The sequence below is a fragment of the Cynocephalus volans genome, chromosome 5, assembly GCF_027409185.1.
Source record: "Cynocephalus volans isolate mCynVol1 chromosome 5, mCynVol1.pri, whole genome shotgun sequence".
NCBI lineage: Eukaryota > Metazoa > Chordata > Mammalia > Dermoptera > Cynocephalidae > Cynocephalus > Cynocephalus volans.
Genome location: NC_084464.1, coordinates 40,439,377 through 40,511,465, shown reverse-complemented (window position 1 = coordinate 40,511,465; position 72,089 = coordinate 40,439,377). Strand labels below are relative to the sequence as shown.

The 72,089-nt window shown below is 37.2% G+C and overlaps 1 protein-coding gene and 4 non-coding genes across 5 annotated transcripts in view; 3 read left to right on the top strand and 2 right to left on the bottom strand.

The window, feature by feature from the left end:
- Nucleotides 1-65, top strand: part of TRNAA-UGC (transfer RNA alanine (anticodon UGC)) — a 72-nt gene extending 7 nt beyond the window's left edge. The window contains exon 1 of the tRNA in view: nucleotides 1-65. This exon is cut by the window's left edge and continues 7 nt beyond it. This is a non-coding gene — a tRNA (tRNA-Ala).
- A 9,614-nt stretch (nucleotides 66-9,679) lies between these two features.
- On the bottom strand, nucleotides 9,680-9,751 carry TRNAA-AGC (transfer RNA alanine (anticodon AGC)). Its single transcript has one exon. It is a non-coding gene; the product is annotated as a tRNA-Ala (tRNA).
- Nucleotides 9,752-27,201: 17,450 nt separating this feature from the next.
- Nucleotides 27,202-27,283, top strand: TRNAS-GCU (transfer RNA serine (anticodon GCU)). Its single transcript has one exon. It is a non-coding gene; the product is annotated as a tRNA-Ser (tRNA).
- Nucleotides 27,284-34,962: 7,679 nt separating this feature from the next.
- Nucleotides 34,963-35,034, bottom strand: TRNAQ-UUG (transfer RNA glutamine (anticodon UUG)). Its single transcript has one exon. It is a non-coding gene; the product is annotated as a tRNA-Gln (tRNA).
- Nucleotides 35,035-37,575: 2,541 nt separating this feature from the next.
- SCAND3 (SCAN domain containing 3) lies at nucleotides 37,576-66,972 on the top strand. The gene is made up of 4 exons (XM_063096686.1): nucleotides 37,576-38,545; nucleotides 60,177-60,324; nucleotides 62,209-63,707; nucleotides 65,056-66,972. Exons 1-4 carry the CDS (start codon nucleotides 38,126-38,128, stop codon nucleotides 66,970-66,972), a joined length of 3,984 nt encoding a protein of 1,327 aa, XP_062952756.1. The 5' UTR covers nucleotides 37,576-38,125.
- Nucleotides 66,973-72,089: the final 5,117 nt, after the last annotated feature.

Genomic DNA, 72,089 nt, shown 5'->3' with positions numbered 1-72,089 from the left:
TAGCTCAGTGGTAGAGCGCATGCTTTGCATGCATGAGGTCCCGGGTTCGATCCCCGGCGTCTCCACTAAGTTAAACTTCGGAAGACGAGTTCGCGTATGCATTACCATTTTCTCCAATCCGTGGAAGCCCTTTCTTTTTTAGACTTCATCTTGAACAAACAGGCAGACCATTATGTTAAACCTTCTTTGACCAAAGACTGGGGAGAGGACAGAGCTTTGCATGCATGGAATTCCTAATTCTATCCTTGGTATCTCCACTTTATGTCTCCCCCATTGTGGGACAAAATGGAAAAAAACCTCCAGCTGCTCCATGTCTGTTCATTCATGGCTTATTTCATTGCTTTTGCCGTACCACAGCTAGTCTTTACTTTCAACCTTCCTTCCCACTTCGTGGTACATTATTCTACAAAAAGCTATATCAAGATGTCATTTTGGTGGCAATTTTTGTCAATGACTGGAAGAGTCAGTAATACCTATAGCGGAGATGTGGTTCAGTGGTAAAAGAATCCTGTTGCAGGACCCAGATTTGATCCCCATCATTTCTTCTTTCCATTTGCCTCTTTAAAGAGTGAGACGTTGCCTGAATTATGTAAACAAAACAAAGCTTTTGGCTTTCTCCCTTTAGCATCTCGGAAAACAGATTAAATCACCCAAAGTATAGGTAGTTAAATACAGACATATATGTTTATTTGGTTTTTAATTTAGTTTATTTAGTATTTTATTGATTTATTCCATGTGCTAGCTGGCTCAGTGGGTTAGATACTGGTATTGAGTAGGCTTTTCATCCCTGTAAGGGCTTCTTTTTTTAAGAGGTGAATTTACTTTATCCTTTTGCACAAGTGCGCAATATCGTTTTACAGTGTCCTGTTAAATAACACATGAAGCGTGTTTTCTCCCTTTTGTTTTCAGCAAAAAGAAAATTCCCTGCTTACAGTTATTGCACAGTCATTTTCCTTTCAATATATCGTACTTGCTCTGGTGTACCAGCTGTTGACCTAAGGGTGAGAACTCGGCAAACTGAAGACTGATACCACACTGACCATACAAGGGCAGTTCAAAAAATTCATGGAAAAATAGAATTAAAAGATATTGCAAATCTTTCCATGAACTTTTTGAAGTACTCTCATATACGTTCGTGATTGTTCTTGTGTTTTGTGGCATGTAAACATGGGACATTTCCAAATAACTTGAAAGGAAAATAACTGTCAGCACCACCTTTCTCTTAATTTGAAAAAATACAGATGCTGAAATGAAGCCGCATTGCTTCCAATGCTAGAACCTCTTCTGCATCAACTCCTTGGTGGTGGAGGGAGCAGGGTAGGGGAGAATAATGCATGGATGTGTGTCCCACTTAATCATTTGTCTTGCGATAAATAACACTATGACCTTTGCCATGGTGAAGTCGTTTACCCTTTCTTCTCAGTTTCCCTTTGAAGGCAACTGCTTTTAAATAACATATACCACAGAACATACATAAGCTGAAGTAGAATGGATTTATTTATTTATTTATTTTTTATTTAATGTTTAGGTGGAAAACTATTTTCTCAACATAGAAAACGAAGGAAAACATCACAAATTAAACTGAAAGTCAATTGGTAAGGAAGAAATTTAACACTCAAAGATTAATATCCTTAATGCAAAAAGAACTCTTAAAAATGAATTAGAAAAATCTAAGCAAAAATTTGGTGAAGGACACAAGCAGATAAGTCACACACCCAGAAGAAACACACATGGCTAATAAATACATTCAAAGATGTCCTTGGGGGGAAGGGGTCCCCAGGTTCAGTCTCAGGACCTCTGGTTGCTGGCTCTGATGCTTACCTGGTTGCAGGTGGGGGCCTAGAATGGATTCTTAATAAATGTTAGAACAGGCCTTTTTAAATCAAGGGAACGGGTTCTGAAGGAAAAAAAAAAAATCTTTTCATGCAAGAAATAACTGGTTACATAAACTTGCTCACCATGTTCACTCCACTCTGGGTGCTCTATTAGTAGGCACAGATGTTGCTATTATATTTTAATGATTGATATTTTGGTCCTGTTTCTTCATAATAATTACTAGTAATGACCCAGTTTTAATAAGAAATCATAAGAAATTTAATAAGAAATAATAATAACCCAAAACCTCTTTCTTCCCTATTAAGCACATAGTATGTTAACTGCCATCACATTATAATTTTTATCATCACCATAATTCTCAGTATCATTATCATCCACCGGCATGCGAGACTCTAAAAAAGCGCAGTCCCTAAAGATAAAAAAAGTGAGAGATAAATTCGATTAAATCAAAATTAAATATTTCTTTATTTTAATTTTAATTTTATTCTCTAGTTTTAAAGAAACTGGAGATTGTTAAAGATTTTGGATACCTTAGAAAACATTAACACATTGGAGAAAGTGATAATTTTTATGTGTCAACTTGACTGGGCCACAGGATGCCGAGGTATATGATGAAACATTATTTCTGGGTGTGCCTGTGAGGGTGTTTCCAGAAGAGATTAGCATTTGAAATGGTGGACTGAGTAAAGCAGGTAGACACTCTCCCCGACCCCCCATGTGAGTGAACATCATCTGATTGGATGAGAGCACGTATAGAACAAAAAGGCAGAGGGAAGTTGGATTCACCTTCTCTTTACCTGACGACTTGAGCAGGAATACTGATCTTTTCCTGCCCTTGGTGCTTCTGTTTCTCGGGCCTTCAGAATTGACTGTAATCTACACACATCTGCCCTCCGGCTCGGAGGTCTTCTAACTATACCACTGCTTTCTTGGGTCTCCAGCTTGCAGGTGGCAGATCACCATACTTCTCAGCCTCCATAAATGCATGAACCAACACCTTACGATAAATCTCCTTATATATATAATAAATATATAATATTTGTAATAAAAATATAATAAATACTTATTATATTAAGGTTATATCTTATAATAAATCACTCTATATAAATATATTTTTTATATATTATGTGTTTATATATAATATGTAAGTGTTATATATATATATAGACATATATTTTATATATATTCTGTTTCTCTGGAGAGCCCTGACTAATACAATCACTGATTGGGAGAAGTTATTTACATATTTAAAATCAACAATAAAATAATTTCTAGAATATTCAAAGAACATCTGCAAAACAATAATAAACCTGCCCATGCTTTACATTACTCAGATTTCTTTTTTTGAAAAACAGTTTTATCGAGGTATAATTGATAAACAAAAAACTGCACGTACTTAATGTGTACAATTTGATGAGTTTAGACATAAGGAAACATCTGTGATACCATCACCACGATCAAGGTAATGGACATATTCACTTTGTGTTTTGTTTTGTTTTGTTTGTGGTAAGAGCACTTAACATGAGATCTACACTCAAATTTCGAAGTGCACAATACCTTATTACTAACTATAGGCATTATGTTGTGCAGTCAATCTCTAGAATTTATTTATTCAGCATAACTGAAACTTTATACCCATTGAGCAACAACTCCCCCGTCCTCTAGTCCCTGGCAGCCACTACTGTATTTTTTGTTTCTATGAGTTTAAATATTCTAGATACCTCATCTAAGTGTAATCATGCAGTATTTGTCCTTCTGTGACTGGCTTATTTCACTTAGCATAATGTTGTCCGTGTTGTTGCAAATGGCAGGATTTTCTTCTTCCTTAAGGCTGAATGTATATACCACATTTTCTTTATCCATTCTTCTGTTGATGGACACGGGTTGTTTTCACATCTTGGTTATTGTAAATAATGCTGCAATGAACATGAGAATTCAATTATCTGTTTGAGATCCTGATTTCAATTTTGGGGGTAGGTATACCCAGAAGTGGGATTGCTGGATTATATGGTAGTCCTATTTTTAATTTTCTAAGGAACTTCCAGTATTGTTTTTTATAGCTGCTGCACTATTTAACATTCCCTCCAGCAGTGTACAAGGGTTCAAATTTCTCCACATTTACATCAACACTTGTCATCTTTTTTTTTTTTTTTTTTTTTTTTTTTTGGTAATAGCCATCAAAGTGTGAGGTGGTATATCATTGTAGTTTTTTCATTTCCTTGATAATTAATTATGCTGAACATCTTTTTACATATACATTTGGCTATTTGTATGTCTTCTTTGAAGAAATGTCTTTTCAAGTCTTTTGCCAGTGTTTAATTGAGTTATTTGGGGCATTTGTTTTTCTGGGGGTTTTTTGTTGGGTTGTCTTTTTTTTTTTTTTCCTGCTATTGGGTTGTAGGTTTTCCTTACATATTTTGGAAATTAACCCCTTATTGGATCTATGGTTTGCAAATATTTTGTCCTATTCTGTAGGTTGCCTTTTTATTTGATGGTTTCCTTTGCTGTGACATTACTCAGATTTCTAACTTTGCTAGCTTCAGTAGTGTAATGTGAAATTTCATTTTTATTTAATTATCTAGTTCTCTTTCTACTAACTAGTTTGAGCACCACTTCACAAGCTTGTTAGCCCCTGGTACTTCATCTTTTTGTAAATGCCTTGTTTACATCTTTTTCACGTCTCGTTATTTGACCTTCCAACTTTTTGTTTTTGGTTCGCACTGCTGAGTAAAGTGCAGAATAGTACAGCCATCCTGCAGAGGAATCTGCTAGTACTTACACAATTACATAAACACATTCTCTATAACCAACTGTGATGTACGGAGAGATGCTCTGCCCAGATCCACCTGCAAGGAAAAACTTGCAGGCATCTCACAGCTGTCAGGGCCTTCAGGGGTTGTCAGTTGCAGAGAGCTGCCTACCCAAGATCATATCCTTTTTGAGGCAGTTCACATCAAGTGACTGAAGGAGCAGTAGTATGAAAGCCCGAAAGTGAAGGACTCAGATGAGCCATTTTAGTTTCAGAACTCCCCACAGTGTTAGCTGAGGCTGTCAGGCTTTCATCAAAGCCTGGCTGCTTTCTTTTCTCAACCTGTATCTACTCTCTGCCTTCCACAGATGTGGATCCCAAAGATACTCCCTAGTAAACTTCCTGCACATTAAACTCCATCTCAGGGTCTGTTTCCCAGAGAATCTTATCTGTGATATCAAACTACTGTGTTCCTGTGTTTATGGAAATTCTAAGAAATTTTTACACATATCTGTACAGGGACGTGTGGGAAGAATTTTTATTGCAACATTTATTATATTCAGAGAGATTTGGAGGCTATGTAATGTTCATCCCTGAAAGAATGTGAAGGTAAAATGTGGTTGAGATATAGGAAAAAAACCAAAGTGTTTTTCTGCTCTCACACTCAGTACGACACGGAATACTTCCCCTCTGGTCACCAAAATGCGTGAGGGTTTTTTCCCACACTGATCAGTTTTCCAGCAGACACCAGCTGGGTGTCCTATAATTCAGTTCAATTCTGACACTATGTGTCTGGAGTTAGAGTAGGTTAGAGTAGCAACAGTTTAAGGGCTTAGTCCCACAAGGCCGCCCCCACTTTAGATGCCAAACACAAGTACTAGGTTGCAACCTGTACTCCTGTCACCAGCTATCAATTGGGAGTTCTCATGACTCCTTCCTTGGCTTCTATTAATTTGCTAGAGTAACTCACAGAACTCAGGGAAATACTTACATTTTCCTATTTATTATAAAAGGATATTTATATCCTCCTCCAGAAGGAAGAGGTGCATAGGGCTAGGTATGGGGAGAGGGATAGAGCTTCCATGCCCTCTCTGCGTGTGCCACCCTTCAGGAACCTCCACATGTTCAGCAATCCAGAAGCTCTCTGAACTCCGTCCTTTTGGGTTTTTACGGAGGCTTCACTACATAGGCATGATTGGTTAAATCATTGGCCATTTGTGATCAACTCAACCTTTAGGTCATCTCCCCTCCCTGGAGGGTGGCGGGTGGAACTGAAAGTTCCAACCCTCTAATCGCATGGTTGGTTCCCTTGACAACCAGCCCCCATCCCGAGGCTATTCAGGAACTCACCAACAGTTGCTTCATTACAACAAAAGATGCTCCTATCACCCAGGAAATTACAAAGGTCTTAGAAGCTTTGTATTAGAAACTTGGGTTAAAGACCAAATATTAGAACAAAAGATTCTCCTAGCAATCCTTCTACAAGGGTTTCAGGAACTCTATGTCAGGAACCCGAGCCAGATATATATACATACACACACATACACATATATCTTATATATATGAGATATATTTCTTATATCACAATATCACAGTGGTAGAATATAAACACCATGATACACAGTGAACAAGATATACGCACAGCAATATGCAAAATACCATGATTATTTTAAAGGGTAAGAAACATACTGGGCTCTATAAATCATAGCATTTGCATAAATTAAAATTATATGCACAAAAGCAACATAAGTTACAAGGAGACATACAAATAAAAAGGTATTCAAATTATTGAATATAGTGGAAAGAATCTAAGACAAGAAAGGGGAAGTTGTATAAAAAAGGAAAAAATACACATGTATAAATATGAGAGATGTGACTTCCACAAACTGATGAGAATAATATACAGTGAAGATCATAATTATCTTAAAGATACCTGATATAAAATACAGAATAAAAATTATATATACTGCAATGATTTTCAATAAGTAAAAGCCATTTTGATGAAAATAAAACTTAAAAAATATCATATTTTAATATATAGTGTAAAGGATATAATAAAAATATTAAATATAAAATTAAAAAATTTTTGCTGTGGACTTTATTTGCTTTAAATACTTTTTTGGGAGAGGGAACTCCACACTTGTAAATTTAGTGAAATATTTTTACAGCACACCTACTTGTACTATGCTGTTATGTATTACTCATAGGGGATAAGTTCCAGCAGCTCAGGTTTCCATGGGTTCTCACAAAGTATGCTTCTCTGGGTGCAGCAGGCTCACGCTTCAGTCAAACCTTTCTCTTTGGCCTCCCTCTTTTCTGACCACCTTCCTTCATGAGTTTCAGGAAGTTACCTCAGTTCTTAGAGAGCTTAATATACTCAATATCTAATTAATTTTTTTGGCAATAATCTTTCCCTTAACTTGTTTGTTTACAATATCAGCAGCATGGTGGATAACACTGTAGACCCTTCCATTTTTGCCATGATAACATTTGTGGGGCATTCCTTTTTGAACAGTGCCCAGTCCATCGAGGTTTACAAAATCATCTCTTGTAGATTCACATGTATGTGGTCAAAAGAACAATTCCATATTTTCTGAAAGGACTGTAGAACTTATAGTGGGTACTTCTCCCCTTTCCCTTTGTCTTCATTTTGGTGAATTACTGGAAGATGGCAGTTCTGGCTTAAAGGAAACTGTTTTGTACATTTGAAACAAACTAGAGATCACACCATAATGAATACCCATGTGCCTATCACACAGCTTCAGGATTTATCATCATTTTGTTCTTGTTTTATCTTTACCAACTTTCACTTTTTATTTTTGCTTCCTGCCCCCCCAGAATATAAATAAAATGCGAGATATTATATTAATTTCACCCATAAATATGTATAACTAATAGTTACAAACTTTCTCTTTAACATTATCCTGATAATATCACAACCAAAAAAAAATTTTAAACTTTCTTTATATAATCTAATGTTCAGTCCAGGTTCAATTGTTCCATTTTCCAGATACTTTGTTTGAATCAGTTTCCAGACATCGCATTTGTCCATTATTCTCTTACACATCCTTTAATCTGTGTCAGTTCCACCTCCCTTTTTTTCCTCATGCCACTTATTTCCTGAGGGTCAGTTTGCTCCACATTCTAGATTTTGCTGATTGCACCCCTATGGTGTTATTAAATACATTTCTGTATTTTGAATATTTACTGTAAACAGATGGTTCCATCTGTTTGATTATACAAAGAGATAATTTTTTAACACAAGTATTTCATTGGTAGTCCTGTATTTATTCTATTCCACTTCATCAAGAAGCACATGATACATAGTTATCTCACTTTTAATGATGTGAAATTTATCATTGGTTTAGGTGATGTCAGCCTGCTCCAACCATCCTAGAGACCCCCGTCCAATTCTACCTCATAGTTATAGCAGCCATTGCTGATTGTAACCTGGATGCATCATAGCAATACCAGTTACAAAAGGTTGATTCCAATTTTACCACTTTTCCTGCATTTATTAGCTGTGATTTTACTATGGAGAAATTTTTTTTTCATCAACTATATGTTTATCCTGAAATACATTCCGCATGGGAAAGTTAGGGTAAATACTTGATTCTTTTTCTTCATTTGTCAGCTTTTGAAATAATGAGTTGATATTCAAAAACCTCCAAAGGTTGAATATGGGAAGGCTATTTTGTGTGTATTTATATTAACTTTACAACCAGATTCTTTACTAAATTCTCTATTTGTAGTAGTTTTTCCATTTTGAGGACTAGTTTCTTGATACATAATCCTACCAGGATATAGAGACAGTTTTGTCCCTTCCTATTCAATGCTTAATCCTTTAATTTTTTCATGTCTAAATGCTTTGGCTAACACCTCCATTTCAACATCAAAAAATAGGAAAGATAATGGATATCCTTGTCTTGCCATGAAAAAATGTAACTCTATTTGGCCACACAATACCTAAAAGAGACTTAAATAGGTGGTATGGATTATAAAAACCTATTAATGATATATTTTACATAGAATTATTTTCCAAAATAAAAAATAATATTTAGAAACCAATGAGTTTAAAAGGGACGATTCTTTTTTCTTTTCTCAAATCATATATTCAATCACTATTTCAGACTCGCTCTTGCCTAGGCAAATCTGCTTTGGTTTTTGGATTGGTTAACACATACAGGTTTTGTGGCATACTCCTTTGTGTGTGTGTGGAGGCGGGCAGTGGAAGTGGTCCTCTAGTCTAATTTATTTCCAAAGTAATTTTGACATGTCATTTATTTTAATCAAAATTTTCTTGAACAGGAGACAATCAGATGCTTGTTCTCTCACACTCCTACTAATCTATTTCAGCAAAGCAGCAGTAGTTATGCATTCATTCAACCAGCCAATCTTATTATCATTCAGTTTAGGCTTAGGAGGCACCACATGCTATGACAGACAGCAGTTTATTGTCCTTTGTGTGCCTACTACCACACAATAATAATGGGGGCTCACAGCTTTCATATTTGATGATTCAAGAAAACATAAAGTATGGGGTTGTTGTAAGCTCAGAAGGAAGAAATCAATAGGATGTTTTTCTATTACACATCCAGGGTGTTTTTTGCTCCAAGAACTCTTCAGGATGGAAGGAAAAAAAGAAGGAAGGGAGAGAGGGGGGAAGGGAAGGAGGGAGGGAGAGAGGGAGGGAGGGAAGAGAGGGAGGGAGGGAGGGAGGGAGGGAGGAAGGAAGGAAGGAAGGAAGGAAGGAAGGAAGGAAGGAAGGAAGGAAGGAAGGAAGGAAGGAAGGAAGGAAGGAAGGAAAGAAAACTGAGAGTCTATTTTATTTTCTGTTTTTCAGTAATACCATAGTACGAAATCTAAAGAAAATCCCAGGCCGATTAATTTGCAAAAATGCTTGCTATGCAGGGTCCAGGACATTCCTGGTTGTGGAAATGCTGTGGAGGCAGATATTTGGTACCACTAAGGCAATACAGGCAAGGAGAAAATTGAACGAAAGGAAACAGATTTAACTCGGTGAATGAAAATGGAAAGCAGATCAGCAAAGGGAGAAGGTGCTCTCTGATCACAAACATGTCCTCCCAAAACTGGTGGAAGTGCCGGGGATTGAACCCGGGACCTCGTACATGCTAAGCACGCGCTCTACCACTGAGCTACACCCCCGACCGCAAATGCGCTACTTTAGATTACTTTCGTTATTTATAATCATTATTTCTTCGCCTCTTAAAGGCTTAGTGTGAATTACAGGGAGAACATGAATGAAAATTCCCACATTTGTGAAACACCGAGATGGCTTAGCAGCTTCAGAAGAAAGTAACAAAATGAAATTCCAAAGGAAGGAGGCTGAAAGGAGACACTGTTGTCTCAGGCTCTTTCCAGCTTCGTTTCTACGTTTTCCAACCGTGAGGCCCCAGGAGGCCAAGGCCCTTAGCCGCGCAGCCCTGAGACCGGCCGAGACCTTCGCGATCAGAGCGGATCTGCGGGGAGACAAACAGGGTCCTAGCCGGCCGCCCTCCAGTCCCCGCGCCCAACACCCTCTGCCTAGGAACCAAGACCCTCAAATCATCTCCGTTTCCAGAAGCCAAGAACGTCTACTGAACGTTTCGTGGTGATGGCAGGGAACGACCCTGTGAGCTCAAGATGTCCTGAGTCAATTACAAAATCAAACTGGAAACACGACCCCGGGTGAGAGGCGTCCCTTAGGAGCCCAGATCTGTGCCCGGAGCAGCAACTCCCTCAAAACGCTGGCGGTCCCCTGCTAAGCGGAGCTGGAGGCGGTGGGCTGAGATAGGGGTGTTACTGAAATAAAAGGTAAGGCAGGGCTTGCTTCTGTGGCTCTCTCTCTGGACCAATTTCAAACTTACACCAGAATAATACTACATAGGTAATGTTGTGTGTTTGTCGAAGTATCACCTGGAGACAGGTAACGTTCCTCTGCCATTCATTGGTGAGGTTAATTTTGATCATCTGGTTTGTGGGGAGACAATTTAAGCTGCAAATATTCTGCTCCTCATCAAAATTTCCCCCATGATTTAACATCATTGTCTGAACCATTCTTTACTACGATGGTTGCAAAATGATGATTTTCCAATTCCAGCCCTTCCGCCACATGTACAGTCAGTGCTTGGCGTGCTGCTCTAAGCAAGAGTTCCTGCTTCTCTCCCATTTGTTTCTTCATGTATCAATTTATCACTTCTATTTTTTAATGTTTTATAATTGATGACTATGCTTAATGTTTTGGTGCTCAAATAGTCCGAGATTTGTTCAGTGGGAGTTCCTTCGGACTGGTTCCCGTACCTGTTTGGAACGCTCTCATCATTTCTCAAGTACTTCTTTCCTTTCTCTAGCTACTCTCCTGCTCCCACGCTGCTAGGCTGTGTCTATTGTCAGGTCCAGTAAATAAACCACCAACACTGAGGCTTCTACCAGCAGAAGCAGATGGGGGAGCTGATCATCAAGAACAGAATTTGAGCTGGGGATTTTTTTTTTTTTTCTTTTTTTTCCCCTAGCTGATTTTTCCCCTGGCTTGCTATACCCCTTGCAAAACAAATAGGAGCAAGAGAACGTGAGGCTTTCCGCTCCCCCCAAATGTAAATATGCCTTTTTTTTTTTTTTTTTGAAAAAAAGAATCACAAACATAGTGTTGACTGAAAGAAACCAACATTGTATATAATTGTATTTGGATAAAATGTTTAAAGCTGCCAAAACTAATGTATAGTATAAGAAGTCACTTTTCGTGGGTGGTGTGTAGCAGAGGACAGGAGAGGAGCTTCTGAGAGCTAACTGAAAATGATAAGACCTATATTTCAGGATTGCTGTGAGGTTTAAAGGAAAAATGTACATAACTTATTTACCCTGGAACCTGGCACAGAGTGTCTTTATTATTCGGTGGCTATTATTACTATTTTTGTTTATATTAAATTATTAGTTTCTTGGTATTAAAAAATTCTTCCTTCTTAACTTGGAGGAATCCGTATATATCGCTTTGATGGGTACATCTTCCCCAGCTCAGGAACTCCCATGTGTCAGGGACTGTGTATTGTTTATTGGTCACAGGTACCTCTGAGGGTGCAAGGGAAACCAACGGAAATAAATGATCCCTCTGTGAAGTAAATCATCTCACAGAAAAATGTTCTTTAAACATTTTTCTTCTACAAGCATGGTCTGGGTTACAAGTACACTGCTCTTAGAGAGATTAAGAATCCAGGCAATTTTTGTGAGAAAATAAAAATCTTTTATTTTTTTATTTAACCTATGAAAGTAGAAATTTCCAAAATTTACATTAGGAACAATTTGTTCTTTGCTGATTTGGGATAGGGGAAGGCTATGATGTGAGAGTGGGAAAATAGTGTTCAGGAAAATTTGAAAAGCAAAACTATGATAATGCCAAGCCTAGATATTCTGGGTTGTTTTTTGTTTGTTTGTTTGTTTTGTTTTTAGTGAGAGAACTCACACATGAATAATATTTAGAATAAGAAGGGAGAAGACAAAGAAGAGGTCTTTTAAAAGTAGGTGCTGTGCCTATTTACAGTGAGCATCATTGTAAAGTTTTCCCTACAGATCTGAGGGAAAATTTCATTGGAAAATATTCCCAGGAGTTATATCACTGGGACCCAAAATATACATACTCTGGCAGGTGAAATATAGCCCCCCAGATATCCAGGCCCTAATCCCTGAACATGCAAATGTTACCTTAAATGGCAAAAAAAAAAAAAAAAAAAGAGTAAAAATGTGATTAAGTTAATGATTTGAAGATGGGAAAATTATCCTGGGTTATCTGAATGGGCCCTAAGTGGAATCACACATGTCCTTGTAAGAGGGAAGTAGAGAAGGTGTCACTGTGGACTGAAGCAAGGAGCTACACTTCTGGCTTTGAATACAGAGGAAGCAGCGACAAGCCAAAGAATGCAGTTCTAAAAGCTGGAGTAGTCAACAAAGCCGATTCTCCCCTACAACCTTCGGAGGGACTGTGGAGACACACCCAAACCTTAATTTCTACTCAGTAAAACTGTTTTTGGATTTCTGACCTCTAAAACTGTAAGAGAATAAGTGTGTATGGTTTTAAGAATCCAATTTTTGTAGTAATTTGTCACAGCAACCTATGATACATATATATGCTTAATTGCCTTAAGTATTGCAAAATGCATTCCAGGATAGCTGCAATGATTTCTCTTTTGCCAGCAATGTACATAAATTGGTATTTTCCAACATTCTTAACAACACTTGCAGTTATCCACATTTCTGATTTTTGCCATGCCATGTGTGTAAAATTTTATGTTTGTTTTTTAAATTTGCTTTTCTCTTATTTATGGTAAGGTTCAACATCTCTTTATGTTATAAGCTGGTCTGAAGGTGGATTGAAGGCAAGATGTCCACCAAACTGAGAAGGTATCTTGAGAGTGAAAAACATAACAGGCATTTCCATGTGGTAAAGCAAATAATTTTATTAAAGGGTAACTTACATAAGGGTGATGGATTGGGTGGATGACAACCCAGATGCATATGCAAAGTTTCTCCATTCCACTCCTGGCCAAGCTCAGGTTTATATAGGCAGTTCACACAAAGCAGTGGAAAAAGCCAGAGGAAGTTACCAGTTAGAAACAAGCTAAAGTAACGAACTCTAAATGCTGATGCAGGTGGCCAGGCTGGCTTGTTGCCACACTGGTACTTGATCATTAAGTTTCTTCTTTGCAGTCAGCAGAATGTTCCTATCTATTGTTCCAACTATCTTACCTCTAGTTACTGTATAACTTTTATGGGCAAAACTCACAGGAAGGATATAGCAAGTGGTAAGGACTCAATATGGAGTCTGTTATGCTCACAGTCTCACAAAACCATATAGGCATAACTTTTCTGAATTATTTGTTTCCTTGGCCCAGTTTTCTTTTGTGTTTACTCTTTTCCTGGTGGTGTTTTTAGATTTTTGGTTTTTTACTTGCTGTTTTGCAAGGGGCCTTTTTATATAATATATATTAACTTCTTGTCAGTTTCAGTTGTTACAAAAATCTTCTCTATTATTGGCCTATTAATTTTATCTCTGTCATTCTTTATTAAATAAAAACCATCACTTTTCATGACAGGAGTATCCAAATTGTGCCTTTTGGCTTTTGTTATTTTTTTAAAAAAAATATTCCCCAAGTATGACTGACTAGATGCTCTGGTGGACCTTCCCACTTAACAGCAATTAGTCTCTAGATAGTAGAATCTATTCCTGAGGAAATTCAGATATACTGGACTTTAAATCAATTATCTTAAATATGCTCAAAGAACTGAAGGAAACCAAGGGAACAATGTCTCACCAAATAAAGACTATCAATAAAGAAATGAAATTATATAAAAAAATTAAATAGAAATTCTGGAGCTGAAAATTACAAAAAGTGGAATGAAAAGTTTACAAGAGAGATTAAACAGCATATTTGAGCAGGCAGAAGAAAGAAAAAGCATACTCAAAGATAACTCAATTGAGATAGTCCACTCTGAGAAGCAGAAAGAGTAAAGATTGAAGAATGAACAAATCCTAATGAACCTGCAGGACAGCATTAAGTGTGCCAATACATGCATAATAGGAATCTCAGAAGGTGAGATGAGACAGAGAAAGGGGGAGGAAGAATATTTGAAGAAATGATGGTTGAAAATTTCCTAAATTTGATGAAATACATGAATCTACACATTCGAGAATTTCAACAAACTACAAGTTTGCATAAACTCAAAGATATCCACACAAGACACATTGTAATCAAAGCTTTGAAGGCCAAAAACAAAGAGAGAATCTTAAAAGCAGTAAGAGAGACGTGACTATTTATGCACAATAGACCCTCAATAAGATTAACAGCTGATTTCTCATCAGAAACCATGGAGGCAAAGACATAATAGGATGACACATTTACAATGCTAAAGTGGGGGGGGAGGGGCTGTCAATCAAGAATTCTATATCCATCAACACTATCTTTCAAAACTGAAGGAGAAATTATAACATTCTTAGATAAACGAGTGGAGGGAGTTTGAAAATAGACCTATTGCAGAAGAAATGCTAAAGGGAGTTCTTCAGGCTAAAATGAAAAGACACTAAAAACCAGAAAACAAAAAAAGCATTAAAAAAAAAAAAAAAAAAGAAAAGACACTAGACAGAAACTCAAAGCCTTATGAAGAAATAAAGAACACCAATAAAAGTGACTACATAGGTAAATATAAAAGTTAGTATTATTGCATTTTTGGTTTAAAACTCCAGGTCTTTTTCTTATATGATTTAAAAGACAAATGTGTGTTATAACTATAAATCTATGTTAATGGACACACAACATATAAAGATAGAATTTGAGAATAACAACATAAAGTGGGGAACAGAGCTGTATAAGAGCAGAGGTTTGGTTTTTTTTCTATAGCATTAAAGCTACAGGGCTGACTGGTTAGCTCAGTTAATTAGAGTGTGATGTTGTAACACCAAGGTCAAGGGTTCAGATCCTCAAACTGGCCAGCTGCCAAAAACAAAAAAAAAAAAGAAGAAAGCTAAGCTGGTATTAATTCAAACTAGATTGTTACAATTTTAAGATGTTAATTATAGTTACCAAGCTAACCATTAAAAAAAATAATTAAAATATGCACAAAAGAAAATAAGGAAATCAAAATAGTCCACCAAAACCAAAAACCAATAAAACACACAAAAAAGGGAGTAACAGAAGAGTTGAGGAACAAAAAAGATATAAGAAAAATAGAAAGGGAGGGAGGTTTGGGTGATGGGGAGCAATAATCAGCCACAATGTATATCGACAAAATAAAATTTTTTAAAAAATTTTTAAAAATCAAAAAAAAAGAAAGAAAAATAGAAAAAAATATTAAAATGGCAGAAGTAAGTCCTTTCTTATCAGTAATTACTTTAAATGTAAACAGATTAAACTCTTCAGTTAAAGGCAGAGATGAGCAGAATGGATTTAAAAAACATGATCCAAATATATCCTGTCTACAAGAAATTCACTTTAGTTCCAAAGATCCAAAGAGGTTAAAAGTGAAAGGATGGAAAAAGTTATCCTATGTAAATAGTAACACAAAGAGAGCAGAGGTGATTATACTACCAGAAAAAATAGACTTTAAGTCTTCTGAGACAAAGAAGGATGTTATATAATGATAAAAGGGTTAATTCACTAAGAAAATATAATGATTAAAAACATATATCCACCAAACAGTAGAGTGCTAAAATATATGAAGCACTGACAGAATTGAAGGGAGAAACAGACAGTTCTACAATAATAGCTGGAGACTTCATACACCATTTTCAGTAATAGGTAGAACAAGCAAACAGATCAATATGAAAACAGAGCACTTGAATAACACTACATACCAACCTAACAGATATGCATAAAACACTCCATCTAACAACAGCAGATTGTACAGTCTTCTCAAGTGCGCATGTGACATTCTTCATAAATCAACCATATATTAGGCTGCAAAACAAGTCTGAATTTAAAACGATTGAGATCACTACAGAGCTATTTTTCCAACTACAGTGGAATGAAACTAGAAATCGATAACAGAATGAAAACTGGAAAATTTATAAATATGTGGACTTTAAACAACATACTTTTAAACATCCAATGGGTTGAAGAAGAAACCACAAGGGAAAAGAGAAAGTACCTGAATAAAATAAAACACAAAATGCCAAAACATGTGAGAGGCAGCAAAAGTAGTGTTCAGAAGGAAATTGATAACTGTAAATGCCTATATTAAGAAAGAAGTCAGATTCTGCTCCTTTGCATGAAGGAAGAAAAAATAAAAATAAAAAAATTTTTAAAAAAAGAAAGGAAGAAGAAAGATCTTGAATTGATAACTTAACTTTATACCTTAAGGAACAGAAAAAGAAAACCTAACACAAAGGAAGCAGAAGGAAGGAAATAATGAAGATTAGAGCAGAGATAAATAAAATAGAGAGTAGAAAAAACATAGAATCAATAAAACCAAAAGTTGCTTCTTTGAAAAGATCAACAAAATTGACAAATCTTCAGCTAGAGTGACTAAGAAAAAAGAGAGAAGACTCACATTATAGAAATAAAAGTGGGATATTACTACTGACCTTACAAAAATAAAAAGGATTATAAGAGAACACTATGAACAATTATACACCAACAAATTAGATAACCTAAATGAAATTGACAAATTCCCAGAAACATACAACCTACAAAGACTGGATCACAAAAAAAGTAGAAAACACAATAGACCTATAAATTAAAACCTTTGTACATTGCTGATGGGAATGTAAAATGGTGCAGAAACTGTGAAAAACAGTTTGGTGGTTTCTCAGTAAGTTAAACATAAAATTATCATATGAATCAGCAACTCTATTCCTAGCTATATACCCCAAATAGTTAAAAACATGTGTTCAAACAAAAACTTGTACATAAATGTGTATAGTAGCACTATTTACAATAGCTAATAGTTTGAAACAATGCAAATGTCTACCCACTGATGAGTGGACAAACAAGATGTGTTATATCCATACAATGAAATATTATTTAGCCATAAAAAGAATAAAGTAATTCAAGGGTTTGGATCCCTGTACCAGCCAGCCACCAAGAAATAAAACTAATACATACTACAACATGAATGAATCTTGAAAACATTGTGCTAAGTGACAAGTAGGCACAAAAGACCACATACTATATCATTTCATTTGTATGAAATATCTAGAATAGGCAAATCCAGAGACAGAAGGTGAATTAGTGGTTTCTATGCACTAGGAAGAATTAAGGTTGGGGAGTGACTGTTTAATTTGAGCAGGGTTTCCTTTTGGGGTGAAGAAATATTCTGAAACATAGATAGTGGTGATGGTTGTACAGCATCGTGAATGTACTAAATGCTACTGAGTTGTACACTTGAAGTAATTGAAATCGTGATTTTTATGCTATGTGAGCTTTACCACAATGTAAAAAAAAGTGGAAGATGAGGCACTAAAGTGTTCTGAAGACTTTATACTTTTTTGAAAGTGGTGAATATACTGTTATTTTTAGGTAAATATACATGTTAAAACATCAAAATATCCCCTAAAACAAAGGAAATGAAATGATTACATTCCAAACAGAGATGAAAGATTTTTAAAAACTAATAACCCATCAAACAAATAAAGAGAAAAAATATAAAATATGTGTCTAAGAGAAATAATGACAGGAAAAAAAAGGTTTAAATACATCAAGAGTCATCGTAAACAGAAATGAACTAAAATCTCCAGTTAAAAGACAGTTAAATCATATATAGCGAGACTTACCATATACTATTTAGTGGAGTTATGACTAAAGATAAAGACACAGAAGAGATGAACATAAAAGAATTAAAAGGTTCCAACAAGTAAATATTAATCAAAATATAATTGGGGTTGCTATGTTAGTATCAGATGGAGTAGACTGTTAGACGAAAGTATCATTGCATGATGATAAAAGACTTAACTCCCTAGGGAAGACCCCCCCCAAAAAAGCACATATGCATCTGATATAATAGCCTCAACAGATACAAAGGAAAATTTTATGCACTGCTTGGAAAAATTAACGAATCCACCCTCACAGTGGAAGATTTCAACACACTTCTATTAACTAACACTATTTCGAATTGCTGAAAAAAAATAAGCAAAGATTAAGATTTGAAGCACACCAAATCTAGTTTGACAATGGACCTGTGTAAATTTTTATTTATAATATTATTTAATAGGCTATTTTTTTAGAGCAGTTTTAGGTTCACAGAAAAATTAAGCAGAAAGTAGAGAGGTCCCATATACCCCCTGCCCTTCCCCCAATATCTCTCACTACCCGCATCCTACCAGAGTGATAAACTTGTTACAATCTATGAACGTACATTGACACATTATTGTCACTCAGTGTTCACTCCTGGTGTACATTGGGTGGGTTTTGACAAATGTATAATGTCATGTATCCACTACTATAGTATCCTAAAGAACAGTTTTACTACTCCCAAAATCCTCTGTGTTCTGCTGATTTATTCCTCCCTCCTCCCTAATCCTGGCAACCATTGATCTTTTTACTGTCTGCATAGCTTTGCCTTTTCCAGAATGCCATATAATTGAAATTATACAGTTTGTAACCTTTTCAGATCGGCATCTTTCATTTAATATGCATAAGCTTCCTCCATGTCTTTCCATGGGTTGATAGCTCATTTCTTTTTAGCATTAAACAATATTCCATTGTCTGGATGTACCCCAGTTCATTTATCCATTTGGCAATTATGAATAAAGCAGTTGTAAATATCCACATGCAGGTTTTTGTGTGGACATGTTTTCAACTCATTTGGGTAAATACCAAGGAGCACAATTTCTGGACTGTATGGTGAGAATATGTTTAGTTTTGTAAGAAATTGCTGAACTATCTTCCAAACTATCTGTACCACTTATTCCCACCAGCAAAAAAGGCGAGTTCCCATTGTGATGTTGAACATCTTTTCATAAGCTTAGTTGCCATCTGCACCTCTTCACTGGTGAAGTGTCCAGATATTTTACCTACATTTTAATTGGGTTGTTCATGTTCTTATTGTTGGGTTTTTTAAAGTTATTTGTATATTTTGGATAACAATCTTTTTTTTTTTTTTTTGGTGCTGGCAGATATGGGGATCAGAACCCTTGACCTTGACCTGGGTGTTATCAACACTATACTCCTACCAACTGGCCAGCATAGGACAATAATCTTTATCAGACAGTGTTTTAAAAATATTTTCTCTCGGTGTGTGGCTTGTCTTTTCATTCCCTTAACAGTGTCATTCACAGAGAAGAAGTTTCTAATTTTAATGAAATTCAATTCAACAATTTTTTCTCTCAAAGACGGTGCTTTTGGTGTGTTGAAAAAACTAATTGCCAACCCAAACATCACTTAGATTTTCTCCCATGTTATCTGATAGAAGTTCTATAGTTTTGAATTTTAAATTTAGTTCTATGATGCATTTTGGATTAATATTAGTGAAAATGTAAGGTCAATGTCTAGATTTTATTCTATTTTATTTATTTATTTATTGCATATGGTTATCCAATTTTTTTATTACACTTTTTTGAAAATAATGTTCTTTCTTCATTGAATTTCCTTTGCACCTATATCAGACATAAGTTGAATATATTCGTGTGGGTCAATTTGGGGCTCTTTCTTCTTTCCACTGATCTATGTTTTTATTCTTTTGACAACACATCGTGTTCATTTCTGTAATGTCAGTCCTTCAACATTATTTTTTTTTGCATTGTGTTAGCTATTCTGGGTCTTTTGCCTCTCTGTATAAACTTAAGAGTTAGTTTGTTGGTGTCCATAAAGTATCTTGCTAGGGTTTTGGTTGGGATTATGCTCAATCTTTAGATCAAGTGGAAAGAACTGACATCTTGACAATTTGAGTCTTCCTATCCATGAACATGGAGTATGCCTCAATTTTTTTTAGATCCTCTTTGATCTCTTTAATCAGAGTTTTGTAGCTTTCCTCACATAGATCTTGTACATATTTACAAGATTTATATCTAAGTATTTTTTTCTTTTCATTTTCTCTATCCCTCCTTCTTTTCTTTTTTTTCTTTTTCTTTTTTCTGGCAGCTGGCCAGTACATCTCTCTCTCTCTCTCTCTCTCTCTCTCTCTGTCTCTCTGTCTCTCTCTCTCTCTCTTCCCCCCCTAATATAAATGGTGTTGTGTTCTTAATGTCAAATCCCAAATGCTCATTGCTGATATATAGAAAAGCAATGGACGTTACATATTAATCTTGTATCCTGCAACCTTGCAATTATTACTTGCTAGTTCCAGAAATTGGGAGTACTGCTGGTCTCATAGAATACATTGAGAAGTATTTCTTCTGCTTTTATTTACTGAAACAGATTGTAGAAAATTAATATCATCACTAAGGAAAAAATCCTTAAATGTTTAGAAGAATTCACTAGTGAATTATCAAGTCAACTTATTTAATAGATATAGGTCTATGCAGATCATCTATTTCTTCCTGTGTGAATTTTGGCAGGTTGTGTCTTTCAAGGAATAGGTCTGCTTCATCAGAGTTATCAAATTTGTGGGCATAGAGTTGTTCATAATATTCCTGAATTATTCTTTTAATGTCCATGTGATCAGTACTGATGGCCCCTTTTTCATTTTTTTCTTTTTCAAGAAATGACTGCCTTGAGATCCTTTTTCATTTCTGGTATTAGTAATTTGTGTCTTCTTTCAATCTGGCTAGGGTTCAATCAATTTTAGTAACTTTTTTCAAAGAACCAGATTCTTGTTTCATTGATTTTTCTCAATTGTTTTCCTGTTTTCAATGTCATTAATTTTTGCTCTGATTTTCATTATTTTCTTTCTTTTACTTACTTTGGACTTATTTGCTCTTTATTTTCTGGTGTCCTAAGTAGAAGCTTAGATTATTGATTTTAGACTTTTTTTCCTAATATATGCATATAATACTATGAGTTTCCCTCTGAGCACCTGTTTTGCTACAACTTGCAAATTTTGATAGATTGTGTTTTGGTTTTTATTTAGTTCAAAATATTTTTAAATTCCTCATAAGGCTTTTTCTTGGACCCTTGGGCTATTTAGAAATGTATTGTTTAATCTTCAAATATATATGTATTTTTTTCTCAGCTATCTTTCTGTTAATGATTTCCAGTGTAATTCCATTCTGGCCTGAGAGCACACTTTATGTGATTTCTATTCTTTCAAATTTGGGGGGTATTTTTGCAACTCACCAGTGAGGGGATCCAAACCCTTGACCTTCTTCTTTTAAATTTGTTAAGTTGTGTTTTATTGCTTAGAATGTGGTCTATGTTTATGAATATTTCATATGAATTTGAGAAGAATATAAATTCTGCTGTTGTTGGATGAAATATTCCCTAAGTATTAGTTGACTAATGGTGCTGTTCAGTTCAAGTATTTTCATATTGATTTTCTGCTTCTAGATCTGTCTATTACTGATACAAGGAGTGTTGAAGTCTCCGAATATAATAGTGAACTCATCTATTTCTCTTCACAGTTACATCCATTTTTCCCTCACATATGTTGATGCTCTGTTGTTAAGTGCGTACATATTAAGGATTGCCACATCTTCTTGGGGAATTGACCCCTTGATCATTATGTCATACCCTTCTTTATACCTGATAATTTTTCTTGCTTTGAAGTTCACTTTGTTTAAAATTAATATAGTTATTCAAGCTTTCTTTGGTTAGTGTTAACATGATTTATCTTTCTTCATTTCTTTACTGTTAATCTACTTGTGTCTGTATATTTAAAGTGGATTTCTTATAGACAACATATAGTTGAGTCTTGGTTTTCTATCCACTCAGATAGTCTCTTCTCTTTTACTTGGTATATTGAGACCACTCCCATTTAAAGTGATTATTGGTAGGGTCAGATTAGTATGTCACTGTGGGACTGTGAGCATAACTGACTCCATCTTAGGCCCTTCCCATAAAGTTATACAGTAACTAGGGGAAAGATAGAACAACAGATAGGAACAACCTGCTGACTGTGAAGAAGGAAAGATTAAGTACTGGTGTGACAATAAGCTGACCTGGCCACCTGCATCAACATTTGGAACTAGTTACATTAAAGCTTGTTTGTAAGCTTGTTAAGCTCATATGTACTGCCTATATAAACCTGAGCTAAGCCTTATGATAGTGTGGAGAGAAGCTTGGCATACACCTTTGGGTCATCATCTATCTGACCCATCACTCTGTAAATAAGTTACCCTGTAATAAAGTTCTTTGCTTTATTGCATGGAATGGCCTTTTTCATTGTTTTGCCTCGAGATATCTTTCCAGTTAGGTGGGCAATCTGCCCTCAGTCCACCTTCAGACAGTCACGTATTTGTTACTGTTTTCTATTTGCTATACTTGTTCTTTATTGCTTTTGTTTTCTTCTCCCCCCTTTCTGCCTTCTCTGGTTTTCATGGAGCATTTCATATAATTTCATTAACTCTTCTTAGTATATGAACTACACTTAAAAAATATTTATAGTGGCTCCTCTAGAGTTTGGAATATACATTTGCAACTAATTCAATTCTACTTTCAAATAGCACTATACCACTTCATGGGTAGTGCAAGTACTTTATGACAAAATATTTCTAATTCCTTATTCCCATCTTATATAACATTGCTGTCATTAATTTCACTTATTTATAAGCTATAATCACCAAATATATTGTTGCTATTACTATTTTGAACAAAATATCATCTATGAGATCAACTGAGATGGAGATTTTGTTTTACTTTTATTTATTCCTTCTCTAACCCTCTTCCCTTCTTATGTAGATCTCAGTTTCTGACCTATCAAACTTTTCTTCCTTGAAGAACTTTTATTTATCTTTTTTTTTTTTTTTTTGCAAGGCAGACCTACTGGTGACAAATTCCCACAATTTTTGTTTACCTGAGAAAGTATGTGTTTCTCTGTCAGTTTTGAAGGATAATTTCACTGAATACAGAATTCTAGATAGGTGTTTTTTTTTTTCTTTCAGTACTTTAACTGTTTCACACCACTCTCTTATTCCTTGCATGGTTTCTGATGAGAAGGAAAGTCCAATGTAATACCTATTCTTATTACTCTGTAAGTAAGGTGTTTTTAATCTCTGGCTTCTTTCAAGATTTTTCTTTGTATTTTATTTTCTACAGTTTGAATATGATATGCCTAAGTGTTGATTTTTTGGTATTTAGCCTCCTTGTTGTTCTTTGTGTTTCCTGGATCTATGATTTGGTGCCTGTCATTGACTTTGACAAATTATTAGTCATTATGATTTCAAATACTTTTTCTGTTCCTTTTTCTCTTTCTCCTTCTTCTGATATTCCCATTACTCCTTTTGTAATTGCCCCACAGTTCTTAGTTATGCTGTTTGGTCTTTTCATCCTTTTTTTCTCTTTTCATTTTAGTCTTGGGTGCTTCTATTGACATATCTTTAAGTTTACTAATTCTCTCCTTGGTCCTTGTGCATTTCAGTCTATTGATGATTATCATAGGCATTGTTTATTTCTGCATCCGTGTTTTTTTTTTATTTCTAGCATTTTCTTTTGATTATTTCTTAGCTTTCCTATCTCTTACTTACATTGTTCTTAAATGCCGTCCACTTTTTCCATTAGAACTCTTAATGTACAAATCATAGTCAGTTCAAAGTCCTGCTCTGTTAGTTTAAAATCTCTGCTATATCAGAGAGTGGTTCTGATTCTTGCTTTGTCCCTTTAAACTGTGTTTTTGCCATTTAGTATGTCTCATGGTTTTTTTGTTAAAAGCTGGACATGATGTATTGGGTAAAAGGAGTCTACCATTTGCTGCAGCTGTGATGTCAGAGGCTAAAATTTCTGACAGTGTCCTTGTACTTGTTTTTCCTGTTTTGGAGTTTTCTAGAGATCCCTTAAATAGGATGAGGCTTGTAGTTATTTTAGCATCAATTCCCAGCTATTACACAGTAGCTTGTTTGATATAGTGGTAAGGTGTGGACAGAAAGTATTCTGTAGTCCTGTAATTAGGTCTCTGCCTTTTAGTGATGCCATGTTGAAGGCTAAAGGGGGCTGGAGTTGGCTATTTCCCTTCTTCTAGGTCAGTCAGGCTTTGGTAAAACCCCAGTAGGTAAGACTGGGATGAAACAATTTCCCCTGAGGTAAGAGAACAGAGAGATGTGTGAATACTTCGAAATGGCTGCTTTTTTTCTTCCCCTGCTGGAAGCATGAGAAGATTTTCCTCTGATCTTCACAGTGAGAACTTGGCAGAGCCCCTGGAGATAAAACTCAGGAAAGTATGGGGCCCCTCTGAGACAAGATTCCCTCGGAGTTTTTAACTCTTAATCTACTCTATGCTGAGCCTCCCGCAATGCGTTAATTACAGTTCAAATTTTCCTACCTGGGGAATTGGTTTCAGCTGCCATCTTCTGCTTCTGGGTTCGTGCTGCTGGTAAACTGTGGTTCTTTTTATTTGTCTGTCTCCTCAGTTTTGGGAGCAGTAGTTTGCCCCATGACCTTCAATTTTCTGATGGATCTAAGAAGAGTTGTTGGTTTTTAAATTTGTTTAGCTTTTTTCTTGTTGTGAGGATGGGAGTGGTGACTTCCAAGCTCTTGTACATGTCAGACCAGAAACTGAAAGTCCTATTTTTATCTCTTTGATTTACACAATTAATATGTTTGAGAGTAAAGGGAGAGGTAAAACCTCATAAAAATGACATAGGAAGTGCAAGAGCTCATAATTTCAGCTTAGAGATATCAATTTTTGACGATTAGTGTATATTCTTGCAGATATTTTTGTATCAATCAGAGCTTTTCAGTGGTTAGCTGCAAATGGTCCAAGGCATTTCTATTTTCTGAGGCTTACAGCATATCAAAAAGAAGGAAATACCAAAGGAAGGTTATAAAAATTGGGATATATTTGAAATAAATATATTTAAAGGTGCATTATTTTAATACCAAATAAATATACAATAATTTATAATACATGTACATATATGAATAATGTCCTCTGGTGTTATAAAAAAAAAAAGTCTAAGTTTGTGCCCTTACAAAATTGAGGCTCAGGCTAAATGGACCTCACTGACTATCTCAAACTCTGTATCAATCTCTCTCTCTCTCTCTCTCTCTCTCTCTATATATATATATATATATATATAAAATAACAAAACTATAATACTGTAGTTCAACTGCTTTTTTCTCCCACTTAACAGCTGGGCTTTAGGAAGAGAATAAGGACATAAACTTTCAAAGTTTAATAGAACTTATAAAATTATCCTTTAATGTATTTGTGCCAGTTTACATTACCACAACGGTGTTTGAAAACATATGCTTTCCAAACCAGTACACACACTTGTTATTATCAATCTTATAAACATTTGTTGACATAATGGAAGGGAGAGAATTATATATTATTATTTTAATTAGCATATCTTTAAATAGAAATGAGGCAGAACTTCTTTTAGTATGTTTATTAGCCATTTGATTGTCCACTTCTGTGGATTGCCTGTATAAGTTCTTTGGTCTATTGGGTTATTTATTTATTTATTTATTTATTTGTCCTGTTGGACTGTCTTTTCTTAGGGATGATGATGATGATGATAGTAATTATTGTGTCAGGCATTTTAAAAGAACTTTATATATTCATTTAATTCTAACAGCAAATGAAAACGATTGGAAATATTCTCTCTGGGCACCTTGATTTTTGGTGGTTCTTTTATTAAATATCTAGATTTTTTTCCTTTAATTCATTCAACAGTAGTTATTGTGTGCCTACTACATGCTTATGTACTCCAGTAACATGATGTATAAAGAATTATGATCCCTGCCCTCTAGTTGGAGAGAAAATTATCTAACTAAAATATTAATCTAATGGGAAATTTCTCCCTCAAGGTTTGTATTAAGAAATAATTAGAATTTCTTCAAACTCTGAGAGAGGGACAAAAGTAATTAGGCATAAGTGATTATTTTAACAACAGAATTGTAGTCCTAACTCTGAGGCTTGAGGAAAATCCTAACAACTGACTTCATTCAAAGAAATAAATACAATTGTTTGGCTCTTAGATGAATAAATCCTTAGTCCTCTAACCCAGGGATTGTAGGTGAGTTTCCCATGATGGGTAGTTGTACCCTGACTGTAAGTCTATCAAACTCAGTAGAGGAATATGAGAGGGAGAGAAGAGAGTCCCTTCTGCCAAAACTGAGAACAGAAGTAGAGATTTCATAAGAAGGAAAAAGCAACAGCATTTTGGCCAGAAAGAATCTTTTCTCCATGAATTTCTCTCCAAAATTCTTCACTAAATATAGAAAAGCAGACAAACCCTAGTGAGCGGAAGGGGGTGCCTGATGCTGGGTTTATCTGAAGTTGTCAAATTCAGTTTCATCCTGGAAAGGTTAAAATTGTGGAGGTGGAAGGGCATAGGGATGGACTTGTTGAAATGGCCTGCCCCAGGTCACGCGGTGATGGGACAGAACCACGGCCAGGACTCAGGCATCCTGGCTCCTGCTCTGCCAGGGGTTTCCCCACCCAGCCCTTCTCAGAGTTGGAGGCAGCAACGCTACGTATTCTTATGCTTTAAAATTCAACGCACTGTAGAACCAAAACGGCTCAGTCCGAGCGCTTGTGTTTTTCTACTTTTTTCCCACCACGTTCTCACCCACTGCTGCGTGTCGCGGGCTGATCAATTTCAAGACCCAGCGGTCTCCTAGTGTCCGGCATATTTCAGAAGCAAATATAAGGGCATAACAGTGCCGGGTTGGTTGGTTTGTTTATTTCCTGGCATCTCCCAGAAAACAGGAATCCCGGAAGATGTTCTCATCAGGAGGCGGGGAACCCCGTCCCTTGAGTGCAGCGGCCCAGGGAGTCTAATCTCTGGGAGGACACACGGGGCGGCCGGCTGGAGCGGGGTCAGCAAACCGGAGCTGAAATCCTGTGTTCGTTCATTCCTGCGTTCAACAACACCTAGGCGTACTGGTCTTACCTGTTCACTTGATATGGGCCAAGTAACTGGAGCACTCTAAGCATCACTCATCAATTCTGTGGTTGCTGTGAAACGCACCTGAAGATACCTGAATTCTAGGTATGGTTTTGAGGATTGGGTCAGGATTAAGCCAGAGAAAGGGCTATTAGTAATGTTACTACAGAAGGATCTGCGGGAGGAAGAAAATGATTTGCTCACTGCCGCGGGGGACGAGGTGGCCGAGTGGTTAAGGCGATGGACTGCTAATCCATTGTGCTCTGCACGCGTGGGTTCGAATCCCACCCTCGTCGGTTTCTGCGGATTTTCTTTAAAACGCCGCCTAGTCAGCATCTGTCTTTGAGATCGACTCCAAACTGAGTAAATTGCCATCTGCGTTAGTTTAACTTTCAGTGTAAGATTTTCTCAAATCTCGGGGACCATTCCTCCTCAGGAGCACCGATCTCGAAAGTTAAATTAACCAGTTGAGCTATTTGAATAAAGTTTACTTTTGTCTCCAGATGGTGACCTCCTTGACCGCAGAGACATTTACATTCTCCGCGGAGTCTTCAGCGTTTCTGAGGAAGCACTGAGTAACTGAGGGACGCAGCCGGCCAGTTAGCGCGGCTGGTTAGAACACAGCCCTCCAACACTAATATTATAGGTTGGGAACCTCATGCTGGCCAGCCACGAAAAGGGGAAAAGTGTGTGGGACAATCTTGCGGTAAGTGATAGAGTCATCAGTGTACGACAAGCTATTTATGCTTTGCACGTGTTTTCGACCTAATTTTAACCTTACTGCAATTTTCACCAGAGTGTTCCCTCCCAATAAAATACTTCACCGTTATTGTACAAGGACCTCTGGCTCTGAGGAGGAGGGTGTGTCTCTGCTTCGAGTTATGACAAAAACTGAAAAATGCACTCCAAACTACATTCACAGTTAGATCCAAAGACTCCTTCTCAAGCAAGACCGAGAAGAATCTTAGTATTGTGTAGTTTCTTCTTGTGATTCCCACCAACGGTCTTCGAGGAAAATATACATGTGTCTTCCTTTTACTTATTTATTTAAAGTTTTTGAATAGGCACTGCATTCACATAGTTCCAAAAGCACAAAAAGTTATACGGCAAAATCCTGCACCCATCCTTATCCCTCAATCACTTATTCCCCTCAGATAGCCATTGCTACTAATTCCTTCCAGAATCATATTAAGCATATATGAATATATATCACATAAAATGTAGTCCTATTTTTACCTCAAAAAGAGATAACACACATGATAACATACTATGCACCATGGTCTTTACCTTGCCCTTTTTCTCTAACCAATATTTCTTGGAGAGCTTTCCATATCATCACAAAAAGTGATAGCTTATTCTTTTACAAGAATGCATGGTATTCCAGTGTATAGGTTACTATATATTATTTAACCAGCCCTCTATCAAACAATTAGCGTTTTCCCCATATTTTGCTATTACAAACTATGCTGCAATAAATGACTTCACATATATATTAACATATATAATAAATATAATTACATATAAAATAAGTATATTTTATATATAATTTTGAATATGTGTATCTGTAATACTGCAATATTAATTTCTAGAAGTGGATTTGCTTTGTCCAAGGATATATGCACTTGAAATATTTATAGATATTGCCAAATGGCCGTCTAAAGGGATTTCATAAATCTATACTCTCAACCAGTAATGATTGAAATACTTGTTTCTCTCACCCTTCCCAAAGTGGTGTTTCATCAACTTTGGGATCTCTGTTAATTTAGTAGAGGAAAAATGACATTGCGGCACAGTTCAATTTTCACTTCTCTTATTCCAACAAAATATTCATTACATTAATAAAAACAGAATCATTTTTACTTTTATTCATTTTAATTAAAAAAAATTTTTTTGAAGCTGAGATCAACATTTGAAGTACAGTCTCTGGGCTGTTTTATCAGAATGACCCAAAGTGTTTGTTATGAATGCAGAATCCTGGGCCTCAATCTTTTTTGTTGGTGGTGGTGGCTCAATCTTTTTTGTTGTTGTTGGCAGTCAACCTTGGTGTTACAACACCTTGTTCCAACCTGCTCAACTAACCAGCCAGCCACTGGGCCTCAGTCTTGATCCGTTGTACTATAATCTCAGAAACTACGTTTTTGAATCTGTGACTTAATAATGCATCCAGATGTTTCTAATGTTAATCTTAAGGCCTTGTACCTGGCTGTGGTATCTATGTGTTACATCCAATCACCCAGAATTATCTTTATTTCTGTAAATGTCCAGCTGAGGAATGCTCTTCCTGCCTTCAGTCTTCCCAGGCACATCTCTCATATCTTGTACAGATTTCATTTTTTTATTATTTCATTTCATTTTTTATTATCGACTATGGTCACCCTGCTGTGCAGTAGATCTCAAAACTTATTTTTCCTGTCTATCTGGAACTTTGTACCCTTTGACCAACAACTCTCCATTCCCTCCCTCACCACCACCCTTCACCCCATCCCACCCCAACCCCCCAGCCTCTAGTAACCATTGTTCTATCCTTCTCCTCTCTACTTCTTTAAGTTCAACGTTTTTAGATTCCACTTGTAAGTGAGATCATGTGGTAGTTGTCTCTCTGTGCCTGACTTCTTTCACTTAGCATAACATCCTCCATGTTCATCCATATTGTGTCAAATGACAGAATTTCCTTTTTTTAAAAGGCTGAATAGTATTTCATTGTTTATTTATACCACATTTTCTTTACTCATTCCCTTGAAGGACACTTGGGTTGATTCCATATCTTGGCTATTGGGAATAGTGCTGCAATGAATGCGGGAGTTCAGCTATCCCTTCGACATTTTAATTGCAGTTCCTTTGGATATATGCCCAGAAGTGGGATTTCTGGATCATATGGTAGTTCTTTTTTGGTTTTTTGAGGAACCTCCATACTATTTTCCATAATGGCTGTACTAATTCACATTTCTGCCAACCCTTTTCTCTGCATCCTTGCCAACACTTTGTAATGACTTTGTAATAAAAGACAATCTAAAAAGTGTGAGTTTATCTCTCATTGTGGTTTTAATTTGCATTTCCCTGATGTTTAGTGATGCGGAGTGTTTTCTTCATGTACCTGTTGGCCATTTGTCTTCTTTTGAGAAATGTCTTTTCAGGTCCTTTGCCCATTTTTAAATTGGGTTATTTGTTTTCTTGCTATTGAGTTGTTTGAATTTCCTATATATTTTGGATATTAACCCCTTATTAGATGTATGGTTTGCAAATATTTTCTCTGCTTCTGTGGGTTGTCTCTTCACTTTGCGAATTGTTTCCTTTGCTGTGCAGAAGCTTGTTACTTTGATACAATCTCACTTGTCTATTTTTGCTTGTGCTTTCTGGGCCATATCCAAAAAATATTCATGCCCAGATCGATGTTTTGAAGCTTTTCCCGTATGTTTTCTTCTAGTAGTTTTACAGTTTCAGGTCTTATATTTGTCTAATCCATTTGAACTTGATTTTTATGTATGGTGTGAGATAAAGATCCAATTTTACTCTTCTGTATTTGGATAACCACTTTTCCCAATACTATTTATTGAAGAAACTGTCCTTTCCCTATTGTGGGTTCTTAGCACCTTTGTTGAAAATAAATTGACCATAAATGTGTGGGTCTATTTCTGGGTATTCTATCCTGTTCCATTGATCAATGTGTCTGTTTTTATGCCAGTACCATGTTGTTTTAATTACAATAGCTTTATAATATATTTTGAAATCAGAGAATGTCATGCCTCCAGCTTTGTTCTTTTTTGCTTGAAATTGTTTTGGCTACTCTGGATCTTTTGTGGTTTTACATGAGTTCAAAAATTGTTTGGCTTTTTTTTTTCTATTTCTTTGAGAAATGTCATTGGAATTTTGGTAGGGATTGCATTGAATCTGTAGATTGCTTTGGGTAGTATGGACATTTTAACAATATTAATTCTTCCAGTCCGTGAACAGTGGATATTTTTTACTTATTTGTGTTTTCTTCAATTTCTTTCATTGGTGTTTTACAGTTTTCAGTGTACAGGTCCTTCACCTCCTTGGTTAAATTAAGTATTTTATTAAGTATTTTATTTTATTTGCTATTGTAAATAGGATTGTATATTAGTCCATTTTCTGTCACTCAGAATACATGAAACTGGGTAATTTATAATGAAAAGTTTATTTCTTACAGTTTTGGAGGCTGGGAAATCTAAGATCCACAGGGCACATCTGGTGAGGACTTTCTTCTTGGTGGGAACTCTGCACAGTCCCAAGGCAGCTCAGGGTATCACATGCAAGGAGGGAAAAGAGTGTGTTTATGTGCTCTCCTTATAAAGCCAGCAGTACACACCCATGATAACCCATTAATCCATCAACCCATTAATGGATTAGTCCATTCATGAGGTCAGGCTCTTCACAATCCAATCAACCCCTAAAGGCCCCACATTGGGGATCAAGCTTCCACATGAGTTTTGGTGATGACATTCAAGCCATAGCAGATTATTTTCTTAATTTGTTTTTCAGATAGTTGTTACTCTTATATAGAAATGATACTGATTTTTAATGTTGATTTTGTATCCTGCACCTTTAATGAATTTTTTTTTATCAGTTCTAACAGTTTTTTAGTGGAGTCTTTAGGGTTTTCTATATACAAGCATACTTCAAAAGGTTCATGGAAAGATTAGTATTATCTTTCAGTTCTATTTTTTCACAAACTTCTTGAAGTACCCTCATAAAAGATCTTGCCATCAGAGAAAAGGCAATTTTACTTCTTCCTCTCCTATTAGGACACCTTGTACTTATTTTACTTGCCTAACTGCTCTCTCTAGTACTTCTAGTACTATGTTGGAAGAAAAGTGGTAAGCATGGGCATCCTTGCCCTGATGTTAGAGGAAAAACTTTCAACTTTTCACCATGGAGTGTGATGTTAGTTGTGGGTTTGTTGTACACAGCCTTTATAGTGTTGAGGTACATTCCCTCTATAACTAGTCTGTTGAGAGTTTTTATCATGAAACAGTGTTGAATTTTGTTAGGTACTTTTTTGTATCTATTGAAATGATCATACAATTTTTATTTTTTATTTTGTTTATGTGGTATATCATGTTCATTGATTTAGACAGATTTTAAAGTCTGTGTTCATTTCATTAGGAAATCAGCTACCATTAATTAGGTCAGTCCTCTAATCAGGACACAGAATCCTCAATCCTGAGCTGGGTTTCATTTCTGGAAAAGAAATTTTCCCAGGATGTGCCTGTAAGTTCTTTGAGGGAACAATTAACAAAAAGTTTTACTGGATGGGGTTAAACAGGTAAAAAAGGCTTTATTCAAGACTAATGAAAAAGGGAAGAATTCAAATCCAAATCCAATAATGGCAGCCAATGGGTAGGGGAAAGGAGTCCCTGGATGGAAAATTACTAAGAGAAGTTCGATTGGATATTCAGGGTGGGGAATTCTCACTAAACTGGCTTACCAGGATTCCTGCTAAAACTGGGCTCAATTGGATTCTTTGCTAAAACTGTGCTGGACAGGCCAAGGATGGGACCTCATTGAGAAGAGGGCTCAGAGAAGCCTAACTAAAGTTCTGGCAAGGATGGAGTCCTTATAAACATCCACGGGGCTTCACTCAGCTTCCTAAAGGACTATGAGACCCACAGAACATCTAAGTCACCAGGGGAAACATCTACATGTTCTCTCTACCTCTCCCAATGACTGTGGCTGGTTCTGCCTCCCTATAGCAGCTGCCTCTTGGCCTTCTATCCAGTCCTGGGTCACTTGAGTTTAGGCACCCTCTCCAGTCAGGTCTTTTTCATTGCCTTAACGTGGAGGCTTGGAAAAAAAGTCCGAGTTACTAGATTTGAGCTAAGACAAGTCGGTGGATATGATCATAATAATTACACCATTAAATTATCTTTCAGTTTTTGCGAACTGGTCCTCGCTTCTGTTACTGTCATTTCGTAACGTTCCAGGAGGGTGACTGAGACTCTGGGGCCTATTTAAGGAGTTAACTTTGGGGTAGGATGCCAGTGCTGGGAATCCCTGAGAGAATCATGGACTGGATATGGCGGTGGTTGGAAGAATGACTGGGGTTATAAGCATCCCACACAGGTGGAGAAGGCTGTCAGGCAATTCAGAAAAAGGAGAATACTTTGGGGAAGATTTTATCACACTAGCATCAGCAAAGTGGGAAGAAGACAGGAGCATACTTGCTAAGGCAACACTACAAGAAGAAAATGTTATGTCCCTCTTTAATTAGCACCACCAAAGACCATATAAATGGAAGTATGATCGAGTGCTGGTTGGGGCCCAGAAAGTGATACCCCAAAGTGAAGATGTCAGAAGCAGTCTCAAAAATAAAGTTTTCCTCTGACCTTCTCCTGCCCTCCTGCCTCTCGGCCTCATTCTCCCTTGAGGCAAACCATAGAATCTAGAATCCTTCTTCCCCCAGGTGGGTCATACATATACTGTAATCTTATTCCCTGCCTTTCTGTCTCGGAGTTGGCCATGAAGAAGTTCTCTGACCTGCCTTCTCTGATTGTAGGTCATAAGATCCCCATTCCAGAAAGGGTCCTGCCCCATACCTGGAGGAATGAATGCTACACAGAGAAGCCAAGAAGAATCTAAACAGACAGGCCTCACTGGGTTTCTCCACTCAGTCTTTTAGCATTAGGTCATACCTCTCTTGTCCAATCACATTTCTACATGGCTGTGCCCGCTTCATAGAACCTGAGCATAAATATGGACAATTTTCCCTCTATCTTTAGATCTTCATTCTGAAGGCTTCCCTGTCATGTAAAAGTATGATCAAATAAAATTTGTTATGCCTGTTCTTCACATTAATCTGTATTTATCAGGTGATTTTCTTAGAGAAGCTTTAAGGGGTTGAAGGGGATGTCTTCCCTTGGCCTCTACACACCCATCCCGGGAACCAAAAGACTGTTTTCATAAGCTTAATAAACTTAATTTGTTACAGATTCTCTGTGTAACCGCTGGTAATTCATAAGAGCTAATGAAATATTTATGGTTTAACAGGTTACTGGACTTGGTGAGAGTAGGACTCAACTTGCTCTCTTGTTACGTATGAGAAAATTAAAATATCAAAGGAAGAAGAAATTCTGAAAATAGAGCACTAGATTTAAAGGTTGTCTCTTATGACACAGAAGAGATTCATTTGTACAAAACTCGGACACTTGCCTCTTCCTAATCTAGCTGTTGTCCGGCTGGGGGAAATCTTTCCTCCCTCTGGCCCCTATTTCTCCCCTCACTCTAAAGGCTGAATGACTGTCTACCCGGAACTTCTGTGCCTTCCAGGTTTGATCAGCTCTGTCTTCAGCTCGTTCCACGTCCACGCACTGAGAGCGCGGGGCGGGGTGGGCGTGGGGCGGTTTCCCGTCCGCGAGCCTCAGGGGCGGGCCGCTGTTTCCTCTGGATTCAGTTTCTGGGGAGGACGCGGTGAGACGTTCCCTCCATTTCACGCTGGTGAAGAAACGGGACACCGGGGCGCCCCACCCCCGCCGCGCCTCTCTTCCGCCCACGTGCTGGGGTTCTCCCCGGGCCCCTCGCCGGGCGTGGTCCTCACCTGGGGACACCAGCCCCGGCGCGGCGAGGCCCGGGTCCAGCTTTTCTCGGGAGCGAGAATGAGAAGCAACGAGAGAAGGCAGAGGAAGGTGAGTTTTCTCGGCGAGATGAAGACGGAAAGGACGGGTGAGAGGTGACCCGGGACGCAATACGCACGGCCCGGACCAATTAGGTTTAGGCTTAGGCGGGAAGGGCTTGGGACCTTGGAGACTGTGAAGAGGTGGACAGGATTGTGTTTCCAGGTTGCCGCTAGAGCTTTTCCGCCTGGTGCCTGAGAAATTCTTGAGGTCGCACTTTTTTCTTTTTCTTTTTTTTAATGTGTCCTAGCCTGCGAAGTTGTTGTGCGCTTTGTTCTTATGTTCGGCCACAAGTTTTTCCATATTCAGACGCCAGCCCAGGAACTGTAAAAGGTTCCGTTTTTGAAAGGTCCCACCGAGATTCGAACTCGGATTGCTGGATTCAAAGTCCAGAGTGCTAACCATTACACCATGGGACCAGCCATGAGCAAAACACATATGTCTACAGCCGTGGTTAAATATCTCCTCTATAATGACCTTTATATTTGCCACAACCCCAAAGAGTTAGGTCAGGCTTCAGTGAGACCACGCTGATAAGGAAAGCTGACGCTTTGTTCCTGGAGAAGAGGCAACGGGCAAAATATAATTCAGGGCGATCGAGGCACTCTCTCCTGCGCTTTTGTTGGGAGCATAAATCAGCCTTTGGAAGACAGCAGGGGTGGATCCAGATTTTGTGAGGTCTGAAGTTTACACAATATAAGAAAAAGCATAGTGCTGGTGACACCAAGGTCAAGTGTTCGGATCCCTGTACCAGCCAGCCAAAATACCCAACAAACAAAAAACCTTCATTATCAACACAAAATTAGATACGGTCACTCCAAGTCCTATATGATGTATCTGAGGATAAGTAGGAGTACAGAGAGGAGGCAGCTGTCTTAACTAATTTTCATTATAACATACTTTTGCAAATTTTACAAAAACATGTTTCATACAGAATGACCCCTCCCAAGGCCTTGGAAAAGGCCATGCAAGTGAGGGGTCTTGCCACACTTAATGAGACTCATGATAAATACCCCTGTGGGGTGCAGTTTGGCAATATCTATAAAAAATGTATATATATCAGCAATTTTTCTTCTAAAGAGAAATCCCACAAAAATACAAAAAAAATTAAAATATAAGTCTAAGAATGTTCATTGAAATATTTTGCAATACTAGAAACTTGGAAATGTGCCAGTCTATTTAACTGAAATAATATACAGCCACTAAGAAAGAATGGGATAGTTGTATGCACTCACATGTTGCTTTGGCAGTTTCTGGGGAGGATTTGGTTTAAATTTAAAACAAGACCCAGCAATTTGCTGAATTGTAATGTATAACATGATCTAATTTTGGTAAGTCATAATTTGTGTTTATAAATTCGTTTTAAAATAAGTTGGAGGAATATACATCAAACTCTTCATATGAAATTTTCTGAGAAATCAAATTGGGGATAAAGAAACTTTTCTCTTTGTGGTGTTCACTTTTGTGGATATTTGACCTTTTTTTACAGTGGTATATCACTTTAGTAATTTTTTAATTAGTAAATTACATTTTTATGCAAATCCACAGAAATACTTGTTACTGCCCTTCAGTAGAGGACTTAGAAGTCTTGTTTACTCCATGTTGACTGCCTACTGTGCTTAGCATGGCTATGATCATAGCATGCAGAACATGAAAGAGGTAGATGGTAGAATCCCTGACTGCAAAGTAATAACAGATGGTTAGTGGGGAAACACAAAAGACAAGTGCAGCATGTTAACAGTGGCTAGGAAAATGAATCGGGCAGCTACATCTCATAGGCATAATTTTTATATGCAATATCATCAGGTTTAGCAACTCAGTGAAGACCATTCATGGACCTCAAGGGTAAGAATTTAGATTTCTAAAACAGATGTTCTGACTATGCAAAGCCTCTCTAATCAGAAATGCCAACATGTGAGTAATCAACATAGGGACCAAGCAAAAAGAAAGAAAATGAGGAGGGGAAGCCATTCAGCAATTCAACAAATACTCCTCGGGCATCTGTTATTTTATTAAGTGCTCTCTTAAGAAGGCCATGGGGCAAGCTGGGTTGACGAAGGGTAAGAGGAATACAGGGTTGGCACGTGGGAGGATTCCTATGCTCCCACATGTCTGGCTGAATCCGGTGCCTGCAACTTCTCTCTCTTGCAACGAACGGTGTTCTCTGTCCTTGGTTAAATGCCTCCACACTCCAGTACTGCCGGCTCCGGGCACCCTCAAATACTTTTCCCGGCTGCCTACGCAGCTTGAAGGAGCATGAGACAGGTGAGAATTTGGGGGTTACTCCAGTGATTGGTTAGGCTCTGAAAACCCGTCCAGATTTTGTTAGTTCTGTGTGGTCAATTTCCTACAATTGTTTTATTCTCGGCTCACAGAGCCAGAAGTACCACAAATGGCTACTGCTCCTGATTAGTGGGAAGCTCATTCTCTATGGGTCTTGGCTTTCCCAGCCATAAAATTGGAAAGAGTTGACTAGATAGTACACAGTTCTTTTTCAAGTCCGACTTATGGTGACTGGAAAAGGAGACAGTGGCCCGAAGTTACCGAGACAAGGCTGCGGAAGAGCCTACCGATTCGCCGACTTGGTAGTGGTTGAAGAGATGCCTTACGTTATAGGTCGCTGCAGCTAGTACCACCCCCACCCCACCCCCACCCCCAGTTTGAGTGCCAGCGGCGGTTTATCCTAGTGCCGGAAAAACACAGAGCAGCCCCTAAACCAGCACTACTCACACCTTGAAACTTTCACTGGGATGACGGATAACTGGGTAAATCCAGAGGTTACTGTAGTTTGCAGAGTAGTCTCTCCAAGTTTACCCGTGCGTGCTACCACCACCACTGAGATGACTGCACCACCTGGAATCCTAGAGCGTACCGGAAGTGAGTGCGGCTCACAGGGCTCGGCCGGAACGTGCTGACCCTGCGGTGGGTGTGTTGGTGGATCTTCCACCAGAGAGTGTTTCTTTAGGCCCGCATTTCCAGATTCGAGAGGGTCTGAGCTCCTCAGAGTTGGAAGATGCGGCCGAGGGAAGGGTGCGTGTGCACGGCGGCAATCGGGCCTCTTCCTTAGGCTGCTCGTGGTGTGCGAGTAGTTCCTTTCCCGCTCCGCCCCGGCCCAAGCTGCTGGGAGCTCCGTTCTTCCCTCTGTCTGGTTTCCTTGCCCGGGTTCGTATACTCAGGCTTTATTTAGAACCATGGTCTTTCTCACAACCTCAGTTTTGTCTCGCAAGTATCCTGCCGTTCAATTTGTGATACTGCAGCTTCAGTGAGTAGTTCTGTGCTATTTCGGTCTTGTCAGAGGATGGCTTCACTTTCAGTGGAATTGCTTGAGTAACTGCCCTGTGTTGCCCCGTAAATAAGTTTTTTAAAACTGCGTCTGTAGTTGTTCTGTGTTAACAGTGTTTTCTTATGTCGAACACTTTCCTAACCAAGGACGGGAAAAAAGAGCTCAAGTAAAATCACTCATCTGCCTAAACCCCGAGAGAGCCTTTCCCTGAGCTGTCTAAGCTCGGGATGGAGGCAACCGCTAGGTCCCTCCCAGCCTTGCCTGGCCAGGCTTCAGAGGAACAAGAGGAGATTATCAAAATAAAGGTTAAAGAAGAAGATCATATTTGGGATCAGGAATCCTGCCTACAGAGGAATGTGTCTCATACCAGAGAACTCTCTCGTCAGCGCTTCAGGCAGTTCTGTTATCAGGAGACACCTGGGCCCAGGGAAGCTCTGAACCAACTACGGGAACTTTGCCGTCAGTGGCTGAGCCCAGAGGTACATACCAAGGAGCAGATCCTGGAATTGTTGGTGCTGGAGCAGTTCCTGACCATCCTACCTGAAGAGCTTCAGGCTTGGGTGCAGGAGCATAATCCGGAGAGTGGAGAGGAGGTGGTGACTGTGCTAGAAGATTTGGAGAGGGAGCTTGATGAACCTAGACAGCAGGTGAGAAATTGGAGGTGCCACCTTCTGTGGAGAATTTAGGTACCTGGGTCCAAAGTGGAGAGTGTGAGATTAACTTCACACTGGTGGCTGCAAACTCTGGTTTGGGGCATCGTTTCTTATTTGATCACCAGTTTAGATGAATAGATTCATGCTTATGAGATAACAGTCTTTGTCTAAGTGATAGCTGATCCAAATAAGTAGATGATTCAACCGAAAGGGAAACCTTGATCTAGTGTTTACCAGTAGAAAATATATTTTGTTTAGTGACTGTGAAATTAAAGAAATATATTAGGTAAAATTGTGGAAAAATTACTGATGTCTTATGTAGCTACCGCTTATGATGTAGGCTACTTTTACCATATATGAAGATAAATCAGTATAAGAATATAAGGAATACCTCCTGGAGAGACAAATAGAAAAGTAGCCTAATTTAGTGGAAATATCAGGTAACAGTGAATCATAAGATCAGGCTGGGTTCTATGATAATTTCTGTCACTAATTAGCTGTGTAATCTTGGGCATATCACACCTTCTCTGGGGCTTTAATGTCTTTATCTGTACAATGAAAAGATTAATTGCATGATTTCCTAGGTTTTCTTCAGTACCTACAGTTGTTGGTATATGAAGTGTTTTGAGCCTAGTGTTCTTTTTAGAAGAATTTAAGAAGTCTTTTACCATTACACTAGAGTTATTTTTAAGAGGGTGTATTTGTCTTCTATGACAGTAATTTTAGAACTTTATGGATATTGCTTGACACCATTACATTTCTATAATGATACTATCCATACATTTATCTGAACTCTTTTTGAATATGAATGTTTTATGTTTACAGTCTGATCTGTTAAAACACGTTTCGGGAATGCAAAATCTTTAATATGAGTTCAGTATTGTAAAGCTACACAACTATGCCAGTTGTTGGGTTGAGGCAGTAGCTACACTAATTGTATGGTTAGGCATTTCATAACTAAAGCCAAAACGTTTCATTATTTTAGTTATACTAAGTTTCCATTTGTATTGTCAGGGCTAGGACTCAGATCCTTCAAACCTATTGTCCAGACTGGGTCACCAGACCTCTCACATGCAGGTCCACGCTAGGTAATTGGGAAAGATCCCAGGAGCCATTGGCAGATGATGTGAGCTCAGTCCTCAGCAGTAGCAGCAGCAGCAGTGGTGGTGGCCTCTGGGGGCATCCCGGGGCACTGGCAGCAACAGCCTCCAGCAGCAGAAGTGGCCTCCCCAGGGTTCCTCCAGTGGCATCCCAGGGGTGGGGGACACTGTGGACCAGAGCCACTCATCCTTTATACTTTTATGTCCATAACCCAGGACACCTGGGTGCACATGTGCAATTACATTAGACAATAACCAAGGAACACCTGGGCACACGTGCATATTTACATCAAATGTTCGGCAAGATTCTGAACATCTGAGGGGCCCTGACCATTTTCCTATATTTTCCCAACAAATGTAATGCTAGAAATGAGTCAGTATAATGCTGAAATTGTGTTGACTCATGCATGACTTTTCCCAGCAAACTGATGTTTTGGGCCACCAAGTAACAGCAGCTGATTTCAAACTATATGATTATACCTGAATGCAGCAAGTCATGAAGACATACAATACTGTACATAATGCCTATTTGCACTTACATTCTTCCTCTTGGCTCTCTTGGCCACAGTCTCTGTCTTGGAAGTGCGTATTTGCATGGCTCTGTCCCATCATTGGGCATTTTTTGCTAAATTTTTTTGTATTCCAGAAAATGAGCAAGCAAAGGGATTTGCAAGTGCCACAGAAGCATCCTGGTGATAAAATTCCTGCTAGTGTGCGTAAAGGAAGAAAAGCTTTAACAATTGAAGAAAAGCTTGAAATTATAAAACGTTTTGAAAGAAATGGAAGAACCTGTGACATTGATCATGCAACCGGCATAAAGGAGTCGGTGTTGTGTACAATTAGAGGCAATGCTGGGAAAATAAAAGTATGTTATCTAGCTGGAACAAGATAGCTTGCTAGTGCTACAAAATCTGCTAGAACAAGGCATAAGGAAATGGAGGAAATGAAACATTTGTTAAGTTTGGGGATTGACTACCAAACAAAAGCAATCCAATAAAAACCTTTCTCAAAATTAAAGAGAAAGCCTTAGCAACATGCAGACCTTAAGAAAAATGCTGAAAGTCCTGCAGAAGTGCCTCCACTTAGTGCAAGTAGTGTCTGGTTTAGTAGCTTCAAGAACTGCTATGCTTTCCACAATGGTAAGCTGTTTGGTGAAGCTGTGAGTGAAGATGAAGAAGCTGTGAAGACATTTCCCCTAATGTTTAAGAAATTTGACTGATTCAGAAGGCTATACTCTGGATCAGATTTTCAGTTCTGATGAAACCAGTCTCTGTTGGAAGCAAATGTGCTCAAGGGCCTATACCTTGAAGGAGGAAACACAAGATCCAGGGTTTAAGGCTGCAGAGGATCAACTGACTGTGATACTGGGTTGCAAATGCCCCTGGAGATTTAAAGCTAAAGTCTGTTGTGATTTATTACTTTGCCAACCCACAAGCTTTAAAAGGAATTATAAAGAAAGCCTTGGTGTCTACTACAGGTCTAGCAAGAGAGGCTTGATGATAGGGCAGATATTTACTGATCATCTGGGTGATACTTTTATAGATACTTTAAAAACATATTGCAAGAGGAAAAATTTCTCTTTTAAAATTCTTAGAATTCTCAGTAATACTCCAGGCCACACTCCAACAGTCACTGAGCTTTCTTCAAATATTAAAGTTCTCTTTTTACTTCCAAATTCATTTCTTTACTTCAGCCCCTTGATTAGGGTGTGATTGCAGCCTTTAAAGCTTATTATTTAGGATGAACATTCAAGATGTTGATTGTGTTTGCAGGGGATGACAATGCCCGAACAGTGGTTGCATTCTGGAATCGGTTTATCATTAAACTTGCAATTGATATTATTGTAGAGGCCTAGAATGATGTTACAATAGCCTGCTTGCATGGGGTGTGGCATAAAATTTTCCCCAATTTATGATTTTAAAGGTTTTGAGAAGGGCTTCGGAAGAGCTCCCCTAAATTAAAGCAAGCTGGGTTGCTCTTGCAAAGGAGGTTGGATTTGAAGAAGTTGAGAGGATATTGAGGAGCAGCTGCAATCTCACGCAGAGGATCTTTCTACACAAGAGCTGCAACAGTTAGTTGCTGAGGCACAAATGGACGGTGTGGAGGAAGATGATGCGGTTCAACAAGCTGCCCCACAAGAGCTTTTCACTTCTCAGATATCTTCTGCTTCAAGTATGATAGAGAACCAATTGTAGTGGATGAAGTTAATGATGTAATACAGAATGCAGCAGGATTGCACTTCATGGCATCAGGTCCTATTTGGAGCCCTATAAGCAGACTCTTCATGAAAGAAGGAAAATGTTGAAACAAAAAACTAGGTATCTTTTTATCAGCCAATGTCAAAGAAATAAAAACAAGATGATGAGCCAGAACCATCATCATATTTCTTTTATTATCACTACATTTTTTGGAAAGTGTGCAAATGCTTTTTCACTTGACCTTCTGATGATGATACCCTTCTACTCTTGTCTCATCCTTGCCCTACACCTCTTTCTAACAAGATACCATCACCTTTCTAAGGTAAAATCCTTACTTAATGGAATCTTTTTTTATTTAATGTCTTTTGACTATACTTGTATTTTTACTAGGGTTGTTATAGTTTTATTAGTGCTCTGGTGACAAGGTTGTATAGGTTTATCTTCCCCATAAATCTTGTTACTTTTTGTGCAGTTTTCCAGAAAGCATATTTTTTCATGTGTTCATGAATTACAGTATAGCGCAGATGCCTATACAGGAGGTTTCTCACTTCTAGCCTGTGCACCTTTGTCTTTGTTTCAAATAAACAGTACTATTTTTTTTTTCTTAATATGTGCCTGTTACTTTAGAATTTCTTCTTCTAACTGTGTTGAAAAATGCAGCCACTGATAGGACTTGGTGTTTGGTCAATTCTCTAGATAATGTTCAGGATTATTTTAAAGTAAAAGATTTCCACTAGCTAACACTTGAGTACTGGTATGGTCTCTGTTTTGTTTTCTTTCTTTTTCTTTTTAAACAGAACTGTTAAAGGATTTAGCATCAGAAATGGTGGAATGTCACTAATACACAAATTAATACCTATATTACTTTTCCTAATCCTGCAAAAATTAGATAATTCTACATTTTATTGTCATGTACAGGATAACCCTTGATTATTTATACCCTGATCATTATGAAAGAATACAGCAATATTTACTCCACCATTTTATAACCAAAATATTTTTTTCAGCATTTAAAAAAAACCAAACCCAGGAATTATATAGTGAAATGACCGTCATATCCAGTTTGAAGTAACTTCAGTTTTCTAATTTGTTATTGCCATCCCTTAAAGTACTATTTAAACTTATATGGTAGAGGCAGAAGTGGAGTTCCTCTTATTCCTTACAAGACCAGGTCCACCTTTCTTGGACCAGTCACTCTGGTGGAAAAGTAGAGGAATCAGGAGGCTAAATATGTTTTGTGTGTTATATACTGGTGGTGGAGGGAAGATACATCACAATGAACCATGTCCATATTTTATTTCTTAGATGCTCTAAGAGCTGGGGGTATTTATACTAATGTTACAGAATTGATACAATTGTTAAATTATAAGTAACAGGTGGCCCTCTTTCTCAGATCTTGTTTTCCCCAATTCTGGAAAGATTTGGGCAAATTGAACCGCATGCTCTTAATACAAGGCAATCTACATAAGATATCTTATTAAGATTAGAAAAGGGGAAAATTTACCAAAGACAACTGGCTCAACCATTTTATGAGTTTTGTTTTAAAAGAAAAGTGATTTTTTAAAAAATATACCTTGCACAGTCTAAGAAGAGTGAATTTATAACATGGTTTCAGTTGGGGGAAAAGGAGCATGAGAAATTCCTTAAACTTCACCATGATGTGATAATACACCTAGGCTTTTGTTTCCTTATATGTCATTGAATATTCCCATTTGGAATATTCTGGTTTATGTGCAACTTTGGTTTCAATATCTGTGGACATTTTCCAATCACGCAGCAGAGTAATTTCTACCATTAACAACTTTTTAATACTTTAACAATTTGAGCATCTTGTTCTACTTGGTTAATCTGCATATTACAGCTCATAGTTCTGACAGTATTTGTTCTCTACTGATTCACTGGTCTGTAGAATTGGAAACAAATCAACATTGTCATATGTATTAGTCCATTTCTGTTGCTTATAACAAAATATACAGAACTGGGTAATTTTTAAGAAAATGAAATTTATTACTTACAGTTTTGGAGGCTGAGAAGTCCAAAGTCCAGGGAACAAATCTGGTGAGGGTCTGATTTGGTGGTGGCTTTACAGCAATGCAGGGGTCTCACGTGGTAGAAAATGGCAGAACAGAGAGAGAGACTAACCTCTCAAATATGCTCTTCTTTTAAAGCCCTCAGAACCATGCTCCTGACTGTTACCAGCAGACCAGGCTCGGCTTGCCCTCTGGCACTGAACAAATGACTCGAAAGCCCAAAGAGCTGGTCAAGGATTGGAAGGTTTATTCAGATAACCGGCATCTGAGGGATGACCAGGCTAAAATCATCCCGCCTTCTGATGTCTGTTCTGGGGTTTATAAAGGGGAAGAGGTGGGAAGATAAGATAAGGGCTTTTTTGTTCTGCAAAAAAGGGGGAGAAGCTGGGATCAGCAGAGGGTCTGAGTCAGAAATCAGGGTTCCATGATGGAGTCTGCATCTGGTGGCCTGGTCAGCTTCAAGCCCCTGATGTTATCTCAGTGTTGAGAGTCCCTATCTCCTAGGGAGAGCTCAAAGATAATAACCTCAGTCAAACATCATTGGAACATAAAAATACCTGACTTGGACCTCTAATCCATGTGTATGCAGTTTTCCTCTAAACAAGAGGGAAAGTTTATAATCAGCTAGGTTGTTTTGCTTCTCTCTTGTATTTCTTCTGTGTGCAGCTGGTTAGGGAGGTAAGCAAAACAGGAAAACTAAGTATCAGTCCTTAATTGGAGGTGCACAACCTCTAAAGTAAATCAGCATGAGTGAGTGTGATTTTATCTCTGGGGGTTCCAGACATATGATCAGTTTCTCAATTCCTTTGCTAACCTCAAGGAATTGATGATTATCAGTTCCCAAGTTAATGGCTAACTGAGATGTTGTGCTTGGTCTTAGTTACCCCAAAGATGGTCATTTTCTGACTAAGTTCCCTTTCATGACGATCATTAATCCATTCACTAGGCGTGGTCCTATAATCTAATCACCTCTTCAAGGCCCCACCTTTCAATTATAATAGGATTTCCTACTCTGAAGAGTTACAGTGGGAATTAAGCTTCTGATATGTGAACTTTGGGGGACACAATTCAGTCAGTCCACAGCATCAAATAATCTAAAATATCACAGCTTAATGTTAGGTGGACCAGGAAAGTTTTCTCCACAATGTCTTCTGTTTTCAAATAACTATGCATACCAAAATAATTTCAGAAATTTCTTTATATAGTTGAGATCAAATTTGGGGAGACTGCAATGACAATACTAGAAACAAAATAATTTCTCTCTATGGATATTGCTGATGAATATAAAAGTATCTTTTATCTACTGTACATTTTAAAGCAGAACATTTTCACTAGCTAACAATTGAATACTGTTATGATCTCTGTTTTGTTTTCTTTCTCTTTTAAATAGAAAAAACCATTACAGCATTTAGCATCAGAAATGGTGTGATGACACTGAAACACAAGTTAATACTTATATTACTTTTCCTAATCCTGCGAAAATTAGATAATTCTACATTTTATTGTTATGTATAGGATAACCCTTGATTATTTAACCTAGTATTTCTTTTCATTGTATACAAATGGGGAGTTGATAAACTTTAGCCAGGCAGCTTAAATAAATCAGGACATGCAGATCAACAGTGTTTTTTGGTAATTTGGGTTGTGTCACAACTTCATTACAGCACTTGTCATTTAGATTGATTAATGAATAACATTTCTAAGACAGTATTAAGAACTGGTGTGCATTGTAATTTTGTACTCATTTCATGGCAGCTTCTCTTTTTATAGTATCACTGTAGACATAAAGCTTATTTATTTATTTGTTTATGTTTAACAGGCTTAATGTGTTTGAATTTGCCATAATAATTGTTTTCCATTGCTTTGTCTCTGCTTGGCAGTGAAAATCTCGACACTAGTGTGCACTTTAGGGAAAGCATCGTTACCAAACAGTAAGATCTTATAGACTTATTTTTCCCTATGCCAGATCAAGATAAACTACATACAAAAGCTCATATCTGAATGTAAAAAGTACTACAAATCAATAAGAAAAAAAGACAGATATGCCAATAGAAAAATCAACAAAAGAATACCAACTTTACAAATAGAGAATAACCAATTGGCCATTAAAATTGTAAAATAATTACTCAATCTTAGTGAGAAGTTAGTGCGTCAGAAAGATGCAAATTAAAACATGTGGTACCATTTTATTCCCATGAGAATGTATTAAGTTAAAAGTATTGACATGACCAAATTTGGGTGAGAATGTTGAGCTACTGGAACACTGATGTACTAATTACAAGTAGGAGTAAACTGTTATGACCTCTTTGGTCATATATAACCATACTCCATGATCCAGCAAACCTACTACAAGGTATATATCTAACAGATACACATTCAAAGACAAGTAAAAGAATATTCATAGCAGCATTATCACAGTCGTCAAAAACAGCTCAAATGCCCATTAAGAGTGGAATGGATGAATCTATTGTAATATATTTATGCAACTGAATACTACACAACAATGAAAATGAATGAACAAGTGCTACATTTAACAATGTGGATGAATTATACAAACATAATGTTAACCAAAGAAGCCAGACAAAAATGAATATATATTATGTGATTCTGTTTATGTGAAGTTCAGAAAGCAAAACTAATCTATGGTGGTTAATGTCAGCATAATAGTTACTTTTGCCGAAGAGGGTAGGCCACAAGGTAGTCTTCTGAGATGCAGGTAACGTTCTGTTTCTTGACCTGGGTGGTTCACTTTGTGGCAAGTCATTGAGCTCTACACTTGTGAATTGTGCATTTTTTTCTAAGTTTATAATTCTTCAGTAAAAAATGGTGCTAGGAAAAAGATTTATATACCATTGCAATGTGTCCTGCATAATAGTTAGGGTACTAGGCCATATACACATTCTTAGATTTACATGACATTTGAATGAGAAATTATTTTTTTTTTTTTTTTTTTTTTTTTCCATTTATTTTTTTTTATTTATTTTTTTTTTTAAATTTTATTTTGTCGATATACATTGTAGCTGATTAATGCTCCCCATCACCAAAACCTCCCTCCCTTCTCCCTCCCCCCCTCCCCCCCAACCATGTCCTTTCTGTTTGTTTGTTGTATCAACTTCATATAATTGTGGTTGTTATATCTTCTTCCCCCCCCCCCCCGGTTTGTGTGTGTATGTGTGTATGTGTGTGTGTGAATTTATATATTAATTTTTAGCTCCCACCAATAAGTGAGAACATGTGGTATTTCTCTTTCTGTGCCTGACTTGTTTCACTTAATATAATTCTCTCGAGGTCCATCCATGTTGTTGCAAATGGCAGTATTTCATTCGTTTTTATAGCTGAGTAGTATTCCATTGTGTAGATGTACCACATTTTCCGTATCCACTCATCTGATGATGGGCATTTGGGCTGGTTCCAACTCTTGGCTATTGTAAAGAGTGCTGCGATGAACATTGGGGAACAGGTATACCTTCGACTTGATGATTTCCATTCCTCTGGGTATATTCCCAACAGTGGGATGGCTGGGTCGTATGGTAGATCTATTTGCAATTGTTTAAGGAACCTCCATACCATTTTCCATAGAGGCTGCACCATTTTGCAGTCCCACCAACAATGTATGAGAGTTCCTTTTTCTCCGCAGCCTCGCCAGCATTTATCGTTCATAGTCTTTTGGATTTTAGCCATCCTAACTGGGGTTAGATGGTATCTCAATGTGGTTTTGATTTGCATTTCCCGGATGCTGAGTGATGTTGAGCATTTTTTCATATGTCTGTTGGCCATTTGGATATCTTCCTTAGAGAAATGCCTACTTAGCTCTTTTGCCCATTTTTTAATTGGGTTGCTTGTTTTCTTCTTGTAAAGTTGTTTGAGTTCCTTATATATTCTGGATATTAATCCTTTGTCAGATGTATATTTTGCAAATATTTTCTCCCACTCTGTTGGTTGTCTTTTAACTCTGTTAATTGTTTCTTTTGCTGTGCAGAAGCTTTTTAGTTTGATATAATCCCATTTGTTTATTTTTCCTTTGGTTGCCTGTGCTTTTGGGGTCGTATTCATGAAGTCTGTGCCCAGTCCTATTTCCTGAAGTGTTTCCCCTATGTTTTCTTTAAGAAGTTTTATTGTCTCAGGGTGTATATTTAAATCCTTAATCCATTTTGAGTTGATTTTAGTATACGGTGAGAGGTATGGATCTAGTTTCATTCTCCTGCATGTCGATATCCAGTTATCCCAGCACCACTTGCTGAAGAGGCAGTCCCTTCCCCAGTGAATAGGCTTGGTGCCTTTGTCAAAGATCAGATGGCAGTAAGTGTGAGGGTTGATTTCTGGATTCTCTATTCTATTCCATTGGTCAGTGTGTCTGTTTTTATGCCAGTACCATACTGTTTTGGTTATTATAGCTTTGTAGTATAGCTTAAAGTCAGGTAGTGTTATGCCTCCAGCTTTATTTTTTTTGCTGAGCATTGCTTTGGCTATTCGTGGTCTTTTATTGTTCCATATAAATGTCTGAATAGTTTTTTCCATTTCTGAGAAAAATGTCTTTGGAATTTTGATGGGGATTGCATTGAATTTGTATATCACTTTGGGTAGTATGGACATTTTCACTATGTTGATTCTTCCAATCCAAGAGCATGGAATATCTTTCCATCTTCTTGTATCCTCTCTAATTTCTCTCAGCAGTGGTTTGTAGTTCTCATTATAGAGATTTTTCACCTCCTTGGTTAACTCAATTCCTAAGTATTTTATTTTTTTGGTGGCTATTGTAAATGGGCAGGCTTTCTTGATTTCTCCTTCTGCATGTTCACTATTGGAGAAAAGAAATGCTACTGATTTTTGTGTGTTGATTTTGTATCCTGCTACTGTGCTGAAATCATTTATCAATTCCAAGAGTTTTTTTGTAGAGGTTTTAGGCTGTTCGATATATAGGATCATGTCATCTGCAAACAGGGACAGTTTGACTTCATCTTTTCCAATCTGGATGCCCTTTATTTCCTTCTCTTCTCTGATTGCTCTGGCTAGTACTTCCAACACTATGTTGAATAGGAGTGGTGAGAGTGGGCATCCTTGTCTAGTGCCTGTTCTTAAAGGAAAAGCTTTCAGCTTTTCCCCATTCAGGATGATATTGGCAGTGGGTTTGGCATACATGGTTTTAATTATGTTGAGATACTTTCCCTCTATACCTAACTTATAGAGGGTCTTTGTCATGAATGAGTGCTGAACTTTATCAAATGCTTTTTCAGCATCTATAGAGATGATCATATGGTCCTTGTGTTTGAGTTTATTAATATGGTGTATCACATTTATTGATTTGCGTATGTTGAACCAACCTTGCATCCCTGGGATGAATCCCACTTGATCGTAATGAATAATTTTTCGTATGTGTTGCTGTATTCTGTTTGCTAGTATTTTAGTGAGGATTTTTGCATCTATATTCATCAAGGATATCGGCCTGTAGTTTTCTTTTTTGGTTATATCTTTACCTGGTTTTGGTATCAGGATGATGTTTGCTTCATAGAATGAGTTTGGGAGATTTGCGTCCGTTTCAATCTTTTGGAATAGTTTGTAAAGAATCGGTGTCAATTCCTCTTTGAATGTTTGGTAAAATTCTGCTGTGAATCCATCTGGTCCTGGGCTTTTCTTTGTTGGGAGCCTTCTGATAACAGCTTCAATCTCCTTTATTGTTATTGGTCTGTTCAAATTTTCTACGTCTTCACGGTTCAGTTTTGGGAGCTTGTGTGTGTCCAGAAATATATCCATTTCCTCCAGATTTTCAAATTTGTTGGCGTATAGTTGTTTATAGTAGTCTCGAATGATTCCTTGTATTTCAGATGAATCAGTTGTAATATCGCCTTTTTCATTTCTAATTTTTGTTATTTGAGTCTTCTCTCTTCTTTTTTTTGTTAGCCATGCTAATGGTTTGTCAATTTTATTTATCTTTTCAAAAAACCAACTTTTTGATTCGTTGATCTTTTGAATTGTTTTTTGGTTTTCAATTTCATTCAGTTCTGCTCTGATCTTAATGATTTCTTTCCGTCTGCTAACTTTAGGATTGGATTGTTCTTGTTTTTCTAGTTCTTTAAGGTGAAGTGTTAGGTTGTTCACTTGCCATCTTTCCATTCTTCTGAAGTGAGCATTTAATGCAATAAATTTTCCCCTCAATACTGCTTTTGCAGTATCCCACAGGTTTTGGTATGATGTATCATTGTTTTCATTAGTTTCAATAAACTTTTTGATTTCCTGCTTGATTTCTTCTTGGACCCATATGTCGTTAAGTAGAATGCTGTTTAATTTCCATGTGTTTGTATAGTTTCCAGAGTTTTGTTTGTTATTAATTTCTAGTTTTAATCCATTGTGGTCTGAGAAGATACATGGGATAATTCCAATTTTTTTGAATTTATTGAGACTTGATTTGTGACCTAATATGTGATCTATCCTGGAGAATGATCCATGTGCTGATGAGAAGAATGAATATTCTGAGGTTGTTGGGTGGAATGTTCTGTAGATATCTGCCAATTCCAATTGGTCTAGAGTCTTGTTTAGATCTTGTGTTTCTCTACTGATTCTTTGCCTAGATGATCTGTCTAATATTGACAGTGGAGTGTTCAGGTCCCCTGCTATTATGGTATTAGTGTCTATTTCCTTCTTTAGGTCTAATAGAGTTTGTTTTATAAATCTGGCTGCTCCAACATTGGGTGCATACATATTTATGATTGTTATGTCTTCTTGATGGATCAGTCCTTTTATCATTAAGTAGTGTCCCTCATTGTCTCTTTTTATGGTTTTTAGTTTAAAGTCTATTTTGTCAGATATAAGAATAGCCACTCCAGCTCGTTTTTCTTTTCTGTTTGCATGGTAAATCTTTTTCCATCCTTTCACTCTTAGTCTGTGTGAATCTTTATGGGTGAGGTGGGTCTCTTGTAGGCAGCATATAGTTGGGTCCTGCTTTTTGATCCAGTCAGCCAGTCTGTGTCTTTTAATTGGGGAATTTAAGCCTTTAACATTAAGAGTTGTTATTGAAAGGTGTTGATTTATTCTTAGCATTTTATTGGTTGTTTGGTTGTCTTAGGTGTCTTTTGTTCCTTGCTTTCTGATTTACTGTTTGGTTTCTTTGTTTGTTGGTTCCTTAGGTTGTAGATAGTGTTTTTGTTAGCTTGTTTTCTCTTCATGAATGCCATTTTTATTGTACTAGCGGGTTTAGATTTTTCTTAGGTTTTTATGGCAGTGGTAGTTATTTTTCAGGAACCAAACCCAGTACTCCCTTGAGGATTTCTTGTAAGGGTGGTCTTGTGGTAGTGAACTCCCGCAGTTTTTGTTTGTCTGAGAAATATACTATTTGCCCCTCATTTCGGAAGGATAGCCTTGCAGGGTAGAGTATTCTTGGCTGGCAATCTTTGTCTTTTAGTATTTTGAAAATATCATCCCATTCCTTTCTAGCTTTTAGGGTTTGTGATGAAAAGTCTGATGTTAACCTGATTGGGGCTCCCTTATAGGTGATTTGACGCTTCTCTCTTGCAGCTTTTAAGATTCTCTCTTTGTCTCTGAGTTTTGCCAATTTGACTATGACATGTCTTGGCGAAGGCCTTTTTGGGTTGAATACGTTTGGAGATCGTTGAGCTTCCTGGATCTGAAGATCTGTGATTTTTCCTATACCTGGGAAGTTTTCTGCCACTATTTTGTTGAATATGTTTTCAATGGAATCTCCATTTTCCTCCCCTTCTGGAATACCCATGACTCGGATATTTGAGCGCTTGAGGTTGTCTGATATCTCTCTCAGATTTTCTTCCATGACCTTGATTCTTTTTTCTTTCTTTTTGTCTGCTTGTGTTATTTCAAACAGCCCATCTTCAAGTTCAGAGGTTCTCTCTTCAACTTCGACAAGCCTGCTGGTTAAACTCTCCGTTGTGTTTTTTATTTCGCTGAATAACTTCTTCAGTTCAGCAAGTTCTGCTACATTTTTTTTCAGGACATTGATTTCCTTGTATATTTCCTCTTTCAGGTCCTGTATACTTTTCCTCATTTCATCATGATGTCTAGCTGAGTTTTCTTGTATCTCATTCAGTTTCCTTAGAATTATCACTCGAAATTCCTTGTCAGTTATTTCAAGGGCTTCTTGTTCTATAGGATCTAGAGTATGAGATTTATTAACTTTTGGTGGTGTACTTTCTTGATTTTTTGTATTTCTGGTGTCTTTTTTTTGGTGTTTATTCATTGTGGCAGGGGGTTTCACAGACCACCGGTTTAAGACTAATGACTAACTAGGATGTTGCTGTGGTTGCCAATTTGGTATGGCTCCCGCCGTGACTGCTCAGTTGGCCTCTAGTGTCTTGTGTGTGTGGTTGCCTCGGGTCTTGGGCTTCTCCGGGGATCCACCTTTCTGGTCAGCTTGTACTCTGCTGGGCTGGTGGATCACGTACCACAGGGTGTGTGATCTCTGTTGAGCTTTCACTTTCTGTACAGGACTTCTCCCCGTTCCGTGTGCTCTGGCCCAGGCTGTTAGATCGTGCAGTGGCGACCCCACCAGGTGTGTGGTTTCTGTCGAGTCTCCGCCTCCCTGGCCGCACGTCTCCCCCCTCTGTGCACACTGTGCTGGGTTGGGGCGTGTCTTCTGCACCCCTCGTCTATCAGCTGGGCCTTCAAGACCCTGCTCAGCACCGCCTCGCCCAGGAAGTCTACCAGGTTTCTGCTAGGCACAGACGACCGGTCGCTCTGGGTGCCTTTGTAGCACTGTGTAGATCTTTCTCGAGTCTTGTTCACCTTTGTATCCCCCCGGTATAAACCGAGTCTAGTGCCCGCCTGCAGCCTGCTCTCCGGCAGGTTCAAGCGGACCTGGGAACTCTCCTACCACACTATTCCCAACCAGAAATTCGTTAGGCTTTTTTCCAAACTGGTGGTCGCAGAGATGGTATCTGCCTCCCAGTAACAGGAAGTTTACCGGGGCGGAGTCCAGGGTGTGGTGGAGTGACAGTCGGCCCGCCCGTACTTCCTAGCCCTCCCAAAACTGGTCGGGACGCCCCACACCCCCAGCCCTGCCAGAGAACCGTGGAGGGAGTGGGAGAGGAGGTTGGCCCGCAGGGTCTGGAAAGCCCCGCGCCAGGCCAAGCAAATGGGCTCAGTGATGGCCGAGCAGGGCGGAGCTGCCCGCACCTGGGAAAATGGAGGCAGCACCGGGGCAATGAGTGGCCTGGTGGTGCAGGCGGGGAGCCGCGTGGGCATCCAGCCCCCGAACAGAGCTGTGCCAGGGATCACTCACATGCTGTGCCAGGTCGGGCGCTCGCTCTGTCTCTGGTTTGTTGCCTTCCGTGTTCTCGGCGCTGCCGCCTCGGGCTGTTCAGTCGCGGCGCCGCTCGGGCGCTCCCAGGAGTCTTCTTTAATGCTGGCCTGAAACCTCGAATCCTGGATAGGGCAGCTGGCCGCCTTCAGTGCGGCCCCAGCCTCCGGGATCCTGGCTGCATCCACAGCAGCCCTGGCGCCGTGTTCCCTGTTTCAAGACTCACTTTTGCAGCTAAGAATCAGTTCTTTTCCTGCTCCACACTTCAAAGTTGTTGCCTGTAAATGAGGCAGCCTCTCCTGCCGGGGGCAAAGTGGCGTTGAGCCCCCACGACCGGCCAGCAGCAGCAGTCCTCCCTTAAGAGATGGCCAGAGGAAGGTCCACAAGTTTCCCGGCTGCCTGAGGCCCAGTGGCCACCTTTTCCACCTCAGCTACTCCGCGCCAGCCGCCGCAGCCGCCGCCATCTTGAAACGATCCGAGAAATTATTTTTTATAAAGTCAAATCCTCCCTGTCAGTCTTTGAGGATAAAAAGAAGTTAAAAAACAAACAAACAAACAAACAAAAAAACAAGACCTAGTGAAAGAAGTTTTCAGAATTAACCAAATTCATAAATGCTGCCAGGGGATGAGTTAAGTTTTCACATGGATTTTGCAAGTCAGATGCAGAATATGGTTTGGTTAGTTTTCCACAGTAGACTCTGATATATTGGTAGACCAAATTGTTTTTCTTTGCTTGACTTCAAGGACATTTGGTGAGGCAAACTATTCACACAGTTGGTTTAAGTACAATATGGCTTCTGTAAAGCTATTTGCAAGAGCACAGGCTTGGCAGGAATGTGAGGTAGCTAGGCTACTTCCACTTTAAATGACAAAGTCACAGAGATGGAAGCAGGAGCATCATACTCAAAGCCTCCAATTGAAGAGTTTGAGCCTGTTACTTTCTTTTTGCTATAAGGTATACTAAATGAATATAAATCAGAATTCTTGTCTGAGCAAGATAATGCTTTTTTTTTTTTTTTTTTTTTTGAGGAACTTTTCCTCACAATATTAGACTTAATCATAGAGATGTGATTAATCCTAGAGGCTGCTGTTATGACAGCTTTAGGAGGTTATTGGATATTGAGTACTTATTTTCATTAGGTGCCCACTAAACTTCACAATGGTGGAGGTTCAGAGTAGATTCTACCTAGCATGCTTATTCCTAATTGATTAACAAAGATCCACATGTAGAATGAGTAGAAAATCTGGAAGTCATTGAAAGCTCTCCTAAAGTAGAGAAGTATAACACACTGTAACACACCTTTTTTTGTGTGTGAGTGGCATTGATGCTTCAGACTTTATCTGGAAAGATATAGGCAGACACACTATTTCAGTAGAAAAAGTTGCAGTAAGTTGATAACACAAATACAGTGTTACATGGATGGAAATGCCAGGTAAGAACATTCAAGTTTTCTGTTGGCAAACTGGTAAACGATGAGCTGTTAGCCACCTTCCTGGATTACTAGAAGATTCTCCTGTTATACACTATCATTTCCAGACTTGGCACAAATATTGGATGTGGGGGCAGCTGAATTTACAGGCTAATATTTTTCAAAGTTTAGTAAATCAACTTACACAAATGCTGGAAGAAGGAATACACTAGGGATTTAAATAGATTCTTCTGGTTTCCCAAGAAAGTGAAACTTAAACACCGATATGACAAACACTGCCGGATGGATAATTTGGAGGTAAACATTATTTTAAGCATTCTCTTACCCACTAATAAATCAGACTCAGTTCAAGTTCTACTCTCTGACTCAAGTGTTTTTCATTTAAAATAGAAAGTTCACACTGATTATTTTAATAACAGTACTTTTCAATGTCAATTGCAATAACTTTTCTTCTGAATATTCCCTCCAGATAAACTTATTTGTGACCAGTGATGTCCTCTCCTTTTTAACTGTCTTCCTTATTTAATCATATCATTAGTCAAATAAGAATTTAAGAGAAATAACCTGCCAATGATACGTAACATGAAGAAGTCAGCAAAACCCAGGGAAGCTGAGGACAGTCACCCAGCTGTTGCCCATTGAAGTGATTTCCAAGAGGATTTCTATATTTGGTAGTAACTTAATGAGACCTGGCCAGTGCAGATACTTGTTCTACCTTAGAACCTAAAACTTTAAAGACAATAGAAAATTATTTCCTATACATGGTCTTAAGAAAACAGAACTAATTGCTTAGTTTTGGAAAGAAAAGAGTTAAAAGATACAAACCTCACTCATGTGTAAATAAGCATGAAAGAATAGCTAGGAGAAACTTCAAGAGTAAAGGAGGAAATAGATACTGACATACCCTAAAGCCTCTTTAGGTAAAACTAGTATTAGCACATGACTAGATGGATCAATGAAACAATAGAAAGTGCAAAGTAGACCCAAGCACATATGAAAATTCAGTTTACATGTGCCATCCCAAATCACTGGGGGGAAAGACGGAATTAAATAAATGGTGTTAAGACAAAAGGATAGCGGTTTGAAAAGAAATACATTATATCCATACCTCCCACCGTACCCCAGAATAAACTTTTTTGTGGGGGCTGCTAGGTATGGGGATCTGAACCAGTGACCTTGGTGTTATAAGGCTGTGCTCTAACCAACTAAGCTAACTGTCCAGCCCCTGAGAATAAACTTTAAATGTATCAGAGATTAATATTTTAAGTTTTAAACATACCAGAACTAGGAGAAAACACGAATAACTTCTTTTATAACCTGGGTGTATAGAATTACTCAAAATCCAGAAGGAATGTTAAGAAAAAAATGATAAATTTTCTACATTAAAAATTAAAACAACAACAACAAAAAAACACCAGCAAAGTCAAAATAACAAATTAGTGACAACATTGCAAAACATTTCATGGATAAAAGCTAATCTCCTTAGCAGAAATGAAACAAAAAATGGTTAAGAGACATGAGCAATTTTCACAAACATTTTAAAAATGGCTTTTAAATATATGACAAGATGTCAACTTCAGTCATAATAAAAGTAAATCAAAACTGTACTGAATTTCCACTTATCACCTGTCTGACTGGCAACAATTCAAAAGCTAAACAACACAGTCTTTCGGCCTGACTGGGAAAATATGTCCTTTCATGTACTCTGGTGGGAGTACAAAATGGTATAACCCCTACAAAGGGGATTTTGGCACCATGTAACAAACCTATTCATGCATTTTCTCTTTGACCCAAAGATGTCACTTCTGGGAATTTACTTTGAAAATACCTGTCTACAAATAAGAACACAGACCTCGTTTGTTATTGCAGCATTAATTGTAAAAACAAAATATAAACAACCTAAATGCCCATCATACAAGAGGGATTGAATAAACCATGGCACACCAATATAATGTGGTCCTCTGGGAACATAAAAAAGAATGAGGAAGATATTGATGAACTGTTATGAAATAATTTTTAAATAATATTTTTACATTAAATGAAAAAGGAAGGTGTGAACTAGTATATAAAATATTAAAGAAGAAATAAGTATACATACACACTGGTATTAAGTTTGTGTAGATACAGAAGGTCCCCAACTTAGATAGTTCAACTTAGGATTTTAGACTTCATGATGATACCTATTCAGTAGAACATCAATATATTACATGAGATATTCAACACTTTATTATAAAATAGGCTTTGTGTTAGATGATTTTGCCCAACTGTAGGCTAATGTAAGTGTTTAGGAACATGTTTAGGCTAGCCTAAGCTATGATGTTCAGTAGGTTAAGTGTTTTAAATTCATTTTTGACTTACGGTATTTTCAATTTACTATGGGTTTATGAGGGCATAACCTTATCGTAAGTCAAGGAGCATCTGTGTGTGCGTGTGTGTGTGTAATGTTTTTACTTATTTTAGCAAAAAAAATAATAATAAGGTGAAGCATCAACTGAAAAAATGTTTTTTTTACAGAAGTGGGAGAACAGAATGCAAGCTATATGAATATGAAGAAGGTGTCTCTGAATATATATTTTGATATTTTGATATCATGTAAATGTTTTATGATTTAAGAAAATATATTAAATTTAAAATGATTAAACAAACACAAAAAGAAACAAATGAACCCAACTGTATATCAAATTAATAACAGTAACAGAGAAAAAAATTCAGGTGACTTGAACACAGTATTCTGACTATATACTTTTAGTAGGATACTTTCTATGGACATATAAATCTGCAGATATATTGAATTTTACTTAGTAGTTTATGTTGGAAGTGTTCTACAGCACAAAGTTAGTATTGTAATTCTGAAACTATTTTGTGTTTATTGTAGGCTAAAGCAAATGAATAAACATATTTACATTGTTTTGAACTGTTACTATTTTTCATTGCAGAGGAGGAGGTACAAATATGGAATGTGAGGGCTGGCTGGTTAGCTTATTTGGTTAGAGCGTGGTGCTGCTAACAAAGGATCCAGGGCTCAATCCCTGTCCAGCCAGCCTCCCACCCGCCCAAAAAGAAAAACAAATATACACACACACACACACACACACACACACACACACACACACACACACACACACATGTATACATATATGTATGTATATGGAATGTGGAAAGGTGAGGAAAACTCTATGGTGTTGAAATTGAATTGAATTCATGATATTTTAGAAAATGTATTTACCAGCTCTTTCCTAGGGATTATGGCACCTCTTTAAATACTGAGTCTACCTACTATCCAATCTTTGTTACTAAACACTGTTGCCCTCTGGGTCGCACCTGTGGCGCACTCGGGAGAGTGCGGCGCTGGGAGCGCAGCGACGCTCCTGCCGCGTGGGTTCGGATCCTATATAGAAATGGCCAGTGTGCGCTCGCTGGCTGAGTGCGGTGCGGGCGACACCAAGCCAAGGGTTGCAATCCCCTTACCGGTCACGAAACAGACAAAAAAAAAAAAAAAAAAAAAACAACGAAACACTGTTACCCTCTAAAATGAATCAGAACTTTTTGGGAAAATAGCTGAAACCAGGTCTGGGACAGTGTGGAAAATACCTTGTGGGCCTTTGATTGTTTATTTCTGGAAAGCATCAAATGCTAAAAAAGAACTGGAGGGATCATGTGAAAAGGATGTAGGAGCCAGCTTGAAGGGGCTCCCACTAGCCAAATTTGAGATAGTTTAAGCATCAAAGTGATTAAGGATGGAATGGATTATAAAATAAGTCTATACCGTAAAAAAGACTGAAATCCTCTAATTTGCAGCAACATGAATGAACCTGGAAGACATTATGTTAAGTGAGATAAATCAGGCATGTGTTCTTACTCATACCTGGGAGCTAAAGAAGTTGAGCTGTAAAGTAGAGAGTAGAGTTATTGTTTCTACAGTCTGGGAAGGGGGTGGGGAAGAGGGAGAGGTTGGTTAAAGGGTACAAACTTACAGCTAGATAGAATCAGTTCTAGTGTTCTATAGTAGTGCTAGGTTTGTGTAATTAACAATTTATTGTCCAAGAGTACTTGAAAAAGTTCCTGGAGGGCTGGCTGGCTAGCTCATTTGGTTAGTAGAGTGGTGTTATAACACCGAGGTCCAAGATTTGTGGAAAAATAGAATAAAAAGATAATATGAATCTTTCTATGAACTTTTTGAAGTACCCTGGGATATTTTTAAATAGCTACAAGAGGGCTGGCCAGTTAGTTCAGTTGGTTGGAGTGCAGCCTTAAAAAAACAAAACAAAACAAATAGCTAGAAGAGAGGAGTTCAAATGTTGTCAACTAAAAGAAGTGATCAATGTTTGCAATGATGGATATGCTAATTACCCTGATTTACATCACACATTTTATATGTGAATTGAAATATTACTCTGTACCCCATAAATATCTACAATTATTACATGTCAATTAAAAATAATTAAAAAATAAGTCTATAATGATACTCAAAAAAAAAAAAAAGGACAGTGGAGGAGAGACAGAAAGCTGTTTGCAAAAAATTGCTAACTAATAAATGTAGAAGGAATTATAAAAGTAAGAAGTCACCATTTTGCAACCCTTAGTATGAAAATTCATTCAGGCAAGGATTATCAATGAATGCTAAAACCATTGAGGAATAGGATATTCACATAGTCCTAAATTATTATCTCATAGTTGACTATTAATTACAGTAGGATAAATACATTTTTTGGATGAATATAGTAGCCACTACCTTAACCAATTGATCAAATTTAGCATTATCAACAATTAAATAACTTGATAGAATATGCCCTGTGATATGACACAGTAAGTACAAATCATGTAGATAGTATTCTTCAAAAAAAATATCTAACTAGAATTTATTTGTGAAGAAACAGACAAGTCCCTAATGTGGGATAAATGACAACTGGCCTTGACTTTTCAAAATTTAAAGTCAAAAAAGCAGGAAACTATTTTATATTAAAAGGAGGCAAAGGAGATATAACTAAAAATGATGCATAAACACTGGATCATGGATTTTTTTAAACCATAAAATATATTTTTGGGACAATTGAGGAAATTTATGTATAAAGCATATAGTAGATGATTAGTATAAGGAGAGGATAATTTTTTTCTTTTCCACGCAACACAGTTATCCAACTTGGTTGGCTTTTTTTCCCCCATCTATGACACATTAGGCTAATGTTTTCCACATTTGGTCTAAAGCAACTGTTAGATTCCTCCTTGGATTAAACAGCTCATTAGTCTCTATTAAATAATTTGCATTCCCCCAAATATTTACTTTTAATTAGTCACACTGAAACTCATTTACATTTTCTTTCAATTATCTTAATTCCTTTAATGTGTTTCCATTGTTATTCCAAAAAACAGAAACCAAAGGGGGATGCATGTCAACTCCTGTCCAATGGAAACAATCCGTTTCTGTTGTATGGCTCTGGCTTTATTAGTCCCAGCATTTTTCATTTCTCTTCTTATTCTGTCTTGCACTCCCCTTAAGAATTCAATGAAGACTCATTTTTTTCTTCTTACACTCTATTTCAGTGGAAGAATATTTTGAGGTTTGTGCAGTACTTAATGATTTCCAGATGTCCCTATTTGTCTCCAGGTCCCACAGAGAACATATGGGCAGGAAGTTTCTATGGAAGAAATGACTGATCTGGATTCTGCAAAGGAGTCCTTAGGTACCCAGCTCCAGTCTATGGAAGATAGAATGGAATGTGAATCTCCAGAGCCACACCCACTTCAAGATAATGGTGAGGATAATTTAGTCCTGGGAAATTGGGTGAGACTTGGGGGAAGGAAGGGTCTAGTAACTGAAAAATTATCAAACCTCATTTCATTTCAGCTTCTAGTGAATATAGCTGAAGGAAAAGTTACTCAGTATAATATAATGTATTAAAGGAGTTGAATTAAGCAGTCAGGTAGTAATGTCAAATATTTGAACACAGGATTTTCCATGTATACTTCACAATCTGTGCATAAATCAGAGATACCTCTGTATGTAAATATTGAGCACTTGTCAGTGTAGCCATAGGTCCCACTGCTTTAGGCTCTGCTCCCAATTTTAGTCACATAATGTCTGTGTACAACTTGGAAATACTATGTAGAAATTCTACTGAAGAAAATGGAATTTCTGAAGTCTGTTTTCCATCAGAGTTCTAAAGTCTGCTAATGGTATAATGTTTAGTGGAGGTGGAAGCATAGGCTGGCCTGGTTCTGGAGCAGCTGTCTTTTCCAAAAAAAGACTTAAGTGTAATGGATACAGTGTTTCTCTCCTCTGATAGCCCTAGCATTTCCCTATTTCCTGCTCATCCTAGATTTATTAAGATTGATTCTATTAACTTCTGGAGCTCATATTCTCCTGGTTCTCGTTTACATTGTCCTATATTTCTTTCCTCCCACAAATACATCCTTGTTTACCTTCCTTTTCTGCTCATAGTTCCATAGCATGGCACAAAATGGATCAACATGGAAAGAAATACTATCCATATAATGGTCTTTTCGGTAACATTTTGAGGTAGCACTTACCATAAGTACTATCATTTCAGTATAAAGTTAGTCAACATATTTTTATCAAACACTTTTGAATGTAGTAATATGATAGATAATGTGAAAGATACTAGAGAAATAAGTGATCCTTGCTTATTTAGAAACTTACAATCTTGTTAGATCTACCTCTGAAACAGTTAAAGAAGAAAGTGCTATAGTCCTAACTTGTGTTATGAGTAGATTATGTTTTTCAAGACAGGAGAACTTAATGTGACCTTAAATTTAATAATCAAGGAAGTCTTACTGAAACAATTGAGAGTTAAGTGAGGCCAAAACACACAGTAACGTATCACTAATTTTAACCTACTTTTTGAAATTATGAACATTTGGGAATAATTTAAATTTACTAGTTAAATATTTGGTATACAAATTGATAGTATAAACATTGTTGACTTGAGAGATAGCTATAAGACTGGAGGTGATACGCGAATTCCAAATTATTCTTTTTGATTTTTTCAAAATATATTCTTAAGATAGTAAGCCAAGTTTGGGATATTCTAAGTCAGAGATTTTCTGCTAGTTCAGACTCATGTGCTGCTCTTACTTCATTCAAATTAGTAATGAGGATATTTATATTGTGTTTGTAGTTTCACAGCCTCTGAAAGGGATCTGATAGGAACATGTTACATTGGAAGTTAAGTCCCAAATGTTGATATAACAGTTAACCTGACTGAATGAAACAGAAAATAAACAGTGGTGTCGTCTGAGGCTTTAAAAAAAAATCTATTACAACATTGCTAAGGTTTCTCTAGCAAAGCAAATATTCTTGTGCAGTAAATAAGTAAATACAGACATTAATTTGTATCCTGTTTTACATAAAACAGTGCTTTACTTTAAGGCTAACCCTTTTTACTGCTCTGAAAAATCACATCCTGTCTTTCTACTCTTTACTGTATCAGAACATTTTCTTCCTGGCTGGAACATACTCTCTGTTCCACCAAGGTTGGACACCTTAACCAAAACTGTATCCCCGTTTGTGTGTCCATAGCCCCTACTGCTACCCCAACTCTACTGGCTACTTGGGCAATAAATGTATTTTATTTTATATTCCTAAATATTCTAATTGATTTCTTTTCATTATATTTTAGGGTCATTTCTGTGGCTTTCCATGATGTCTCAAAGCCTGGGTGATGATAACCTTAATAGCTTAGATACTAATGAAGCAGAAACTGAACCAGAAAATATGAGAGAAAAGTTCTTCAGAAGTTTAGCAGTGTTACTGGAAAACAAAAGTAATAATACTAAGATATTTTCTAAAGCAAAGTACTGTCAGTTAATAAGGGAAGTGAAAGAGGCTAAAGCTAAGGCCAAAAAGGAATCAGTTGACTACCGTCGCTTGGCTAGATTTGATGTGATCCTTGTACAAGGAAATGAGAAGCTGATTGAGGCTATAAATGGGGAAACAGATAAAATACGATATTATTTACACAGTGAGGACTTATTTGACATTCTGCATGATACGCATCTCAGCATTGGACATGGTGGACGTACCCGCATGGAAAAAGAGTTACAAGCAAAATACAAAAACATCACAAAAGAAGTTATAATGCTATACCTAACACTCTGTAAACCATGCCAACAGAAAAATTCAAAACTCAAGAAAGTTCTGTCATCAAAGCCAATTAAGGAAGTTAACTCAAGATGCCAAGTAGATCTTATAGACATGCAATTGACTCCTGATGGGGAGTATAAATTTATCATGCATTATCAAGACCTTTGTACAAAGTTAAGCTTTTTGCGGTCATTAAAATCTAAAAGGCCTAAGGAAGTTGCACATGCTCTTTTAGATATTTTTACAATTATTGGAGCACCTAGTGTTCTACAGTCTGACAATGGGAGGGAATTTGCAAGTCAGATTGTCAGTGAACTCAGTAATATTTGGCCAGAATTGAAAATTGTCCATGGGAAGCCTCGGACCTGCCAAAGCCAAAGTTCTACAGAACAAATTAATGAGGATATCCAAAAGAGGATTTTCTCCTGGATGCAAGCTAATAACTCATCACACTGGGCTGAATTTTTGTGGTTCATTCAGATGACCCAAAATCAACCCTATCACAGAGGCATGCAACAGACTCCATGTGAAGGCACATTTAGCTCTGATGCTAAACTGGGTTTGTCCCATTCTCAGTTAACTGAGGAACTCATTGCCAGCCTGCACACAGAAAATGAATTAGATCAGGCCAACAAAGTGTTAGAAAATACTCTAAGAGTTGCCCCATATGAAGAAAACATTGAGACCGGAACAGATAGTAGTGATATTGAAGAGAATCTTTCTATTACTCCTAAGGTGGCTAAAAATCCCCCTCCTGAGAGCAGACTACGATTTTTATCCTGTGTAGTTTGTGAAAAAGAATGCACAGGTGCTAATAGTTGTATATCATGTGATGGAAATCTCCATGCAATCTGTGGAATGCCCTCTCAACATGAAACTGAAGGCTGTGGTCACCAAATAACTTGTAGTCTTTGCTGCAAAACTAGTACAATGAAAAGGAAACACGGTGAGATTCAAAGAAGTTTACCTGCTCAACCTTCCAAAATGCTAAAGCCATCAGAGATACCGTTTTCACCAGACAAAGTAGGAGATTGGGTAAGAGTTTGAGTGCCTGCTGTAGATGAAAGCAAGGAAACAGCCTCATTACACTTTACTGTGATCATGATAAATAATGATTATTTGACAAAGTATATGAAGGCACATTTTGGTCACCTTAGATATATTTTCCCCCCAAAAGGCTAATTTTAATTAACTAATTAATTTTCATGCCTCCCCTCTTTTATTTTTCAAGTTGGAAGTTATAACTTTGAGTGCTGCCTTACTCTTCTGAGGTGATAAACAATCTCTCTTTTATTCCTTTTTGATGTCAGGCATTTTGGGGGGGAATGAGAAAGCTAAGATCGAGGGGATAAATAGCGTGTATGATGGTATGTTCCTGCAGAAGAATGAATTTGGGAATAGATGAATTTAATGTTACTTTTTTTGTTCTGTTTTGTTTTTTTTTAATGGTAAAAGACACAAAATAAGTATTTAATAAATGCATGTTTACTGACTTGAAAAAATTTTTTTTAGTTAGGTACATCAGTGTGTCAAAACTTAGGCCATTTATTTATTTATTTTATTGGTTATGAATATTTATGAGATACAAAGCTGATTGTCACCCCTCGTGCCTGAGATGTGAAGGCCAGATTCATACTGGCAGCATGCCCATTACCACGAATGGTACTTTGTTTAAATTATATGTAAGTTTGGGTGGGGAGATAAGCTAAAAAAGGACATTTTGAGACAAGGGAATAAATATTTAGGAGAGGTGGGGATGATAAATTTAATTGGAAGATATGGGTTTGTGTTGAGAAAGAGTGCAGTTTTGGGATTTAAATGGAGAGCATGTGATAAGGCCAAAACAATTTTAAATTAGTAGGCTTTATGAGGTAAGTCTAGTGCTTTGAAATATGGAGGTTACACATGATTTAGGCCAGTGGTACTCAAAGGGTGACTTGCAGACCATTGCTGGTCTGCAAACTAGTTTTACCAGACAATAATGAAATAAGTATAAAAATTGAGTGTAAGTATTTTGAAACATTTATAACAATTTGACATTGCTGCAATAGCCAAGCACATGATTGATGTACTCATCTTACTGAATAGAGTATAGAGCAGTTTGGGTGTTGTTAAATCCTCAAGGTGAGTCACATGTGGTGGGAGTTGCACACTCGTCAAACACAATCACTATAATGTGTGATAATTTATGCCTAATTTGTCAGCTTTAACCCAAAAGTATATAGAACTGTGAGAAAATGTAAGCATCTATTTATTGCTATAATTTAATTTTAAAGTCATCTGTTATTTTTAATCAAGTCTTGTTGTTAAATTGTAGATTAACATTATTAGCTAAAGAAAGGAAGTAAAACTTTTATCATTTATTTTTATTTCTAATTTGCAGATGGCAAATCAAGCTTCAGTGGACTTTTTTGTGAAGAAAAGACATACCTTTTCTGAATACAGCAGTGGTAATAAAAGAAATGGTAGCAATAGAAGTCATCCTGAAGCAGCGAGAACCAAAAGAATTCATTCTAGTTTTACTCGGAAGTATGATCCTTCATATATTGAATTTGGTTTTGTAGCTGTAATTGATGGTGAAGTACTAAAACCACAGTGTATTATTTGTGGAGATGTACTGGCTAATGAAGCAATGAAACCATCAAAACTTAAGCGGCATTTATATTCAAAACATAAAGAAATAAGCTCACAACCAAAAGAATTCTTTGAAAGAAAGAGTAGTGAATTAAAAAGCCAACCAAAGCAGGTGTTCAACGTTTCTCATATAAACATTAGTGCTTTGCGGGCTTCGTATAAAGTAGCACTTCCAGTTGCTAAGTCTAAAACACCATACACAATTGCCGAAACACTAGTGAAAGACTGCATCAAAGAAGTTTGCTTGGAAATGTTGGGTGAATCTGCAGCAAAGAAGGTGGCTCAAGTACCACTTTCCAATGACACCATAGCTCGACGTATTCAGGAACTGGCTAATGATATGGAAGACCAACTCATAGAACAAATAAAGCTAGCAAAGTATTTTTCATTGCAACTTGATGAATGCAGAGATATTGCTAACATGATAATTCTTTTAGTCTATGTGAGATTTGAACACGATGATGATATAAAGGAAGAATTCTTTTTTTCAGCCTCTTTGCCTGCAAACACAACTAGCTCAGAACTGTATGAATCTGTGAAGAATTACGTTGTTAACAAATGTGGTTTGGAATTTAAGTTTTGTGTAGGAGTGTGTTCTGATGGTGCAGCTTCAATGACAGGAAAATATTCTGAAGTTGTTACTCAGATTAAGAAACTTGCACCAGAATGTAAAATGACACATTGCTTCATTCATCGAGAAAGTCTTGCTATGAAAAAAATATCAGCTGAATTAAATAATGTACTTACTGATATAGTAAAAATTGTGAATTATGTAAAATCTAATGCGTTAAATTCAAGATTATTCTCCTTATTATGTGATAATATGGAAGCTGATCATAAGCAACTGTTATTGCATGCTGAGATACGGTGGTTATCACGGGGAAAAGTTCTGTCGAGAATGTTTGAAATACGGAATGAACTCTTAGTGTTTCTACAAGGCAAGAAACCTGTTTGGTCCCAACTTTTTAAAGATGTGAATTGGACAGCCAGACTTGCTTATTTGTCTGATATCTTCAGTATTTTTAATGATCTTAATGCTTCTCTGCAAGGAAAGAATGCAACATGTTTTTCAATGGCAGATAAAATTGAAGGACAAAAACAGAAGTTAGAAGCTTGGAAAAAAAGAATTTCTACAGATTGTTATGACATGTTCCATAATTTAACAACAATTATCAATGAAGTAAGTAATGACCTTGATATTGCACATCTGAGAAAGGTTATCAATGAACATCTTACAAATTTGTTAGACTGTTTTGAATTTTATTTTCCATCAAAAGAAGATCCACGTATAGGAAATTCATGGATTCAAAATCCATTTCTTTCATCAAAAGATAATTTAAATTTAACTGTAACTCTACAGGATAAGTTGTTGAAGTTGGCTACTGATGAAGGATTGAAAATAAATTTTGAAAGTACAGCATCACTTCCTTCATTTTGGATAAAAGTTAAAAATGAATATCCTGAGCTTGCAGAGATTGCTTTAAAATCACTTCTTCTATTCCCCTCCACGTACCTTTGTGAGACCGGATTCTCTACTTTAAGTGTCATTAAAACAAAACATAGAAACAGTTTAAATATACATTATCCCTTGAGAGTAGCATTATCATCAATCCAACCTAGATTAGACAAATTAACAAGCAAGAAGCAAGCTCACTTATCACATTAAAAACTTTAAATATTGATATATAAGGTGTTTGTTCAAAGTATGCATATAGACATTTAGTGTAAGGAATATGCTATTTCACTTTAAACTTTCTGTTTAGTTACAATTATGGAAGCATAAAAAGTTATGAGTAAAATAGCAATTCTCTATATAAATTGCCTATATGTACACTTTCAATGAAGACTGTATAGTTTTTATAGTTCTTTCATTTTTCCCTGTTATATTTATTGATATATAATTTTAAATCTGTTCTAATATTAAAAAGTTTGGCCTTGTATTTTGTATGTCTTTTTTTATTGTTTTTCATTAGCATGTTAACATTGTAGGACAACTTTAGGATGGGGAACGATTTCTTTGATGTAGCAGACTGAGTGAAGGGAAGTGAATTCAAGGGGTAGTATTAGACTTCAAACATAAGAGAGGGAGTCAGTAAGATATTAAGCTTGTTGAGCTGATCCAAGGTGGTTAGGTTAGAAGTTTGTGTCAAGTTTGTTTTCAGATGCATGTTTAGACAGTGTGTAAGTGGGTGAGTTGGAGGGAAACACTTATCTTGTAATGGTGTTATGTCTTTGGACTCATACTGATAAATTCTGATTTCATAATGGTGAGGGATTGGGCCATAGTGACAAATTTATGTTAGAAGATTTTTAGACTTTGCTAAAGCTGATTGCTTTTAAGGTGTTCTGGGGACAAAGTCAGGTATCAGTGGCACCAAGTAGATTTAACAACCTCTATTATTTGGAGGTGATTCAGAAAAACACCACACATATCTGCTCTTCTGTCTGTGTACTCACTTAGAATGACTGAAAACACTACTAGTACAAGGCAGGTTCTTACAGGTAAAAACATGCCAAGATCCTTGAAGAAATGACAGTTTTTATTCTTAGAGAGTGAAGCAATTTACAGTAAGTGCTTCTTTTCAAAGAAATGTAACATTCAAACTCAAGAAGAAAAATTTCATGATAAAAAATGTCTTTAATAATTTAGCCTTTTGGTAAAGAAAAAATTCAAGGGGCTGTGTCACAAAAACCTGAGACCTCAGTTGGATTATGTTTTATTGTGTGTGTTTTAATAAAATCTTACCACTTTAAAAAAAAGAGCTGATAATGGTGGATAGATTTAGAAGACAGTGATTTAATTCCTTCTTCCCACAACGTATGTGCCCTCCTATCTGACTGCATTTTGGAACTAAAAGATTTTAAAATGATTTATTTCACCATTTGTGTTATTGATTAAATAAAGCATTGTTTCCAGTGTTTAATTTTGAAATGTAATGTATGTGTTGATTTTATATTTATTTCTATAAATATCTAAAATGATCTGGGAGAAAATCAACAGGAAATTAAGAGTACATTTTAAAATAGAAGAAAATTTTCTTACTTTCTCTCAAAGAAATAAATTATTGGATATCTGAGCAGAATTAGAATCGTCTAGACAAGATTTTTGGTGCAAAGTCTTCTCAGATGCTGTCATGCATGCTCAATGACAGGGATAACATTCTGAAAAATGTGTTGTTAGACAACTTCGTCGTTGTGTGAAGATCATAGAGTGTACTTACACAAACCTAGACGGTATAGACTACTGTATACATCTAGGCTATATGGTATAGCCATTATACTATTATGGGACCACCATCATATATATGCTGTTGAGACATCATTACGACTCCTTGAATTAGATGCCTGCCTATAGTTTTCTGCAAATGATTCAGTGCCAGGAGGCTAAATTGCTTTAACTTTTTAAGACATAAGCATATTTGTCTTTTTTCCTTCCCTCGTCCCTGTTTTACTGTCTTACTATACATTTTTTTTTATTCAACAGCTTTATTGAGTTTTTTTATTGAGATCATGAAATCTTACTATATATTCTTTTGGGGTGAGCAGGGAGGGGCCAGCTGGCCGGTAAGGGAATCCCAACCCTTGACTTTGGTGTTATCAGCACCATGCTGTAATTGAGTGAGCTAATCAGCCAGCCCTATCTTACTGTATATTTTTAGCATGAATTTGATGACTAGTGATTTTGTAGAAACAGATCTTTCTTTTTCTATTGTCTGCTGTTTTTCAGTGAGTTCACATGACTGTAAACATGTAGTATATGAATACACTATAAAGGCACATTTGTTTGTATGTATGACTACTGTATGCAGGACTGTTTGTTTCCATCTATCATGTATACATACATTGGGTTTTTTAAATTGTATTTATGTATAAAGGATATTGTGTTAAACTTTTTCTAAGAAGAGCAACTATGGAGGGGCCAAAGATGGGTCAAGGAGATGCAAAGTACTTCATATTGCAAAGAAATCTAACAATGACTAGAACTAGAACACCACCACTCATCACCCCCATGCACAGCACCCAGACATAATTTGAAGGATGATTAAGAAGTGGTAGAACTGGCTCCCAACATCATGAGTTCTGCCATGAGAATCTCTGGTAGTGATTGGAGATTCCTTCAGGAAAGGGAGACTTGTATTTAATTTCCAGATTAGGTGTTAATTTAGGCAGCAGACTTCATCTGCTCTCTGCCTACTGATTAGAGAAGAAAAACAAAGATGGAGAGGTGTTTAGACTTGCAGTAGATCAGTCTGCATTTCCACATTTTGGGGTGGCAAAAGATAGGCAAGTTTTCTGTGGGTCAGGTGACACCAAGGAATGTAATTAAGTCCGAACCCTCAGCTAGTGTATCATTCAAGATATGTATGTATCTATCTGTCTACCCATCCATCCATCTACATATTTGTGGGCAAGGTCCCCACGTGTTCCGTATGAGAAAGCCAGAATTATAGGGCTTAGTCAGGGGCAAGGTGCCAATTTATGCTCCTAGTTCATGTGTGCGTGTACATATTTTGAAGTCTTTGGACTAACCCCAGCCTCCTAACAAATCTTTGTCATGCACATATCTGAGTTTGGGGAAGCAGGATAGAAGAGGAAGTTGTACCTGAGGAAACAGGTGGCTTGTTTAACTTTATACCTGGAGTCCTCCATACTGCCCCAGCCCTCTGGGCTGGAAGACGTCTCCCTTAGCTCTGTTGGTAAGAGGCTAAGTAAGAACCAAAGTGAGAGAGAAAAGCAGGGCAGGGCATTGTGGCAGAAGGAGAATGGTAGAGATTACTTGAGTGATGTTAGTGGTGTAGTCAAACCTGGGGCCTTTGGAGACCCCTGTTTTAGATTGGCTGGCTCCTTGAGATATTTCAGAGACTGAAAAAAACCTTGGGTCACGTGCTAAAGGGATGTCTGTTAGAGTCCCCTTCTCTGATGTGGCTGTGCACTCTCTACAGTGAATTTTTGCTACATAATAACTTCTAAAATGTCTTCTCCAGTGATCACCATGATAGAAAGATCGTGAAAGTTCCAAACATTATACAATTAGAAATCATTATGATTAAGAAATATGATACCTGTTTACCGGTTCCAAGAATATACTATGTGCTTTGTATTCTGATACATGTGTTAAACTGAATTTCAAATCAGTTTGTTATTATGAGTGATACAGAAATCAGTCAAACCTTGGGCTCATTAAAAATATAAAAAGGGAAAGAACATAAGGCTGTTATGAATTGTATGACTTTTAAGAGTTTGTGAGTATGCTGAAAGAATGTTGTGCTTTATTTTAGGATTTGAATGCAAATTAATTTCTGGCTGAAATCTCTTTTGAGTCTTCGGGAGGGCAAATTTTCCAAACTGCCATTTTTCTATCTGAAAAACCTCTCTTAGTTAACTGGACGAACCAAAAGTGAACTCAACGTGACAGGAGCATGGAGGAATGCAGAAAAAGCTTCTTACGTAGCTGAGAAAAAGATGGCCAGAGGTGAGGATGCACAGGTGAACAGAAACCAGTTCATAAAGGTGAAGCAAGCCGAGGAGTCCAGCCTTAATCTTGGAGGCATTGGGAAGTCACTAAAGGATTGGTGAGTAAAAGGTGACTTGAATTACATTTTAGCAAAACTTTTATGGCTACCATGTGAAAAATAGATTGGAGTGCTGGAGGCAAGGACACCAAGAATAATTTTGCGATGAAATAGGTGAATGATAATGACATAAAGTGGGGAAATGGTGGTAGGGATTAAAGAAAGTGATTTTTATTTGAAAGTTTCCACATTATTTGACATATTTGAAAGGTTCCACATTATTAAGATGCCAGTTCGCAATTCTATTGAAAATACCAGTAGAGGTTTCATACAATGTTGCAACTGTGTCTAAAATAAGAGCAAGGGTCTGTTCTTGCTAAGGGACATTTAAAACAAAAACAGGTGAAAACTTGCACTATCAGACAACAGACATACTATAAAGCTATAGTGTTTAAGACACGGTGGTATTAGGACAGCAGTAGATAAACCATTGGAACAGAATAGGAAGCCCAGAAATAATTCCATGGATATATGGAAGCTTGGTATATAACAGAACTTTGCTGCTCAGTGGGGAAAATAAAAAAATTGATCATCCATTTTGAAGAAAATTAAATTGGATCTCTATATTCTACATATATTGAAGACTTAAATGTGAAAGGCAAAGCTATAAAAGTTTTTGAAGAAAAAATGAGAAATTTCATTTTGAACTTGAAGAAATGGTTTCTTATGCAAAAATCCATACCATAAAAAATAAATCTAGCTATATTAAAACAATTAACTTTATCATAAGTCATCATAAATTTATGTGAATCATAAGGCACCGTAAAATGTGAATGTTTATCATAAGGCACCATAAAATGTGAAACCACTAAGCGAAACTTAGAGTGTATATCTGTAACACATATGCTTTACAAAGGATTATTATCCAAACAAAGGATTATTATTCAGAATATGAATAATTATGGTAGATCAATGAGGTAAAGACAAGCAACTAAATTTAAAAATTAACAAAACAGCTACTTCAAAGAAGAGAAAACCTGAATGGCCAACAGACATATAAAAAGATACTCAAAATCATTTGTAATCATAGAAATACATATTTAAATTATATAAAATACTGTTTTACAACCACCAGAGTGACCCAAATTAAAGTATCAAGTGCTGTCAAGAATGTGGATCAACTGAAGCTCCTATATGGTAAACTTTATGTACATGTTGGTACAATCACTTTGGGAAACAATTTGATATTGTCTAGTAAAGTTGAAGGTGT

Coding starts and splice junctions, on each gene's coding strand:
- SCAND3 (XM_063096686.1), top strand. CDS start 38,126: ATGGAGGCAACCGCTAGGTCCCTCCCAGCCTTGCCTGGCCAGGCTTCA. Junction 60,325..62,208: donor ACACCCACTTCAAGATAATG/GTGAGGATAATT, acceptor ATTATATTTTAG/GGTCATTTCTGTGGCTTTCC. Junction 63,708..65,055: donor CAGACAAAGTAGGAGATTGG/GTAAGAGTTTGA, acceptor TCTAATTTGCAG/ATGGCAAATCAAGCTTCAGT.